A 61,574-nucleotide genomic window follows, 5' to 3' on the forward strand; every position below is an offset into this window, starting at 1 on the left:
TGGCGTCGATGGCGTCGGTCAGCTGTGGAGAGGACACATGGGTAATGCAGAGTAGAGGACACATGGGTAATGCAGAGTAGAGGACACATGGGTAATGCAGAGTAGAGTAGAGGGCACATGGGTAATGCAGAGTAGAGCAGAGTAGAGTAAAGGACACATGGGTAATGCAGAGTGGGAGAGGACACATGGGTAATGCAGAGTAGAGTAGAGGACACATGGGTAATGCAGAGTAGAGCAGAGGACACATGGGTAATGCAGAGTAGAGCAGAGGACACATGGGTAATGCAGAGTAGAGTAGAGGACATGGGTAATGCAGGGTAGAGTAGAGGACACATGGGTAATGCAGAGTAGAGTAGAGGACACATGGGTAATGCAGAGTAGAGTAGAGGACACATGGGTAATGCAGAGTAGAGTAGAGGACAGTACAGTAGGACACATGGGTAATGCAGAGTAGAGCAGAGGACAGGGTAATGCAGTAGAGTAGAGGACACATGGGTAATGCAGAGTAGAGCAGAGGACAGTACAGTAGAGAAGAGGACACATGGGTAATGCAGAGTAGAGCAGAGGACACATGGGTAATGCAGCATAGAGTAGAGGACAGTACAGTAGAGGACACATGGGTAATGCAGAGTAGAGCAGAGGACACATGGGTAATGCAGATAGTAGAGGACACATGAGGACAGAGGACACATGGGTAATGCAGATTAGAGTAGAGGACACATGGCTAATGCAGAGTAGAGCAGAGGACACATGGGTAATGCAGAATAGAGTAGAGGACACATGGGTACAGAGTAGAGAAGAGGACACATGGCTAATGCAGAGTAGAGCAGAGGACACATGGGTAATGCAGAATAGAGCAGAGGACACATGGGTAATGCAGAGTAGAGGAGAGACACATGGCTAATGCAGAGTAGAGTAGAGGACACATGGGTAATGCAGAATAGAGCAGAGGACACATGGGTAATGCAGGTTAGAGTAGAGGACACATGGCTAATGCAGAGTAGAGCAGAGGACACATGGGTAATGCAGAATAGAGTAGAGGACACATGGGTAATGCAGAGTAGAGGAGAGGACACATGGCTAATGCAGAGTAGAGCAGAGGACACATGGGTAATGCAGAGATAGAGTAGAGGACACATGGGTAATGCAGAGTAGAGGAGAGGACACATGGGTAATGCAGAGTAGAGTAGAGGACACATGGGTAATGCAGGGTAGAGTAGAGGACACATGGGTAATGCAGAGTAGAGCAGAGGACACATGGGTAATGCAGAGTAGAGCAGATGACACATGGGTAATGCAGAGTAGAGTAGAGGACACATGGGTAATGCAGAGTAGAGTAGAGGACAGTACAGTAGAGACACATGGGTAATGCAGAGTAGAGCAGAGGACACATGGGTAATGCAGCATAGAGTAGAGGACACATGGGTAATGCAGAGTAGAGGAGAGGACACATGACTAATGCAGAGTAGAGCAGAGGACACATGGGTAATGCACAATAGAGTAGAGGACACATGGGTAATGCAGAGTAGAGGAGAGGACAGTAATGCAGTAGAGTAGAGACACATGGGTAATGCAGAGGACACATGGGTAATGCAGAATAGAGTGAGGACACATGGCTAATGCAGAGTAGAGCAGAGGACACATGGGTAATGCAGAATAGAGTAGAGGACACATGGGTAATGTAGAGTAGAGGACACATGGCTAATGCAGAGTAGAGCAGAGGACACATGGGTAATGCAGAGTAGAGTAGAGGACACATGGGTAATGCAGAGTAGAGCAGAGGGACAGTACAGTAGAGAAGAGGACACATGGGTAATGCAGAGTAGAGCAGAGGACACATGGGTAATGCAGCATAGAGTAGAGGACAGTACAGTAGAGAAGAGGACACATGGGTAATGCAGGGTAGAGCAGAGGACACATGGGTAATGCAGATTAGAGTAGAGGACACATGGCTAATGCAGAGTAGAGCAGAGGACACATGGGTAATGCAGAATAGAGTAGAGGACACATGGGTAATGCAGAGTAGAGGAGAGGACACATGGCTAATGCAGAGTAGAGCAGAGGACACATGGGTAATGCAGAATAGAGTAGAGGACACATGGGTAATGCAGAGTAGAGGAGAGGACACATGGCTAATGCAGAGTAGAGTAGAGGACACATGGGTAATGCAGGGTAGAGTAGAGGACACATGGGTAATGCAGAGTAGAGAGAGGACACATGGGTAATGCAGAGTAGAGCAGATGACACATGGGTAATGCAGAGTAGAGTAGAGGACACATGGGTAATGCAGAGTAGAGTAGAGGACAGTACAGTAGAGTAGACACATGGGTAATGCAGAGTAGAGGAGAGGACACATGACTAATGCAGAGTAGAGCAGAGGACACATGGGTAATGCACAATAGAGTAGAGGACACATGGGTAATGCAGAGTAGAGGAGAGGACACATGGGTAATGCAGAGGACACATGGGTAATGCAGAATAGAGTAGAGGACACATGGCTAATGCAGAGTAGAGCAGAGGACACATGGGTAATGCAGAATAGAGTAGAGGACACATGGGTAATGTAGAGTAGAGGACACATGGCTAATGCAGAGTAGAGCAGAGGACACATGGGTAATGCAGAGTAGAGTAGAGGACACATGGGTAATGCAGAGTAGAGCAGAGGACACATGGATAATGCAGAGTAGAGTAGAGGACACATGGGTAATGCAGAGTAGAGTAGAGGACAGTACAGTAGAGTAGAGAAGAGGACACATGGGTAATGCAGAATAGAGTAGAGGACACATGGGTAATGCAGAGTAGAGGAGAGGACACATGGCTAATGCAGAGTAGAGTAGAGGACACATGGCTAATGCAGAGTAGAGTAGAGGACACATGGGTAATGCAGAGTAGAGTAGAGGACACATGGCTAATGCAGAGTAGAGTAGAGGACAGTACAGTAGAGTAGAGAAGAGCACAGTACGGGGACACATGGGTAATGCAGAGTAGAGCAGAGCACAGTAGAGAAGAGCACAGTACAGTAGAGTAGAGAAGAGCACAGTACAGTAGAGTAGAGAAGAGCACAGTACAGTAGAATAGAGAAGAGCACAGTACAGTAGAGGACAGTAGAGCACAGTACAGTAGAGTAGATTACAGTAGATTACAGTACAGTAGATTACAGTACAGTAGAGTACAGTAGAGTAGAGTACAGTAGATTACAGTAGATTACAGTACAGTAGAGTACAGTAGATTAGAGTAGAGTACAGGAGAGTAGAGTACAGTAGATTACAGTACAGTACAGTAGATTACAGTACAGTACAATAGAGTAGAGTAGAGTACAGTAGATTACAGTACAGTAGAGTACAGTAGATTACAGTAGATTACAGTACAGTGCAGTAGAGTAGAGTACAGAGAGTACAGGAGAGTAGAGTAGAGTACAGCAGAGTACAGTAGAGTACATGGTGTTGGTCAGCTGTGGTGACAGAAACAGAAAGGGGAGGGGTCAACACTGGGAAGAGCAGAGTGATTTAATATGAGAGGATGTGACATATCTAGAGAGAAGGGAGGGGGTAGTGGAGGGAAGGTAGGGAGGATGTAGTGGAGGGGGGGTAGTGGAGGGAAAGGTAGGGAGGATGTAGTGGAGGGAGGGGTAGTGGAGGGAAAGAGGGTGTAGTGGAGGGAGGGGGTAGTGGAAGGAGGGGGTAGTGGAGGGAGGGGGTATTGGAGGAGGGGAAAGGTGGGGAGGGGGTAGTGGAGGAGGGGGTAGTGGAGGAAAAGAGGGTGTAGTGGAAGGAGGGGGTAGTGGAGGGAGGGGTAGTGGAGGGAGGGGTAGTGGAGGGAGGGGGTAGTGAAGGGAGGGGGGTAGGGAAGGAGGGGTAGTGGAGGGAGGGGGTAGTGGAGGGAAAGAGGGTGTAGTGGAAGGAGGGGGTAGTGGAGGGAGGGGTAGGGAGGATGTAGTGGAAGGAGGGGGTGGAAGGAGGGGGTAGTGAAGGGAGGGGGTAGTGGAAGGAGGGGTAGTGGAAGGAGGGGGTAGTGAAGGGAGGGGGTAGTGGAAGGAGGGGGTAGTGAAGGGAAAGGTAGGGAGGATGTGTGTGTGTGTGTGTGTGTGTGTCAGACCTTCTCCTCTGCACAAGGCAGGATGAAGTGGCCTGGCTCGTCCTTGCAGCAGTCATGGAGGACATCATGCACCCTCTCTGACACCATGTGGAGCTGGTCGAAGGAGGCCTGGGGCATTATCCTGGTGTAGTGCACCATCATACTGAAGGAGGAGGTGGAGGAGGTGGTAGAGGAGGAGGTGGAGGAGGTGGTAGAGGAGGAGGAGATGGAGTAGGTGGAGGAGGTGGTGGAGGAGGAAGAGGAGATGGAGTAGGTGGAGGAGATGGAGGAGGTGGTAGAGGAGGAGGAGGATGTGGAGGTGGAGGAAGTGGTAGAGGAGGAGGAGGTGGTAGAGGAGGAGTAGGAGGTGGAGTGGGAGGAGGAGGAGTAGGAGGTGGTAGAGGAGGAGGAGGAGGTGGAGATGGTAGAGGAGGAGTAGGAGGTGGAGTGGGAGGAGGAGGAGGAGGTGGTAGAGGATGAAGTGGTAGAGGAGGAGGTGGAGGTGGTAGAGGAGGAGTAGGAGGTGGAGTGGGAGGAGTAGGAGGTGGTAGAGGAGGAGGAGTAGGAGGTGGAGATGGTAGAGGAGGAGTAGGAGGTGGAGTGGGAGGAGGAGTAGGATGTGGGTGGAGGAGGAGGTGGTAGAGGAGGAGTAGGATGTGGAAGTGGTGGAGGAGGAGGTGTTAGAGGAGGAAGTGGTAGAGGAGGAGGAGTAGGTGGAGGTGGTAGAGAAGGAGTAGGAGGTGGAGTGGGAGGAGGTGGTAGAGGAGGAGGAGGTGGTAGAGGAGGAGGAGGTGGAGGTGGTAGGGAGGAGGAGGAGGTGGAGTGGGAGGAGGAGGAGGTGGTAGAGGAGGAGGGATGTGGTGGAGGAGGAGGAAGAGGAGCATGAGTTGATTGTTAATCAGTCATTAAGTAGTAATGTATTAAAAATAAACCATTCATAAATGATTAGTAAGCCATAAAGTAACTATCAATTCACCCATAAGTTGTTAGGCCTAAATGTGATGTTTAATATCTCATACCACATGAATCTCATCTCCTCTGACCGTTAATATCTCTGTGTTAAAGCGTGACCCCTCACCTCTTCTCAAAGGCGTTATTGTTCATGCCAGTCTCAACAGCACACATCTTCTTGTAGTGGTCATTCTCATCAGTGATCTTCTTATCAATATCACTTCCTGCCAGCTGGGGACAGAACCATTCATACAGTTGGCATGATGCCACATAACAGGGCAGATGCCATTATTATGGTCTAAAAATACTAGGAATTCAGTGCTAGCCTGCTGTGTTAATGCCAACAACCATCAGCTATTAGCTCAGGGAGCTAATGCAAGTATTCAGGTCAAGGCAAGGTTACACATCACAGACTGATATATAGTGTAACTAGGCTAGGTTACACATCACAGACTGATATATAGTGTAACTAGCTAGGTTACACATCACAGACTGATATATACTGTAACTAGCTAGGTTACACATCACAGACTGATATATAGTGTAACTAGGCTAGGTTACACATCACAGACTGATATATAGTGTAACTAGCTAGGTTACACATCACAGACTGATATATAGTGTAACTAGCTAGGTTACACATCACAGACTGATATATAGTGTAACTAGCTAGGTTACACATCACAGACTGATATATACGGTAACTAGCTAGGTTACACATCACAGACTGATATATACTGTAACTAGCCAGGTCTTCTGATAAGAGAAGACAAGACATGGTCAACTTTGTTGTCCCCAAAGGGAATTGGTCTTAGGTTGGGGTTAGTATGGACATTTTTGTTGTCCCCAAAGGGAATTGGTCTTGGGTTGGGGTTAGTATGGACATCTTTGTTGTCCCCAAAGGGAATTGGTCTTGGGTTGGGGTTAGTATGGAAATCTTTGTTGTCCCCAAAGGGAATTGGTCTTGGGTTGGGGTTAGTATGGAAACCACACATGGTTAATACATACAGCGGTTTTGACACACTCTGCATGGTCCTCCTTGTCACAGCACTGGAGCAAGGCCTGCTCAGCCTCCTTGGCGAACCTCAGAATCACCTGCTGAGACGACTCAGGGTGACGCACTGAGATCTCATACACCAACCTGCCGATCAGGACAGACCATATACAGAGAGTCAGTAGTCAGACAGCCAATCAGGACAGACTGTACACAGTCGTTTAGCCAATAGCAACACCCCATACAAAGTCAGAATTGTGTGTATAGGCAGCTTTTCCAGATGTGTGTGTGTGTGTGTGTCTGTGTGTGTGTGTGTATGTGCGCGTGTGTGTGTGAATACATACTTTCCCATGGCTGCATCTGGGGTCTTGGTAAAGGTCTGGCAGACTGCTGCTATGTCAGCGTGAACGTCGTAGTGCTCCAGACAGACCGTCTGGCTTAGAGTCTGGCTTCATGGCCTCAACACAGGACCCTCTGTGTACTGCATCCTTCTTACAGCAGGCAGACAGACCGGCCGCGCGAGACAACACACTCTTATCAGCACACACCTCATCCACCAGGGTCTTCTGTTTGGGGGATACACACAGGCAGGAAGAGTCAGGGACACAAATACATGTATATGCAGACACACACACATCCAATGTGAGGCTGAGAGTGAGAGGTGAGAGGCTGAGAGTGAGAGGTGAGAGTGAGAGGTGAGAGACTGAGAGGCTAAGAGGTGAGAGACTGAGAGGCTAAGAGGTAAGAGACTGAGAGGCTAAGAGGTGAGAGGCTAAGAGGTGAGAGACTGAGAGGCTAAGAGGTAAGAGACTGAGAGGCTAAGAGGCTAAGAGGTGAGAGACTGAGAGGCTAAGAGGTGAGAGACTGAGAGGCTAAGAGGTGAGAGACTGAGAGGCTAAGAGGTGAGAGACTGAGAGGCTAAGAGGTGAGAGACTGAGAGGCTAAGAGGTGAGAGACTGAGAGGCTAAGAGGTGAGAGGCTAAGAGGTGAGAGACTGAGAGGCTAAGAGGTAAGAGAGTGAGAGGTTGAGAGTTTAGAGACAGAGAGTGAAAGATTAAAAGGTAAACAGAGGAAATGAAAGAGTTTTAAAAGAGAGGAGGAACTAAAAGAGAAATCCACCAATAAAAAGAGAGGAATAGAGAGAAGACATAGTTTACCCTCTCCTTCATGCATGTGACCATGTCTCCGCTGCAGCAGGGGGCAACAGTCGCTACGATCTTGTCTACCATGCCTCCCATCTCCTGGAAAGAGGCCTGAGGCATCTTCTGACTGTACTGGATCAGCTTCCTGTTAGAACAGACAGACACACGCGTCAACCAATGGGACTGGCTCAAGGGCGGGCTCACCTGGCTCTCAGCCAATTAGAACCATAGAATTTTAGATTGACGTGTCCTACTTGGCCTTGACAACGCGGTCTCCATATTTCTTGTGGATGATGCACAGGGCCTTGAGTTCAGTCACGCGATTCCCGACGGCACGTTGGAAAGTAGCTTTCTGGAAAAGAGAGAGAGAGAATGTTTACGTTGGCTATATAGGTGCTTTATCTGTCCATGCCAATAAATATTATTGAAATGAATTGAGAGAGAGACTGCATACAAAATGGCACCCTATTCTCTCATAGGGTTCTAGTCAAAAGTAGAGTACTGTATAGAAAATAGGGTGCGATCTGACGCCTCCTGACCTTGGTGTCGAAGCAAGTCTGGGCCTCAGCCTCTCCACAACAGCTAGTCAGAACCTCTCCATAAGCTTTGGCGATAGCCAGGATCACATGTGGTTGTAGCATCGTGTTACTCTTGGAGAACTTGAAGATGAACCTGAAACACACACACAGTAAATTCCAGAAAAACACTCCATACTGCTCAGCGGCCTAACACAGTATTTTAGCTGGTGTGGTCTCAAGTCGATGGTCTCTAGTCGATGGTGTGGTCTCTAGTCGATGGTGTGGTCTCTAGTCGATGGTATGGTCTCTAGTCGATGGTCTCGAGTCAATGGTGTGGTCTCTAGTCGATGGTGTGGTCTCTGGTCGATGGTCTCAAGTCGATGGTGTGGTCTCTAGTCAATGGTGTGGTCTCTAGTCGATGGTATGGTCTCTAGTCGATGGTGTGGTCTCTAGTCGATGGTGTGGTCTCTAGTCGATAGTGTAGTCTCTAGTCGATACGGTGGTCTCTAGTCGATGGTGTGGTCTAGTCGATAGTGTGGTCTCTAGTCGATGGTGTGGTCTCTAGTCGATGGTGTGGTCTCTAGTCGATGGTATGGTCTCTAGTCGATGGTGTGGTCTCTAGTCGATAGTGTAGTCTCTAGTCGATGGTGTGGTCACTAGTCGATGGTGTGGTCTAGTCGATAGTGTGGTCTCTAGTCGATGGTGTGGTCTCTAGTCGATGGTGTGGTCTCTAGTCGATGGTGGGGTCTCTAGTCTGGTCTCTAGTCGATGGTGTGGTCTCTAGTTGATGGTGTGGTCTCTAGTGAATAGTGTGGTCTCTAGTCGATGGTGTGGTCTCTTGTCGATAGTGTGGTCTCTAGTCGATGTTGTGGTCTCTTGTCGATGGTCTCTAATCGATGGTCTGGTCTCTAGTGGATAGTGTGGTCTCTGGTCGACGGTGTGGTCTCTAGTCGATGGTGTGGTCTCAAGTCGATAGTGTGGTCTCTAGTCGATGGTGTAGTCTCTAGTCGATGGTGTGGTCTCTAGTCGATAGTGTGGTCTCTAGTCGATAGTGTGGTCTCTAGTCGATGGTGTGGTCTCTTGTCGATAGTGTGGTCTCTAGTCGATGGTGTGGTCTCTTGTCGATAATCTCTAATCGATGGTCTGGTCTCTAGTTGATGGTGTGGTCTCTAGTCGATGGTGTGGTCTCTAGTGGATAGTGTGGTCTCTGGTCGACGGTGTGGTCTCTAGTCGATGGTGTGGTCTCAAGTCGATAGTGTGGTCTCTAGTCGATGGTGTAGTCTCTAGTCGATGGTGTGGTCTCTAGTCGATAGTGTGGTCTCTAGTCGATGGTGGGGTCTCTAGTCTGGTCTCTAGTCGATGGTGTGGTCTCTAGTCGATGGTGTGGTCTCTAGTCGATGGTGTGGTCTCTTGTCGATAGTGTGGTCTCTAGTCGATGATGTGGTCTCTTGTCGATGGTCTCTAATCGATGGTCTGGTCTCTAGTGGATAGTGTGGTCTCTGGTCGACGGTGTGGTCTCTAGTCGATGGTGTGGTCTCAAGTCGATAGTGTGGTCTCTAGTCGATGGTGTAGTCTCTAGTCGATGGTGTGGTCTCTAGTCGATAGTGTGGTCTCTAGTCGATAGTGTGGTCTCTAGTCGATGGTGTGGTCTCTTGTCGATAATCTCTAATCGATGGTCTGGTCTCTAGTTGATGGTGTGGTCTCTAGTCGATGGTGTGGTCTCTAGTGGATAGTGTGGTCTCTGGTCGACGGTGTGGTCTCTAGTCGATGGTGTGGTCTCAAGTCGATAGTGTGGTCTCTAGTCGATGGTGTAGTCTCTAGTCGATGGTGTGGTCTCTAGTCGATAGTGTAGTCTCTAGTCGATAGTGTGGTCTCTAGTCGATGGTGTAGTCTCTAGTCGATGGTGTGGTCTCTAGTCGATGGTCTCTAATCGATGGTGTTGTCTCTAGTCGATGGTGTGGTCTCTAGTCGATAGTGTGGTCTCTAGTCGATGGTGTAGTCGCTAGTCCATGGTGTGGTCTCAAGTCGATGGTGTGGTCTCTAGTCGATGGTGTAGTCTCAAGTCGATGGTCTCTAATCGATGGTGTGGTCTCTAATCGATGGTGTGGTCTCAAGTCGATGGTCTCTAATCGATGGTGTGGTCTCTAATCGATGGTGTGGTCTCTAGTCGATGGTCTCTAATCGATGGTGTGGTCTCAAGTCGATGGTCTCTAATCAATGGTGTGGTCTCTAGTCGATGGTGTGGTCTCAAGTCGATGGTCTCTAATCGATGGTGTGGTCTCTAGTCGATGGTGTGGTCTCAAGTCGATGGTCTCTAGTCGATGGTGTGGTCTCTAGTCGATGGTGTGGTCTCAAGTCGATGGTCTCTAATCGATGGTGTGGTCTCTAATCGATGGTGTGGTCTCAAGTCGATGGTCTCTAATCGATGGTGTGGTCTCTAATCGATGGTGTGGTCTCTAGTCGATGGTCTCTAATCGATGGTGTAGTCTCAAGTCGATGGTCTCTAATCGATGGTGTGGTCTCTAGTCGATGGTGTGGTCTCAAGTCGATGGTCTCTAATCGATGGTGTGGTCTCTAGTCGATGGTGTGGTCTCAAGTCGATGGTCTCTAGTCGATTGTGTGGTCTCTAGTCGATGGTGTGGTCTCAAGTCGATGGTGTGGTCTCAAGTCGATGGTCTCTAATCGATGGTGTGGTCTCTAGTCGATGGTGTGGTCTCAAGTCGAGTGTGGACACTTACCTCCCAACAAAAGCCTTGTGGTCCTTCTTGAAGTCGTCACACTGGTCTGCAGCGGGCAGCTCAGCTTTGAGGACAGGTCCCGAGGAATCTACAATCAATCAACCAGTCAATCAATCAATGTATCCAGAAAGACTTTTTGACTTCCAGTAACCCGGTCTACACCCCAAAGAGCAAGCAGAAAGAAGAAACCTAGATAGGAAACCTGGCCCAGAGGGAGGGGTGGTCCATTCTACCTTGGCCTTGTGGTCCAGGAAGCAGTGTGTCCTCTCAGCGGCAGTCTTCTCACAGCACATCTTCAGATGGTTCTTCTCCACCAGGGTCTCAGAGGAACACACCGCGCTCTGGAACAGGTCCGCCTGCGCACGCACACACACACACATACACACACACAAATAGGAGTACACCGTTTAGCCAGCAGAGAGTGCTATTATATCAGAACAGTTTCAACTGAAACAGTTGGAAACATTCGTCACTAATGCCCAATTCCATACCTACCCATACCTCTGGCCCCTACCTACCCCTGGCCAGGCTGGCCAAATGTTAAATGTAAAGTTGTGTGATAAGGATGATGAGGTGTGATAAGGATGATGAGGTGTGATAAGGATGATGAGGTGTGATAAGGATGATGAGGTGTGATAAGGATGATGAGGTGTGATAAGGATGATGAGGTGTGAAGGGATGATGAGGTGTGATAATGGATGATGAGATGTGATAAGGAAGATGAGGTGTGATCAGGATGATGAGGTGTGATAAGGATGATGAGATGTGATAAGGAAGATGAGGTGTGATCAGGATGATGGGGTATGATACGGATGATGAGGTGTGATAAAGATGATGAAATGATAGGTGTCTCTCACCACATCTCTGTCGCAGTCCTCTGGAGGAGTGTCTGAGCAGCATTTGACGCCCATGGCTAAGGCCTCCGCGATGAGAGGCACCAAGTCACCCAACGTACTATCGGGAAGATTCTGAGCCAGCCCTACAAGGATCCTACACGCACAAACAGTCAGTCAGATGATGCATTAAACCAAAACATACACAGTGCAGTTTACTGTCTGAACTCATTGTTATTTGTGGTTAGAGCATTGGGCCAGTAACCGAAAGGTTGCTGGATCGAATCCCCGAGCTGACAAATCTTTCGTTCTGCCCCTGAACAAGGCAGTTAACCCACCTTTCTGTCATTGTAAATAAGAATTTGTTCTTAACTGACTTGCCTAGTTAAATAAATAAAACAATTGTTATACTTGTTCTCCCTACCCTACCGTCCCGGACAACAATACGTCTACTGCTACTTACAGCTAAGGTTTTAATCAGCAAAAAAGCAAAGAGCTCTTAAACATAGGACGGTCCTCTCTCAGGAGCTTGCTAGAAAACCAATTTGGATTTAGAATTTTCTGGGGTACAATGGAGGCTTTAAGAGAGAGGTTAATGCCTTAATATTGAATAGTTTTAACCCTTCAAACTGATGTTCGTTATGTAAATATGCTCATTTAATTTGATCTGGTTTGCCATTCCAAATAAAGGGAAATATTATTTTCTCGCATTATTTAACAAATGATTCCCTTGGAGTCAGTAAGTCCATTAATAAATATGTAAACTGCGATATGACTAGAGAATTTATCAGGGTAATCTTCTCGTAAACGGATGGCTGTTTCCACAGTTTCAAGATTGTATATATTTTGCTGTTTTTGATCAAAGTTAATAGTTGCAAAGATCACTCAACTTTTCCCGGGGATATGTACACCAAGCACATCGACTTCACCAAACTTTAAAGTTTGCATCTTTTAGAGACCCAATCCTTAATATAGTATTATCATATTATCACTTATCATAGTTGGGTTTATTATCCAGGTCCTCAATGTGGCCTTTCAAGGTTGAAGATTGAGGACTCAAAGAGAATCATCAGCGTACATTGATCCTTTTGTCTCTAATCCCTTCATTTTAATATAGTATTATCATAGTATCACTTATCATAGTTGGGTTTATTATCCAGGTCCTCAATGTGGCCTTTCAAGGTTGAAGATTGAGGACTCAAAGAGAATCATCAGCGTACATTGATCATTTTGTCTCTAATCCCTTCATTTATTTGCCCCTTAATAATGTTATCATTTAGATCTGATTTTTAAAGCAATTCAATGGCCATAATAAATAGGTATGGTGACACAGGACAACCTTGTTTTATGCCTCTTGACAATTCAAAATTCTCAGAGAAGTAACCGTTATTTATCATTTTACTGTACATGACTTCTACCCATTTTATGAGACATTCTATAAAGTAGAAAAAATCCAGGCACTTATAAACAGATTCTAGGCATACTGTATGAAATGCTCTCTCAAAATCTGCTCTATAGATTATACTTAGTTTCCCTGCATTCTCATAGTTTTCCATTATTTCTAGTAGTTGTCTAATGTTGTCTCCAATATATCTTCCTTTTCAGAATCCCGTCTGATCGTGATTGGCCTTCTTGCTCGCACACGCTTTTTTTTTCAGTTCTACACACAAATTGTCAATATGAATGAGGTCAGGGCTTTGTGATGGTCACTCCAACACCTTGACTTTGTTGTCCTTAAGCCATTTTGACACAACTTTGGAAGCATGCTTGGGGTCATTGTCCATTTGGAAGACCCATTTGTGACCAAGCTTCAACTTCCTGACTGATTTCTTGAGATGTTGCTTCAATATAGCCACATAATTTGCCTCAAATCTACTACTGCAGTATGAGGCATATCTACTACTGCAATGTGAGGCATCCTACTGCTGAAATATAAGGCTACTACTGCAGTATGAGGCATATCTACTACTGCAGTATGAGGCATATCTACTACTGCAATATGAGGCATATCTACTACTGCAACATGAGGCATATCTACTACTGCAGTATGAGGCATATCTACTCCTGCAACATGAGGCATATCTACTCCTGCAACATGAGGCATATCTACTACTGCAACATGAGGCATATATGCTACTGCAGTATTGAGGCATATATTCTCCTGCAACATGAGGCATATCTACTACTGCAACATGAGACTGCACTACTCACAAAGATTTGAATCCATCTTCCTTGGCCTCCGTGAAGATGGTACAGATCTGGTTCTGAGCCTGAGACCGGGCTGACACACTCAGCAGCACCAACAGGCTGCAGACAGACAACCACTGCATGATGAAAGGACAGGCGCACGGACGGAGGGATGGATGGAGAGAAGGAGGGATGGATGGAGGACGGGATCTAGCGATTGAGCCGAGGAATGGAGAAATGCAGGGCTCCTTTATACTATTGTGGAATCTGTCAATCATTAGCTGACCTCTCTCTCTCTCTCTCTCTCTCTCTCTCTCCACCTCTCTCTCTCTCTCTCTCTCTCTCTCTCCACCTCTCCCTCTCTCTCTCCACCTCTCTCTCTCTCTCTCTCTCTCTCTCTCTCTCTCCACCTCTCCCTCTCTCTCTCCACCTCTCTCTCTCTCCACCTCTCTCTCTCTCTCTCTCTCTCTCTTTCATTTGGACCTGGGACTGTGTTTCACAACTGGTCTTTGCACACAGTGATCTGTCAGTAAATAAAGGTCTAAAAGACAAAGTCCACTGTCCGTTGTGCCTCCAAACTGTCCATATGCTAACCTGCACCATCTAACCAGGTAATATGTCTCATAACTGTCCCCATGGTAACCTGCACCATCTAACCAGGTAATATGTCTCCAAACTGTCCCCATGGCAACCTGCACCATCTAACCAGGTAATCTGTCTCCAAACTGTCCCCATGATAACCTGCACCATCTAACCAGGTAATATGTCTCCAAACTGTCCCCATGATAACCTGCACCATCTAACCAGGTAATATGTCTCCAAACTGTCCCCATGCTAACCAACAATCTAACCAGGTAATATGTCTCCAAACTGTCCCCATGATAACCTGCACCATCTAACCAGGTAATATGTCTCCAAACTGTCCCCATGATAACCTGCACCATCTAACCAGGTAATATGTCTCCAAACTGTCCCCATGATAACCTGCACCATCTAACCAGGTAATATGTCTCCAAACTGTCCCCATGGCAACCTGCACCATCTAACCAGGTAATATGTCTCCAAACTGTCCCCATGATAACCTGCACCATCTAACCAGGTAATATGTCTCCAAACTGTCCCCATGATAACCTGCACCATCTAACCAGGTAATATGTCTCCAAACTGTCCCCATGCTAACCAACAATCTAACCAGGTAATATGTCTCCAAACTGTCCACATGCTAACCCACAATCTGACCAGGTAATATGTCTCCAAACTGTCCCCATGGTAACCTGCACCATCTAACCAGGTAATATGTCTCCAAACTGTCCCCATGCTAACCAACCAGATAGTCACGCCCAATTTTTCAGTTTTGATTTGTTAAAAAGTTTGAAATATCCAATAAATGTCGTTCCACTTAATGATTGTGTCCCACTTGTTGTTGATTCTTCACAAAAAAATAAAGTTTTATATCTTTATGTTTGAAGCCTGAAATGTGGCAAAAGGTCGCAAAGTTCAAGGGGGCCGAATACTTTCGCAAGGCACTGTATATGATAAACAGAGAGTAGGAGCGTAAAAGAGGGGTTGGCTAGTGGCGGGACACAATGCAGATAGCCCGGTTGGCCAATGTGTGGGAGCACTGGTTGGTCGGGCTAATTGAGGTAGTATGTACATATGTACATGAATATATAGTTAAAGTGACTATGCATATATGATAAACAGAGAGTAGGAGCGTAAAAGAGGGGTAGGGGGGGCACACAATGCAAATAGTCCAGGAGTCTTATGGCTTGGGGGTAAAAACTGTTGAGAAGCCTTTTTGTCCTAGACTTGGCACTACGGTACCGCTTGCCATGCGGCAGTAGAGAGAACAGTCTATGACTGGGGTGGCTGGGATCTTTGACAACTTTTAGGGCCTTCCTCTGACACCGCCTGGTGTAGAGGTCCTGGATGGCAGCTTTGCCCCAGTGATGTACTGGGCCGTACGTACTACCATCTGAAGTGCCTTGCGGTCGGAGGCCGAGCAATTGCCGTACCAGGCAGTGATGCAACCGGTCAGGATGCTCTCGATGTTGCAGCTGTAGAACCTTTTGAGGATCTCAGGGCCCATGCCAAATCTTTTTAGTTTCCTGAGGGGGAAAAGGTTTTGTCGTGCCCTCTTCACGACTGTCTTGGTGTGTTTGGACCATTCTAGTTTGTTGTTGATGTGGACACCAAGGAACTTGAAGCTCTCAACCTGCTCCACTACAGCCCCTGTAAGCCACAATCATCTCCTTAGTCTTGGTGACGTTGAGGGATAGGTTGTTATTCTGGCACCACCCGGCCAGGTCTCTGACCTCCTCCCTATAGGCTGTCTCGTCGTTGTCGGTGATCACGCCAACCACTTTTCTGTCGTCTGCAAATTTAATGTTGGTGTTGGAGTCGTGCCTGGCCATGCAGTCGTGGGTGAACAGGGAGTACAGGAGGACTGAGCACGCACCCCTGGGGAGCTTCAGTGTTGAGGATCAGCGTAGCAGATGTGTTGCTACCTACCCTCACCACCTGGGGACGGCCCGTCAGGAAGTCCAGGATCCAGTTGCAGAAGGTGTTTAGTCCCAGGTTCCTGAGCTTCGTGATGAGCTTTGAGGATACTATGGTGTTGAACGCTGAGCTGTAGTCAATGAATAGCATTCTCACGTAGGTGTTCATTTTGTCCAGGTGGGAAAGGGCAGTGTGGAGTGCAATAGAGATCTGTGGATCTGTTTGAGCTATTACCAGCATTTCAAAGCACTTCATGGCTACGGACGTGAGTGCTACGGATCTGTAGTAATTTAGGCAGGTTGCCTTTGTGTTCTTGGGCACAGGGACAATGGTGGTCTGCTTGAAGCATGTTGGTATTACGGACTCAATCAGGGACATGTTGAAAATGTCAGTGAAGACACCTGCCAGTTGGTCAGCATATGCCCGGAGGACACGTCCTGGTAATCCGTCTGGCCCCGCAGCCTTGTGTATGTTGACCTGTTTAAAGGTCTTACTCATGTCGGTTCCGGAGAGCGTGAACACACAGTCGTCTGGAACAGCTGGTGTTCTCATGCATGCCTCAGTGTTGCTTGCCTCGAAGTGAGCATAGAAGTGATTTAGCTCGTCTGGTAGTCTTATGTCACTGGGCAGCTCTCGGCTGTGCTTCCCTTTGTAGTCTGTAATAGTTTGCAAGCCCTGCCACATCTGACGAGCGTCGGAGCCAGTGTAGTATGATTCAATCTTCCCCACGCTAACCAGCCAGCTAACCAGCTAACCAGATAATATGTCTCCAAACTGTTCCCATGCTAACCCACCATCTAAATTATAGATTGTGCCATCAAAACACTGTAACTCATCCAGAATGCCGCAGCCCACCTGGTGTTCAACCTTCCTGAGTTCTCCCATGTCACCCCATTCCTCCGCACACTCCACTGGCTTCCAGTCGAAACTTGCATCATCTTCAAGACCATGGTGCTTGTCTACAGAGCAGCAGGAGAACTGCCCTCCCTTCTTTCAGGCTGTGCTCAAACCCTACACCCCATCCCAAGCACTCCATCTCGCCAGCGCTGGTCTCTTGGCCCTCCCATCCCGCTCCCGCTCAGCCCAGTCAAAACTCTTCTCTATCCTGGCACCCCGATGGTGGAACCAGCTTCCCCTTGAAGATAGGACAGCGGTGTCCCTGCCCATCTTCAGAAAACATCTGAAACCCTTCCTCTTTGAAGACTCTCTTAAATAACTCACTATTTACTGACTGCTTATAGCTACTGCATTGAAGGAAAATGTACTTGATACGACAGTGATGTGTTGTTTTCTCACCTAGCTATCTTAATGCATTAACTGTACGTTTCTCTGGATGAGAGCGTCTGCTAAATGACTGAACTGTCAATTAGAAACAGGTGGCTTATAGTAAGTCAAGTGTTACTAGTGGGTCTAAGGCACCTGGTTCGAATCCAGGCTGCATCACATCCGGCCGTGATTGGGAGTCCCATAGGGCGGTGCACAATTGATCCGGGTTTGGCGGTGTAGACCGTCATTGTAAATAAGAATTTGTTCTTAACTGACTTGCCTAGTTAAATAAAGGTTTAAAAGAATTGTGGCTGTCTGTTGCCAATGGTTCATAAACTCACCACAGACGGACGCCCTCCCTTCTTTCAAGCTGTGCTCAAACCCTACCATACTTTGAATCCACTAATCAAATTTACAAAAAAAGGATCCAAACATTTCAAAGGTCCCTGTATGCGTGGCACTCAAGAACAGAAAGCACCTCCTTCTCCAAACAGCTGGCAGCCCACGACAGCTGAAACCGTCTTTCAAACAAGCCGTACTTAGTGGCCGAGTCAACCAGGAGCAATGGAGTATTCCAAATCAAATCAAATGTATTTCATATAGCCCTTCGTACATCAGCTGATATCTCAAAGTGCTGCACAGAAACCCAGCCTAAAACCCCAAACAGCAAACAATGCATGTAACGGTTTTCGTTGGTGGAAGAAGGTGAGGACCAAAGCGCAGCGTGGTAAGTGTTCATGATTATTTCATAGAACAGAACACTGAATGACAAAAACAACAAGAGACCGAAAATGAAACTGACACAGTCCTGTCTGGTGCAGACACAAAACAGAAAACAAACACCCACAACCCAAATGGGGAAAACAGGCTACCTAAGTATGATTCTCAATCAGAGACAACGAACGACATCTGTCTCTGATTGAGAACCATACTAGGCCAAACACATAGAAATATAACAACATAGAAAAGGACATAGACTACCCACCCCAACTCACGCCTGACCAACCTAACACAAAGACATAAAAAAGAACGTGACAATGCAGGTGTTGAAGCACATTGGCTCAGAAAAACTCCCTAGAAAGGCCAAAACCTAGGAAGAAACCTAGAGAGGAACCAGGCTATGAGGGGTGGCCAGTCCTCTTCTGGCTGTGCCGGATGGAGATTATAACAGAACATGGCCAAGATGTTCAAATGTTCATAAATGACCAGCATGGTCAAATAATAATAATCACAGTAGTTGTCAGGGTGCAACAAGTCAGCACCTCAGGAGTAAAGGTGTCTTTTCATAGCCGATCATTGAGAGTATCTCGGCCTCTCCTGCTGTCTCTAGAGAGTTGAAAACAGCAGGTCTGGGACAGGTAGCACATCCGGTGAATAGGTTAGGGTTCCATTACTGCAGGCAGAACAGTTAAAACTGGAGCAGCAGCACGGCAAAGGTGGACTGGGGACAGCAAGGAGTCATCATGTCAGGTAGTCCTGAGGCATGGTCCTAGGGCTCAGGTCCTCCGAGAGAGAGAGAGAATTAGAGAGGGGCATACTTAAATTCACACAGGACACCGGATAAGACAGGAGAAATACTCCAGATATAACAGACTGACTCTAGCCCCCCGACACATAAACTACTGCAGCATAAATACTGGAGGCTGAGACAGGAGGGGTCAGGAGACACTGTGGCCCCATCCGATGATACCCCCAGACAGGGCCAAACAGGAAGGATATAACCCCACCCACTTTGCCAAAGCACAGCCCCCACACCACTAGAGGGATATCTTCAACCACCAACTTACCATCCTGAGATAAGGCCGAGTATAGCCCACAAAGATCTCCGCCACGGCACAACCCAAGGGGGGGGCACCAACCCAGACAGGAAGATCACATCAGTGACTCAACCCGCTCAAGTGACGCACCCCTCCTAGGGATGGTATGAAAGGGCACCAGTAAGCCAGTGACTCAGTCCCTGTAATAGGGTTAGAATCCCAGTGGAAAGAGGGAACCGCCAGGCAGAGACAGCAAGGGCGGTTCATTGCTCCGGAGCCTTTCCGTTCACCTTCCCACTCCTGGGCCAGACTCCACTCAATCATATGACCCCATTGAAGAGATGAGTCTTCTGTAAAGACTTAAAGGTTGAGACCGAGTTTGCGTCTCTCACATGGGTAGGCAGACCATTCCATACAAATGGAGCTCTATAGGAGAAAGCCCTGCTTATTCCAGACCCATCCCCAGTTTACCTGGTGGGCAGGGATACCTTTCTCTGAGTATGAACACACACACACACACACACACACACACTATAGAACTTTTAGATTATTTTTCAATGAACAGTGCGTTACAAATTAAATGTACTGTTAGTATTTAATATTAAATTACAACCCTCATTCAGCCATACATTTATGACACAAACAACATTTTTGCAGACCCGTGGACTTGAAATGCCAAGATAGATAACCCCTGTCACGTTACACAAACAACCCCTCTTGGACTGTCAACAGATCTTCAGCCTACACACACAGTCCACCCACGTACGCACACAGACGTGGGCTACACAGCCGCCACATTAGAACACACACACACACCCAACCCTGTAACACACCCCTCCCTGCATCATGTTTTTCAATGAACAGCGAGTTACAAACTCAATGTTTTGTTATTATTTACTATTTAACTTCAACCCTCGTGCAGCCATACACTTATTACAACAAAAAACATTTTCAATTGACATGTTTGTAGAACCCTGCTTACTGGAGAAATGTGTCAATTTGGTAATTAGGTCCGTAGAAATGTAAACACCAAGGCAGAATATTGTGGCCCTTTGTTATAAATAGCAATATGAAAGTACATTTTGGAGACAGATTGTCCTTGCAATGCTATAATAATATTTATTATAGGCATATCCCTTAATATTAGCAACTACTGCTGCTCTGACAGTTACACACTGGTATCAGCTGAGGTTATACAGCACAAACTGTTATCTACAGAACACACACACCTCCCAACACACACCCAATGCACACACACCCAATACACACACACCCAATGCACACACACCCAATACACACACACCCCACACACCTCCCTCCCACACATACCCCCCCCAACACACCCACCCACCCACCTCCCATTCAAACCCACCCCACACACACCCAACACACACCCAATGCACACACACCCAATACACACACACCCAATGCACACACACCCAATACACACACACCCCACACACCTCCCTCCCACACATACCCCCCAACACACCCACCCACCCACCTCCCATACAAACCCACCCCACACACCCCCAACACACCTCCCACACACACACCCCACACACACCCAACACATACCCCCACACACACCCACCCACCTTCCATACAAACCCACCCCACACACACCAACACACCTACCACACACACCTCCCACATGCACCCAATACACACACCGACCCACCCACCCACCCACCCCACACACAGCCAACACATAACCCCCCCACACCCACCCACATGCACCCAATACACACGCACACCCTACTCACTTCCCATACAAACCCACCCACACGCAACACACCTACCACACATACCCCCCCCACACACACACACCTCCCACACACACACACCCACACACACACAACACACATTTCCACATACACCCCACATCTAGCTACTGTAACACACCCCACCCTGCCCCATCTAGTTACTGTAACACACCCCACCCTGCCCCCATCTAGTTACTGTAACACACCCCACCCTGCCCCCATCTAGTTACTGTAACACACCCTGCCCCCATCTAGTTACTGTAACACACCCCACCCTGCCCCCATCTAGTTACTGTAACACACCCACCCTGCACCATCTAGTTACTGTAACACAACCCACCCTGCCCCATCTAGTTAAACACACCCTGCCCCATCTAGTTATTGTAACACACCCCACCCTGCCCCATCTAGTTACTGTAACACACCCTGCCCCATCTAGTTATTGTAACACACCCCACCCTGCACCATCTAGTTACCGTAACACACCCTGCACCATCTAGTTACCGTAACACACCCCACCCTGCCCCCATCTAGTTACTGTAACACACCCTGTCCTATCTAGTTACTGTAACACACCCTGTCCTATCTAGTTACTGTAACACACCCTGTCCTATCTAGTTACCGTAACACACCCTGTCCCATCTAGTTACTGTAAACACCCCACCCTGCCCCCATCTAGTTACTGTAACACACCCCACCCTGCACCATCTAGTTACTGTAACACACCCCACCCTGCCCCCATCTAGTTACTGTAACACACCCCACCCTCTAGTTACTGTAACACACCCCACCTCCCCATCTAGTTATGTAACACACCCCACCTGCCCCCATCTAGTTACTGTAACACACCCCACCCTGCCCCCATCTAGTTACTGTAACACACCCTGCCCCATCTAGTTACTGTAACACACCCTGTCCTATCTAGTTACTGTAACAGTCAAAACTGTTCACTGCTCTGGCCCCCAATGGTGGAACAAACTCCCTCACGACGCCAGGACAGCGAGTCAATCACCACCTTCCGGAGACACCTGAAACCCCACCTCTTTAAGGAATACCTAGGATAGGATAAAGTAATCCTTCTCACCCCCTCCCCCTTAAAAGACCTAGATGCACTATTGTAAAGTGGCTGTTCCACTGGATGTCATAAGGTCCACTGGCTGCCTGCACACAACACACCCTGTCCTATCTAGTTACTCACTTCCCATACAAACACACACCCCATCTAGTTACAACACCCTGCCCCATCTAGTTACTGTAACACCCCCCTAGTTACTGTAACACACACTACTGTAACACACCTCCCCATCTAGTTACTGTAACACACCCCACCCCCCCATCTAGTTACACACACCTGTCCTATCTAGTTACTGTAACACACCCTGTCCTATCTAGTTACTGTAACACACCCACAATCTAGTTACTGTAACACACCCTGTCCCATCTACACACCCCCACCCTGCCCCATCTAGTTACTGTAACACAACCCTGCCCCATCTAGTTACTGTAACACACCCTGTCCTATCTAGTTACCCCCCTGTCCTATCTAGTTACTGTAAGTTACACACACCCCACCCTGCCCCATCTAGTTACTGTAACACAACCCCCCATCTAGTTACTGTAACACACCCCACCCTGTCCCATCTAGTTACTGTAACACACCCCACCCTGTCCCATCTAGTTACTGTAACACACCCTGTCCCATCTAGTTACAACACACCCCACCCTGCCCCCATCTAGTTACTGTAACACACCCTGTCCCCCCATCTAGTTACTGTAACACATCCTGTCCCCATCTAGTTACTGTAACACACCCTGCCCCATCTAGTTATAGTTACTGTAACACACCCCACCCTGCCCCCATCCATCTAGTTACTGTAACACACCTGCCCCCATCTACTGTACACACCCCCCCATCCACACCCCACCCTGCCCCATCTAGTTACTGTAACACACCCTGCCCCATCTAGTTATTGTAACACACCCACCCTGCACCATCTAGTTACCGTAACACACCCTGCACCATCTAGTTACTAACACACCCCCACCCTGCCCCCATCTAGTTACTGTAACACACCCTGTCCTATCTAGTTACTGTAACACACCCTGTCCTATCTAGTTACTGTAACACACCCTGTCCTATCTAGTTACCGTAACACCCCTGTCCCATCTAGTTACTGTAACACACCCCACCCTGCCCCCATCTAGTTACTGTAACACACCCCACCCTGCACCATCTAGTTACTGTAACACACCCCACCCTGCCCCCATCTAGTTACTGCCCCCCCCACCCTGCTCTAGTTACTGTAACACACCCCACCCTGCACCATCTAGTTACTGTAACACACCCCACCTTGCCCCCATCTAGTTACTGTAACACACCCCACCCTGCCCCCATCTAGTTACTGTAACACACCCCACCCTGCCCCCATCTAGTTACTGTAACACACCCTGCCCCATCTAGTTACTGTAACACACCCTGTCCTATCTAGTTACTGTAACAGTCAAAACTGTTCGCTGCTCTGGCCCCCCAATGGTGGAACAAACTCCCTCACGACGCCAGGACAGCGGAGTCAATCACCACCTTCCGGAGACACCTGAAACCCCACCTCTTTAAGGAATACCTAGGATAGGATAAAGTAATCCTTCTCACCCCCCCCCCCCCTTAAAAGACCTAGATGCACTATTGTAAAGTGGCTGTTCCACTGGATGTCATAAGGTGAAAGCACCAATTTGTAAGTCGCTCTGGATAAGAGCGTCTGCTAAATGACTTAAATGTAAATGTAAAAATGTAACACACCCTGTCCTATCTAGTTACTGTAACACACCCTGCCCCATCTAGTTACTGTAACACACCCTGCCCCATCTAGTTACTGTAACACACCCTGTCCTATCTAGTTACTGTAACACACCCTGCCCCATCTAGTTACTGTAACACACCCTGCCCCATCTAGTTACTGTAACACACCCCACCCTGCCCCCATCTAGTTACTGTAACACACCCTGTCCTATCTAGTTACTGTAACACACCCTGTCCTATCTAGTTACTGTAACACACCCTGTCCTATCTAGTTACTGTAACACACCCTGTCCCATCTAGTTACTGTAACACACCCCACCCTGCCCCATCTAGTTACTGTAACACAACCTGCCCCATCTAGTTACTGTAACACACCCTGTCCTATCTAGTTACTGTAACACACCCTGTCCTATCTAGTTACCGTAGCACACCCTGTCCCATCTAGTTACTGTAACACACCCCACCCTGCCCCATCTAGTTACTGTAACACAACCTGCCCCATCTAGTTACTGTAACACACCCCACCCTGTCCCATCTAGTTACTGTAACACACCCCACCCTGTCCCATCTAGTTACTGTAACACACCCTGTCCCATCTAGTTACTGTAACACACCCCACCCTGCCCCCATCTAGTTACTGTAACACACCCTGTCCTATCTAGTTACTGTAACACACCCCACCCTGCCCCCATCTAGTTACTGTAACACATCCTGTCCTATCTAGTTACTGTAACACACCCTGCCCCCATCTAGTTACTGTAACACACCCTGCCCCCAACTAGTTACTGTAACACACCCCACCCTGCCCCCATCTAGTTACTGTAACACACCCTGCCCCCATCTAGTTACTGTAACACACCCCACCCTGCCCCATCTAGTTACTGTAACACACCCCACCCTGCACCATCTAGTTACTGTAACCCCCACCTCTCTAGTTACTGTAACACACCCCACCCTGCCCCCATCTAGTTACTGTAACACACCCCACCTGCCCCATCTAGTTACTGTAACACACCCTGCCCCATCTAGTTACTGTAACACACCCTGTCCTATCTAGTTACTGTAACAGTCAAAACTGTTATTAACAAACTTAATCACCACCTTCCACCTGAAACCCTGATACCTAGGATAGGATAAAGTAATCCTTTCATAAAAGACCTGATGCACTATTGTAAAGTGGCTGTTCCACTGGATGTCATAAGGTGAAAGCACAATATGTAGCTCTGGACCTCTGAATTATTCTTAAATGTAAATGTAAAAATGTAACACACCCTGCTATCTAGTTACTGTAACACACCCTGTCCTATCTAGTTACTGTAACACACCCTGCCCCATCTAGTTAAAGACACCCCCTACTAGTTACCACACCCTGCCCCATCTAGTTACTGTAACACACCCTGCCCCATCTAGTTACTGTAACACACCCCACCCTGCCCCATCTAGTTACTGTAACACACCCTGTCCTATCTAGTTACTGTAACACACCCTTTTACTGTAACACACCCTGTCCTATCTAGTTACTGGAGTTACTGTAATAACCAACCTGCCCCATCTAGTTATGTAACACACCCTGTCCATCAGTGCACCCTGCACCACCATCCCATAGTTACTGTAACACACCCCACCCTGCCCCATCTAGTTACTGTAACACAACCTGCCCCATCTAGTTACCCCCAACTGTAACACACCCCACCCTGTCCCATCTATCTAGTTACTGTAACACACCCCACCCTGCCCCCATCTAGTTACTGTAACACACCCTGTCCATCTAGTTACTGTAACACACCCCACCCTGCTAGTTAAATCCTATTAGTTACTGTAACACACCCACCCTGCCCCCTGTATCTAGTTACTGTAACACACCCCACCCTGAAGTTCACCATCCCTTCTAGTTACTGTAACACACCCTGCACCCACACCCTGCCCCCTAGTCTATCTAGTTACTGTAACACACCCTGCCCCATCTAGTTATTGTAACACACCCCCCCCACCATCTAGTTACCGTAACACCCTGCACCATCTAGTTACCGTAACACACCCCACCCTGCCCCCATCTAGTTACTGTAACACACCCTGTCCTATCTAGTTACTGTAACACACCCTGTCCTATCTAGTTACTGTAATGTCTATCTAGTTACCGTAACACACCCTGTCCCATCTAGTTACTGTAACACACCCCACCCTGCCCCCATCTAGTTACTGTAACACACCCCACCCTGCACCATCTAGTTGAACAACCCCACCCTCCCCCATCTATTACTGAATGTCTTTGTTTTGATCACACCCCACCCTGATCTAGTTACTGTTCTAGTTACTGTAACACCCTTTCTAGTTACTGTAACACACCCCACCCTGCCCCCATCTAGTTTTGTAACACACCCTGCCCCAAGTCTAGTTACCCTGTAACACACCCTGTCCTATCTAGTTACTGTAACAGTCAAACTGTTTTGATTGATGGTGGAACAAACTGGACAGCGGAGTCAATCACCACCTTCCGGAGACACCTGAAACCCCACCTCTTTAAGGAATACCTAGGATAGGATAAAGTAATCCTTCTCACCCCCTCCCCCTTAAAAGACCTAGATGCACTATTGTAAAGTGGCTGTTCCACTGGATGTCATAAGGTGAAAGCACCAATTTGTAAGTCGCTCTGGATAAGAGCGTCCTTGACTTAAATGTAAATGTAAAAATGTAACACACCCTGTCCTATCTAGTTACTGTAAGACACCCTGTCCTATCTAGTTGTTTACTGTAACACACCCTGCCCCATCTAGTTACTGTAGCATCTAGTTACTTATAGAATGTCTAGTTACTGTAACACACCCTGCCCCATCTAGTTGATCCCATTTGTTACTGTAACACACCCTGTCCCATCTAGTTACTGTAACACATCCTTTATCTAGTTACTGAACACACCCTGTCCCCATCTAGTTTTGATCTAGTTATGTGTAACACACCCCACCCTGCCCCATCTAGTTACTGTAACATCCCCAGTTACTGTAATGTCTTTGTTTTGATTACACCCTGTCCTAGCATCTAGTTACTTAACACACCCCACCCTGTCTTTATCTAGTTACTGTAACACACCCCACCCTATCTAGTTACTGTAACACACCCCTGCATCTAGTTACTGTAACTTACTGTAACACCCCACCCTGCTCTAGTTACCCCCCTGTCCTATCTAGTTTGTAACACCCCACCCTGCCCCCATCTAGTTACTGTAACACACCTGTTATCTAGTTACTGTAACACACTGCACCCCCCCCAACTTATCTAGTTAATGTAACACACCCTGTCCTATCTAGTTACTGTAACGTTAGCAACACTGTCCCATCTAGTTACTGTTTTGACACCCCACCCTGCCCCATCTAGTTACTGTAACACAACCTGCCCCATCTTTACTGATCACCATCTAGTTGTGTTGACCACCCTGTTACCCATCTTTACTGTAATCACACCCTGTCCTATCTAGTTACTGTAACACACCCTGTCCTATCTAGTTACTGTAACACCCCTGTCCTATCTGTTGACACACCCTGTCCCATCTAGTTACTGTAACACACCCCACCCTGCCCCCATCTAGTTACTGTAACACACCCCACCCCTCTAGTTACTGTAACACACCCCCATTGTTACCCAACACACCCCACCCTGCACCATCTAGTTACTGTAACACACCCCACCCTTCTAGTTAACATCTAATATCTTTGCCCCCATCTAGTTATGTAACACCCCACCCTGCCCCCATCTAGTTACTGTAACACACCCCACCCTGTCTAGTTACTGTAACACACCCTGCCCCATCTAGTTAACATAATGTCCTATCTAGTTACTGTAACAGTCAAAACTGTTCCTGGCCCCCAATGGTGGAACAAACTCCCTCACGACGCCAGGACAGCGGAGTCAATCACCACCTTCCGGAGACACCTGAAACCCCACCTCTTGGAATACCTAGGATGGATAAAGTAATCCACCCCCCCTCCCCCTTAAAAGACCTAGATGCACTATTGTAAGTTGTTCCACTGGATGTCATAAGGTGAAAGCACCAATTTGTAAGTCCCTGGATAAGAGCGTCTGTAAATGACTAAATGTAAATGTAAAAATGTAACACACCCTGTCCTATCTAGTTACTGTAACACCTGTAAGAGTGTCTAGTTACTGTAACACACCCTGCCCCATCTAGTTACTGTAACACACCCTGTCCTACCCTAGTTACTGTAACACACCCTGCCCCATCTAGTTACTGTAACACACCCCACCCTGCCCCCATCTAGTTACTGTAACACACCCTGTCCTATCTAGTTACTGTAACACACCCTGCCCCCATCTAGTTACTGTAACACACCCTGTCCTATCTAGTTACTGTAACACACCTGTCCCATCTAGTTACTGTAACACTGCCCCATCTAGTTACTGGCTAACACAACCTGCCCCATCTAGTTACTGTAACACACCCCTATCTAGCCCCCCTGTCCTATCTAGTTACCGTAGCACACCCTGTCCCATCTAGTTACTGTAACACACCCCACCCTGCCCCATCTAGTTACTGTAACACAACCTGCCCCATCTAGTTACTGTAACACACCCCACCCTGTCCCATGCCCCCCCATGTCTCTAGTTACTGTAACACACCCTGTCCCATCTAGTTACTGTAACACACCCCACCCTCTAGTTACTGTAACCCCATCTAGTTACTGTAACACACCCTGCCCCCATCTAGTTACTGTATCCTAGTTACTGCCACACCCCTGCCCCCATCTAGTTACTGTAGTTTACTGTAACACCCCACCCTGCCCCATCTAGTTACTGTAACACACCCTGTCCTATCTAGTTACTGTAACACCCCCCCCATCTAGTTACTGTAACACACCTGCCCCCATCTAGTTAGGACACCCCACCCTGCCCCCATCTAGTTACTGTAACACACCCCACCCTGCCCCATCTAGTTACTGTAACACACCCTGTCCTATCTAGTTACTGAACACACCCTGCCCCATCTAGTTACTGTAACACACCCTGCCCCCATCTAGTTACTGTAACACACCCCACCCTGCCCCCATCTAGTTACTGTAACACACCCCACCCTGTCTAGTTACTGTAACACACCCCACCCTGCCCCCATCTAGTTAAACACACCCTGTCCTATCTAGTTACTGTAACACACCTGCCCCCATCTAGTTACTGTATTCTAGTTACTGTAACACACCCCACCCTGCCCCATCTAGTTACTGTAACACAACCCTGCCCCATCTAGTTACTGTAACAAACCCTGTCCTAGTTACTGTAACACAAAGCTAATATTAGGTGTAAACAATATTTAATCAATGCCAATATGATGACATTTCATATGATCACTAGTACTGACTTTTCAATATGGTAGCACCTCTGAATTATTCGTTAAAAAAAACAAAAACATAAGTTAATTTTATTTCACATCCAGAAAGAATTTACAGTGTACAAATATGCAAATATAAATAAGTGAAAAAGTTTTTAAAAAACTTAATGGAGACAATAAGCCTTTTAAATACACAGAACACAACCTAAATGGCACCCTATTCCCTATATAGTGCACTACTTTTAACCAGAGTCCAATGGCCAATGGCACCCTATTCCCTATATAATGTATTACTTTTGACCATCTCTCTTTATCTGACTTAAATAAATAAAGGTTAAATCAAATTAACAAAAAAAATGTATAAACTATACAGAATGTCTTTGTTCTGAAGTTCACCATCCCTTTTACAGAATAACTTTGTTTTGATTACCTGCTGAAGTAATCATCCTTTATAGAATGTCTTTGTTTTGATCATGTTGAAGTTTAACATCCTTTATAGAATGTCTTTTGTTTTGATTATGTTGAAGTAATCATCCTTTATAGAATGTCTTTGTTTTGATCATGTTGAAGTTTAGCAACCTTTATAGAATGTCTTTGTTTTGATTACCTGCTGAAGTAATTATCCTTTATAGAATGTCTTTGTTTTGATCATGTTGATGTTTAGCAACCTTTATAGAATGTCTTTGTTTTGATCATGTTGAAGTTTAGCATCCTTTATAGAATGTCTTTGTTTTGATTATGTTGAAGTTTAGCAACCTTTATAGAATGTCTTTGTTTTGATTACCTGCTGAAGTTTAGCATCCTTTATAGAATGTCTTTGTTTTGATCATGTTGATGTTTAGCAACCTTATTAGAATGTCTTTGTTTTGATCATGTTGAAGTTTAGCATCCTTTATAGAATGTCTTTGTTTTGATCATGTTGAAGTTTAGCATCCTTTATAGAATGTCTTTGTTTTGATTATGTTGAAGTTTAGCAACCTTATTAGAATGTCTTTGTTTTGATCATGTTGATGTTTAGCATCCTTTATAGAATGTCTTTGTTTTGATCATGTTGAAGTTTAGCAACCTTATTAGAATGTCTTTGTTTTGATCATGTTGAAGTTTAGCAACCTTATTAGAATGTCTTTGTTTTGATCATGTTGATGTTGACTATCGTTAACATAATATCTTTGTTGTGATCACCTGTTGTGGTTGACCATCCTTAACATAATATCTTTGTTGTGATCACCTGTTGTGGTTGACCATCCTTAACATAATATCTTTGTTGTGATCACCTGTTGTGGTTGACCATCCTTAACATAATATCTTTGTTGTGATCACCTGTTGTGGTTGACCATCCTTAACATAATATCTTTGTTGTTATCACCTGTTGTGGTTGACCATCCTTAAATGAATGTCAGGCTTCCAGGTTTTATCCATGGAATGGATGTGCTCCTTAGCCTTCAACCTCAGTGCTGCGATGCTGGAACCATGTTCCAGGTCCTTAGCAGAGGGTACTTATCATTGAAGCTGCAGGGGCACTGGTAGAGTGGCGGGGCCACAGACTGCACCCCCTGCATGCCCTGTACCATCCCTTGGTGCACCATGCCATGTCCTGGGGGACTGTCGAGGAAGCTGTGGCTGTGGCTGTGGCTGTGGCTATGGCTGTGAGAGTGGGAGTGGCTGGGGTAGGCAGGCTGAAAGTGAGGGCCCTGCCCTGGGCCTGCATATCCGGGGATAGTGTGCATCGGGTTGCCGCTGGACATGGGCGATGCCAGCCAGGGGTCCAGGGGTAATGGGTTGGACATGAGCCCCACATTGGAGGGCATGGGCGAGCGGTTGAAAGACAACATGGGGGAGTGGCGGAGCTTTGTTGAGTTGGAGTCCATCTTCTCCTGACGTCTCCACTTAGCCCGACGGTTCTGGAACCACACCTGGCCACGGACAGAGAGGATACCGTAGTATTAGTCTACAGTAGTCACTCGGCAGTGCACACTACATCGATGTAGTGCACACTACATCACAATAATGGTAGTAATAATGGTAGTAATAATGGTAGTAATAATGGTAGTAATAATGGTAGTAATAATAGTATTTGTAGATTTTGTTGTTGTTGATGTTTTGCTTCAAAAATGTTAAAAATGGCCTGGACTAAATTATTCAGAATTCAAATGAATTTGGTTAGAGGCTGTGTAATTTGGTTAGAGGCTGTGTAATTTGGTTAGAGGCTGTGTAATTTGGTTAGAGGCTGTGTAATTTGGTTAGAGGCTGTGTAAGAGGCTGTGTAATTTAGTTAGAGGCTGTGTAAGAGGCTGTGTAATTTAGTTAGAGGCTGTGTAATTTAGTTAGAGGCTGTGTAATTTGGTTAGAGGCTGTGTAAGAGGCTGTGTAATTCTGTGTAATTTGGTTAGAGGCTGTGTAAGAGGCTGTGTAATTTGGTTAGAGGATGTGTAATTTAGTTAGAGGCTGTGTAATTTGGTTAGAGGCTGTGTAAGAGGCTGTGTAATTTAGTTAGAGGCTGTGTAAGAGGCTGTGTAATTTAGTTAGAGGCTGTGTAAGAGGCTGTGTAATTTAGTTAGAGGCTGTGTAAGAAGCTGTGTAATTCTGTGTAATTTATTTAACCTGTGGTAAGCTACTGGTGCCTACAGGTTAAACATAGTAATTGATCCAGTTTTTAAAAAGAGAAAACAGAACGTTTTGCTCCACTCCAGTTTAAAGTGCCAGTGTACCAATATATTTGACGGCAATTGTATGAGAAAATGTATGAGAAGTCTCCACCTCCTAAATAGAATCTCTCAGCCAAAGCATGAAAGCATTTCCAACATTTGAAAGAGGAGAACACTTGTGTGCTGGTGGTGGTGATTATAGTAGTAGTGGTGGTAATGGTAATAGTAGTGGTGGTGGTGGTAATAGTTGTGGTGGTGGTAATAGTAGTAGTGGTGGTGGTAATAGTAGTAGTGGTGGTGGTGGTAATAGTAGTGGTGGTAGTGGTAATATTAGTGGTGGTGGTTTTGGTGGTGTTGGTTGTGGTAATAGTAGTGGTGGTGGTTTTGGTGTTAATAGTACTAGTGGTGGTGGTGGTGGTAATATTAGTAGTTGTGGTGGTGGTGGTAATAGTGGTGGTGGTGGTGAGAGTAGTAGAAGTGGTAGTGGTGGTAATAGTAGTGGTAGTAATAGTAGTGGTATAAGAGCGTAAATGACTTAAATGTAATGTAAATGTAGTAGTAGTAGTAGTAGTAGTAGGGTGGTAATAGTAGTAGTGGTGGTGGTAATAGTAGTGGTAGTGGTGGTGGTAATAGTAGTGGTGGTGGTAATAGTAGTGGTGGTGGTAATAGTAGTGGTGGTGGTGGTAATAGTGGTGGTGGTAATAGTAGTGGTGGTGGTGGTAATAGTAGTGGTGGTGGTAATAGTAGTGGTGGTGGTAATAGTAGTGGTGGTAATAGTAGTGGTGGTAATAGTAGTGGTGGTGGTAATAGTGGTGGTGGTAATAGTAGTGGTGGTGGTAATAGTAGTGGTGGTAATAGTAGTGGTGGTGGTGGTAATAGTAGTGGTGGTGGTAATAGTAGTGGTGGTAATAGTAGTGGTGGTGGTGGTAATAGTAGTGGTGCTGGTAATAGTAGTGGTGGTAATAGTAGTAGTGGTAATAGTAGTGGTGGTGGTAATAGTAGTGGTGGTAATAGTAGTGGTGGTGGTAATAGTGGTGGTGGTAATAGTAGTGGTGGTAATAGTAGTGGTGGTGGTAATAGTAGTAGTGGTGGTAATAGTGGTGGTGGTAATAGTAGTGGTGGTAATAGTAGTGGTGGTGGTAATAGTAGTGGTGGTGGTAGTAGTGGTGGTGGTAATGGTAGTGGTAATAGTAGTGGTGGTAAGAGTAGTAGTGGTGGTAATAGTGGTGGTGGTAATAGTAGTAGTGGTGGTAATATTAGTAGTAGTGGTATTGGTTTTGGTGTTAATAGTAGTAGTGGTGGTGGTGGTAATATTAGTGGTAGTGGTAGTGGTTTTGGTGTTAATAGTAGTAGTGGTGGTAATAGTAGTAGTAGTGGTAATAATACTAGTGGTGGTAATATTAGTAGTAGTGGTAGTGGTTTAGGTGTTAATAGTAGTGTTGGTGGTGAGAGTAAAAGTAGTGGTGGTGGTAATAGTAGTGGTGGTGGTAATAGTAGTGGTGGTGGTAATAATACTGGTGGTGGTGGTAATAGTAGTAGTAGTGGTAATAGTAGAGGTGGTGGTAATAGTAGTGGTGGTGGTAATAGTAGTGGTGGTAATAGTAGTGGTGGTAATAGTAGTAGTGGTAATAGTAGTGGTGGTGGTAATAGTAGTGGTGGTGGTAATAGTAGTGGTGGTGGTAATAGTAGTAGTGGTGGTGGTGGTAATAGTAGTAGTGGTGGTAATAGTAGTGGTGGTGGTAATAGTAGTGGTGGTGGTAATAATACTGGTGGTGGTGGTAATAGTAGTGGTGCTGGTAATAGTAGTGGTGGTAATAGTAGTAGTGGTAATAGTAGTGGTGGTGGTAATAGTAGTGGTGGTAATAGTAGTGGTGGTAATAGTAGTGGTGGTGGTAATAGTAGTGGTGGTGGTAATAATAGTGGTGGTGGTGGTAATATTAGTAGTCGTGGTAGTGGTTTTGGTGTTAATAGTAGTAGTGGTGGTGGTGGTAATAGTAGTGGTGGTGGTAATACTACTGGTGGTGGTGGTAATAGTAGTGGTGGTGGTAATAGTAGTGGTGGTGGTGGTGGTAATAGTAGTGGTGGTGGTAATAGTAGTGGTGGTGGTGGTAATAGTAGTCGTGGTTTTGGTGGTAATAGTAATAGTGGTGGTGGTAATAGTAGTGGTGGTGGTAATGGTAATAGTAGTGGTGGTGGTGGTAATAATAATAGTGGTGGTAATAGTAGTGGTGGTGGTGGTAGTGGTGGTTGTAATAGTAGTAATAGTAGTGGTGGTTGTGGTAATAGTAGTGGTGGTGGTAATAGTAGTGGTGGTGGTAATAGTAGTAGTAGTGGTAATAGTAGTGGTGGTGGTAATAGTAGTGGTGGTAATAGTAGTGGTGGTAATAGTAGTGGTGGTGGTAATAATACTGGTGGTGGTGGTAATAGTAGTGGTGCTGGTAATAGTAGTGGTGGTAATAGTAGTAGTGGTAATAGTAGTGGTGGTGGTAATAGTAGTAGTGGTAATAGTAGTGGTGGTGGTGGTAATAGTGGTGGTGGTAATAGTAGTGGTGGTGGTGGTAATAGTAGTGGTGGTGGTAATAGTAGTGGTGGTGGTGGTAATAGTGGTGGTGGTAATAGTAGTGGTGGTAATAGTAGTGGTGGTGGTAATAGTAGTGGTGGTGGTAATAGTGGTGGTGGTAATATTAGTGGTGGTAATAGTAGTAGTGGTGGTAATAGTAGTGTTGGTGGTAATAGTGGTGGTGGTAGTAGTGGTGGTGGTAATAGTAGTGGTGGTAATAGTAGTGGTGGTGGTGGTAATAGTAGTGGTGGTAATAGTAGTGGTGGTGGTGGTAATAGTAGTGGTGCTAGTAATAGTAGTGGTGGTAATAGTAGTGGTGGTGGTAATAGTAGTGGTGGTAATAGTAGTGGTGGTGGTAATAGTGTTGGTGGTAATAGTAGTGGTGGTAATAGTAGTGGTGGTGGTAATAGTAGTGGTGGTGGTAGTAGTGGTGGTGGTAATGGTAGTGGTAATAGTAGTGGTGGTAATAGTAGTAGTGGTGGTAATAGTGGTGGTGGTAATAGTAGTAGTGGTGGTAATATTAGTAGTAGTGGTATTGGTTTTGGTGTTAATAGTAGTAGTGGTGGTGGTGGTAATATTAGTGGTAGTGGTTTTGGTGTTAATAGTAGTAGTGGTGGTAATAGTAGTAGTAGTGGTAATAATACCGGTGGTGGTAATATTAGTAGTAGTGGTAGTGGTTTTGGTGTTAATAGTAGTAGTAGAGTAATAGTAGTGTTGGTGGTGAGAGTAAAAGTAGTGGTGGTGGTAATAGTAGTGGTGGTGGTAATAATACTGGTGGTGGTGGTAATAGTAGTAGTAGTGGTAATAGTAGAGGTGGTGGTAATAGTAGTGGTGGTGGTAATAGTAGTGGTGGTAATAGTAGTGGTGGTGGTAATAGTAGTGGTGGTAATAGTAGTAGTGGTAATAGTAGTGGTGGTGGTAATAGTAGTGGTGGTGGTAATAGTAGTAGTGGTGGTGGTGGTAATAGTAGTAGTGGTGGTAATAGTAGTGGTGGTGGTAATAGTAGTGGTGGTAATAGTAGTGTTGGTGGTAATAATACTGGTGGTGGTGGTAATAGTAGTGGTGCTGGTAATAGTAGTGGTGGTAATAGTAGTAGTGGTAATAGTAGTGGTGGTAATAGGTAGTGGTATAGTAGTGGTGGTAATAGTAGTGGTGGTGGTAATAATACTGGTGGTGGTGGTAATAATAGTGGTGGTGGTGGTAATATTAGTAGTCGTGGTAGTGGTTTTGGTGTTAATAGTAGTAGTGGTGGTGGTGGTAATAGTAGTGGTGGTGGTAATACTACTGGTGGTGGTGGTAATAGTAGTGGTGGTGGTGGTAATAGTAGTGGTGGTGGTAATAATACTGGTGGTGGTGGTAATAGTAGTGGTGCTGGTAATAGTAGTGGTGGTAATAGTAGTAGTGGTAATAGTAGTGGTGGTAATAGTAGTGGTGGTAATAGTAGTGGTGGTGGTAATAGTAGTGGTGGTGGTAATAATACTGGTGGTGGTGGTAATAATAGTGGTGGTGGTGGTAATATTAGTAGTCGTGGTAGTGGTTTTGGTGTTAATAGTAGTAGTGGTGGTGGTGGTAATAGTAGTGGTGGTGGTAATACTACTGGTGGTGGTGGTAATAGTAGTGGTGGTGGTGGTAATAGTAGTAGTGGTTTTGGTGGTAATAGTAATAGTGGTGGTGGTAATAGTAGTGGTGGTGGTAATGGTAATAGTAGTGGTGGTGGTAATAGTAGTGGTGGTGGTGGTAGTGGTGGTTGTAATAGTAGTAATAGTAGTAGTGGTTGTGGTAATAGTAGTAGTGGTGGTTGTGGAAACAGTAGTGGTGGTGGTAATAGTAGTAGTAGTGGTAATAGTAGTGGTGGTGGTAATAGTAGTGGTGGTAATAGTAGTGGTGGTAATAGTAGTGGTGGTAATAGTAGTGGTGGTGGTAATAGTAGTGGTGCTGGTAATAGTAGTGGTGGTAATAGTAGTAGTGGTAATAGTAGTGGTGGTGGTAATAGTAGTGGTGGTAATAGTAGTAGTGGTAATAGTAGTGGTGGTAATAGTAGTGGTGGTAATAGTAGTGGTGGTGGTAATAGTAGTGGTGTTAATAGTAGTAGTGGTTTTGGTGGTAATAGTAGTGGTGGTAATAGTAGTGGTGGTGGTAATAGTAGTGGTAATAATACTGGTGGTGGTGGTAATAGTAGTGGTGGTGGTGGTAATATTAGTAGTCGTGGTAGTGGTTTTGGTGTTAATAGTAGTAGTGGTGGTGGTGGTAATAGTAGTGGTGGTGGTAATACTACTGGTGGTGGTGGTAATAGTAGTGGTGGTGATGGTAATAGTAATAGTGGTTTTGGTGGTAATAGTAGTGGTGGTAATAGTAGTGGTGGTGGTAATAGTAGTGGTGGTGGTAATGGTAATAGTAGTGGTGGTAATAATAATAATAGTGGTGGTAATAGTAGTGGTGGTGGTGGTAGTGGTGGTTGTAATAGTAGTAATAGTAGTAGTGGTTGTGGTAATAGTAGTAGTGGTGGTTGTGGTAATAGTATCAAATCAAATCAAATCAAATTTATTTATATAGCCCTTCGTACATCAGCTGATATCTCAAAGTGCTGTACAGAAAACCAGCCTAAAACCCCAAACAGCAAGCAATGCAGGTGTAGAAGCACGGTGGCTAGGAAAAACTCCCTAGAAATGCCAAAACCTAGGAAGAAACCTAGAGAGGAACCAGGCTATGTGGGGTCCTCTTCTGGCTGTGCCGGGTGGAGATTATAACAGAACATGGCCAAGATGTTCAAATGTTCATAAATGACCAGCATGGTCGAATAATAATAAGGCAGAACAGTTGAAACTGGAGCAGCAGCACGGTCAGGTGGACTGGGGACAGCAAGGAGTCATCATGTCAGGTAGTCCTGGGGCACGGTCCTAGGGCTCAGGTCCTCCGAGAGAGAGAAAGAAAGAGAGAATTAGAGAGAGCATATGTGGGGTGGCCAGTCCTCTTCTGGCTGTGCCGGGTGGAGATTATAACAGAACATGGCCAAGATGTTCAAATGTTCATAAATGACCGGCATGGTCGAATAATAATAAGGCAGAACAGTTGAAACTGGAGCAGCAGCACGGCCAGGTGGACTGGGGACAGCAAGGAGTCATCATGTCAGGTAGTCCCGGGGCATGGTTCTAGGGCTCAGGTCCTCTGAGAGAGAGAAAGAAAGAGAGAAGGGGAGAATTAGAGAACGCACACTTAGATTCACACAGGACACCGAATAGGACAGGAGAAGTACTCCAGATATAACAAACTGACCCTAGCCCCCCGACACAAACTACTGCAGCATAAATACTGGAGGCTGAGACAGGGGGTTAGGAGACACTGTGGCCCCATCCGAGGACACCCCGGACAGGGCCAAACAGGCAAGGATATAACCCCACCCACTTTGCCAAAGCACAGCCCCCACACCACTAGAGGGATATCTTCAACCACCAACTTACCATCCTGAGACAAGGCTGAGTATAGCCCACAAAGATCTCCGCCACGGCACAACCCAAGGGGGGGGCGCCAACCCAGACAGGATGACCACATCAGTGAATCAACCCACTCAGGTGACGCACCCTTCCAGGGACAGCATGAGAGAGCCCGAGTAAGCCAGTGACTCAGCCCCTGTAATAGGGTTAGAGGCAGAGAATCCCAGTAGAAAGAGGGGAACCGGCCAGGCAGAGACAGCAAGGGCGGTTCGTTGCTCCAGAGCCTTTCCGTTCACCTTCCCGCTCCTGGGCCAGACTACACTCAATCATATGACCCACTGAAGAGATGAGTCTTCAGTAAAGACTTAAAGGTTGAGACCGAGTTTGCGTCTCTGACATGGGTAGGCAGACCGTTCCATAAAAATTGAGCTCTATAGGAGAAAGCCCTGCCTCCAGCTGTTTGCTTAGAAATTCTAGGGACAATTAGGAGGCCTGCGTCTTGTGACCGTAGTGTACGTGTAGGTATGTACGGCAGGACCAAATCAGAGAGATAGGTAGGAGCAAGCCCATGTAATGCTTTGTAGGTTAGCAGTAAAACCTTGAAATCAGCCCATGCTTTGACAGGAAGCCAGTGTAGAGAGGCTAGCACTGGAGTAATATGATATTTTTTTTTGATTCTAGTCAGGATTCTAGCAGCCGTATTTAGCACTAACTGAAGTTTATTTAGTGCTTTATCCGGGTAGCCGGAAAGTAGAGCATTGCAATAGTCTAACCTAGAAGTGACAAAAGCATGGATTAATTTTTCTGCATCATTTTTGGACAGAAAGTTTCTGATTTTTGCAATGTTACGTAGATGGAAAAAAGCTGTCCTTGAAATGGTCTTGATATGTTCTTCAAAAGAGAGATCAGGGTCCAGAGTAACGCCGAGGTCCTTCACAGTTTTATTTGAGACGACTGTACAACCATTAACCTGTTGCTTCTACTCGGGACGCTTGCGTCCCAACTAGAGCTCTGGAAATGCAAATGCGCTACGCTAAATGCTAATAGTATTAGTTAAAACTCAAAAGTTCATTAAAATACACATGCAGGGTATCGAATTAAAGCTACACTCGTTGTGAATCCAGGCAACAAGTCAGATTTTTAAAATGCTTTTCGGCGAAAGCATGAGAAGCTATTATCTGATAGCATGTAACACCCAAAAAGACCCACAGGGGACGTAAACAAAATAATTAGCATTTCGGCGTTACACAAACCGCACAATAAAATAGAAAACATTCATTACCTTTCACCATCTTCTTTGTTGGCACTCCTAGATGTCCCATAAACACTATTTGGGTCTTTATTTCGATTAAATCGGTCCATATAAAGCCTAGATATCGTTATATGTAGACTGTGTGATAAACGAAAAAAACATAGTTTCAAAACGTAACGTCATTTTTTAAAATTCAAAAAGTCGACGATAAACTTTCACAAAACACTTCGAAATACGTTTGTAATGCAACTTTAGGTATTAGTAAACGTTAATAAGCGATAAAATTCATCAGGAGGCGATGTAAAGATCATTAGCTGTCCGTCTGGAAAAATGTCCGGCTAGAAACTCAACGAAAATATCCGGTCCTAGACCATAGGAGATACGGTGCCCTGCATGTGTTTGACCAAGAAAAAACTCGAAGGGAAATGACAAGACTCTAGACACCGTGTGGAAGCTGTAGGTACTGCAACCTCAGTCAATTAATTGTGGTTCACCTTTATCAATGGGTTCAAGTAGCGCATGGATATATTTTCCCATTTTCAGTGATCAGTTTTTCCTGTGCTTTTCGATGTAAATGCCGTTCTGGTAAAGCCACAGCAGTGATTTAACCAGTTTTATAAATGTCTGAGTGTTTTCTATTCACACAGACTAAGCAAATGCATATACTATATTCCTGGCATGAGTAGCAGGGCGCTGAAATGTTGCGCGATTTTTAACAGAATGTTCAAAAAAGTAGAGGGTCGACTTAAGAGGTTAAGATTAATTGTCAGATTCAACAGAAGATCTCTTTGTTTCTTGGGACCTAGAACAAGCATCTCTGTTTTGTCCGAGTTTAAAAGTAGAAAGTTTGCAGCCATCCACTTCTTTGTCTGAAACACATGCTTCTAGCAAGGGCAATTTTGGGGCTTCACCATGTTTCATTGAAATGTACAGCTGTGAAAGTTAACATAATGTTTTCGAATAACATCCCCAAGAGGTAAAATATATAGTGAAAACAATAGTGGTCCTAAAACGGAACCTTGAGGAACACCGAAATTTACAGTTGATTTGTCAGAGGACAAACCATTCACAGAGACAAACTGATATCTTTCCGACAGATAAGATCTAAACCAGGCCAGAACTTGTCCGTGTAGACCAATTTAGGTTTCAATCTCTCCAAAAGAATGTGGTGGTTAGTAGTAGTGGTGGTTGTGGTAATAGTAGTGGTGGTGGTAATAGTAGTGGTTGTGGTGGTGGTAATAGTAGTGGTGGTCATATCAAATCAAATCAAATCCAAATCAAATGTATTTGTCACATACACATGGTTAGCAGATGTTAATGCGAGTGTAGCGAAATGCTTGTGCTTCTAGTTCCGACAATGCAGTAATAACCAATGAGTAAACCAACTAACAATTCCAAAACTACTGCCTTATACACACAAGTGTAAAGGGATAAAGAATATGTACATAAAGATATATGAATGAGTGATGGTACAGAGCGGCATAGGCAAGATGCAGTAGATGGTATCGAGTACAGTATATACTTATGAGATGAGTAATGTAGGGTATGTAAACAAAGTGGCATAGTTTAAAGTGGCTAGTGATACATGTATTACATAAAGATGCAGTAGATGATATAGAGTACAGTATATATGTATACATATGAGATGAATAATGTAGGGTATGTAAACATTATATTAACTAAAGCTACATAACGCGAGGTGTTGCCCTAGGGGAACGCCACCTCCCCCGTTCAGCTGGAACGGTGGCGCATGGAATGCAAAAATATTCTTAGAAATATTTAACCTCCACACATTAACACATTAAGTCCAATAGCTCAAATGAAAGATAAACACCTTGTTCATCTAGCCAGCAAGTCAGATTTCTAAAATGTTTTACGGCGAAAACATAGCACATATTTATGTCAAACCACCACCAAAGACACAGCTAATTTGAATAGCCATGTTGAACAAAAGATGCAATCAACAAACGCAGGATTAAAAGAAAAATAATTCACTAACCTTTGAAAATTTTGAAAATCTTCATCAGATGACAGTAATAGGACATGTTACACAGTACATTTATGTTTTTTACATTTAATAATATGCCATTTATATCCATAAATCTCTGTTTACAATGACGCCATGTTCAAAAATGCTACTCAAATGTCCGGAGAAATGATGATAGCTCCGTCAGATAACGTCAGATAACAAGCAATACACATCATAAACTTTGACTAAATATACATGTTCTACACATAGTTAGAAAGATACACTTCTTCTTAATGCAACCGCTGTGTTACATTTATTTTTAACGTTACAGAATTCGTTCACTAGGCAATAATATGAGACGGCGCTCAGACATTAGCAATATGTCTCCTCTATGTTGGAGTCCACAGAAACACAAAATTACCACATAAATATTCCCTTACCTTTGATGTTCTTCGATCAGAAGTCGTGGAAGGAGTCATACTTACCAAAAACTGCGTTTGGCTTTCAAGTCTGTGTCTTTGGGTTATCAAACGCGACAAATTCCTGCTGAAATGCAGCCAAAATTCTAGGGGTTGCGCATCAAAACTTCACAATTACATATTATATGTCGACTGAACTGGTCAAACTAAGTGCAGAATCAAGCTTTAGGATGTTCTAAACGTGCAAAACAATTCTCAGCTCGAACAGACAAACTGACATTGTTTGGTGAATCCTGGAACAAAGAGAGCTCCAGACGCGACGCGCGCATGAGAGTACATGTATTTTCTCGTGACCCGAAGGTTTTAGCCCGCCAAAGGGTGAGGGAGCGCGCGATTTTCACAATGAAACGCCCCATTGAAAGGAGACATCGCGCTGAAGAGATAGAAACTGTTCCCAGATCCGTAGCTGGTTGGGAAGGGTGGGGGCGATGACGTCAAAGTTGGCCCAACTTTCCTGATGACAAGAGAGCGTTTGGGAGAATGGCTGCCCTGAGAGTTCTGCTTTACATAGACATAATTTGAACGGTTTAAGAAGCTTTATAGTGTTTTCTATTCAATAATAATTATTATATGCATATATTAGCAATTTTGGACAGATTTTTTTTCTGTTTACTATGGGCACGCAATTCCTCCAAAGGGGGCAGTATTCAGCCTAGCCCTAACAGGTTTTAAGTAGCATTGTTTAAAGTGGCTAGTGATATATTTTACATCAATTCCCATGATTAAAGTGGCTGGAGTTGAGTCAGTGTGTTGGCAGCAGCCACTCAATGTTAGTGGTGGCTGTTTAACAGTCTGATGGCCTTGAGATAGAAGCTGTTTTTCAGTCTCTCGGTCCCAGCTTTGATGCACCTGTACTGACCTCGCCTTCTGGATGATAGCGGGGTGAACAGGCAGTGGCTCGGGTGGTTGTTGTCCTTGATGATCTTTATGGCCTTCCTGTGACATCGGGTGGTGTAGGTGTCCTGGAGGGCAGGTAGTTTGCCCCCGGTGATGCTTTGTGCAGACCTCACTACCCTCTGGAGAGCCTTATGGTTGTGGGCGGAGCAGTTGCCGTACCAGGCGGTGATACAGTCCGACAGGATGCTCTCGATTGTGCATCTGTAGAAGTTTGTGAGTGCTTTTGGTGACAAGCCGAATTTCTTCAGCCTCCTGAGGTTGTAGAGGTGCTGCTGCGCCTTCTTCACGATGCGGTCTGTGTGGGTGGCCCAATTCAGTTTGTCTGTGATGTGTATGCCGAGGAACTTAAAACTTACTACCCTCTCCACTACTGTCCAATCGATGTGGATAAGGGGGTGTTCCCTCTGCTGTTTCCTGAAGTCCACAATCATCTCCTTAGTTTTGTTGACGTTGAGTGTGAGGTTATTTTCCTGACACCACACTCCGAGGGCCCTCACCTCCTCCCCCTGTAGGCCGTCTCGTCGTTGTTGGTAATCAAGCCTACCACAGTTGTGTCGTCCGCAAACTTGATGATTGAGTTGGAGCGTGCGTGGCCACGCAGTTGTGGGTGAACAGGGAGTACAGGAGAGGGCCAGAACGCACCCTTGTGGGGCCCCAGTGTTGAGGATCAGCGGGGTGGAGATGTTGTTACCTACCCTCACCACCTGGGGGCGGCCCGTCAGGGAGTCCAGTACCTAGTTGCACAGGGCGGTCGAGACCCAGGGTCTCGAGCTTGATGACGAGTTTGGAGGGTACTATGGTGTTAAATGCCGAGCTGTAGTCGATGAACAGCATTCTCACATAGGTATTCCTCTTGTCCAGATGGCCTGCAGCCTTGCGAGGGTTAACACGTTTAAATGTTTTACTCACCTCGGCTGCAGTGAAGGAGAGTCCGCATGTTTTGGTTGTGGGCCGTGTCAGTGGCACTGTATTGTCCTCAAAGCGGGCAAAAGTTATTTAGTCTGCCTGGGAGCAAGACATCCTGGTCCGTGACTGGACTGGTTTTCTTTTTGTAATCCGTGATTGACTGTAGACCCTGCCACATTCCTCTTGTGTCTGAGCCGTTGAATTGAGATTCCACTTTGTCTCTATACTGACGCATGGCTTGTTTGATTGCCTTGCGGAGGAATAGCTACACTGTTTGTATTCGGTCATGTTTCCGGTCACCTTGCCCTGATTAAAAGCAGTGGTTCGTGCTTTCAGTTTGACGCGAATGCTGCCATCAATCCACGGTTTCTGGTTTGGGAATGTTTTAATCGTTGCTATGGGAACGACATCTTCAACGCACGTTCCAATGAACTCGCTCACCGAATCAGCGTATTCGTCAATGTTGTTGTGTAACGCAATACGAAACAGATCCCAGTCCACGTGATGGAAGCAGTCTTGGAGCGTGGAATCAGATTGGTCGGACCAGCGTTGAACAGACCTCAGCGCGGGAGCTTCTTGTTTTAGCTTCTGTCTGTAGGCAGGGAGCAACAAAATGGAGTCATGGTCAGCTTTTCCGAAAGGAGGCGGGGGAGGGCCTTATATGCTTCGGGAAGTTAGAATAGCAATGATCCAAGGTTTTACCAGCCCTGGTTGCGCAATCGATATGCTGATACAATTTAGGGAGTCTTGTTTTCAGATTAGCCTTGTTAAAATCCCCAGCTACAATGAATGCAGCCTCAGGATATGTGGATTCCAGTTTGCAAAGTCAAATAACGTTCGTTCAGAGCCATCGATGTGTCTGCTTGGGGGAATATATATGGCTGTGATTATAATCGAAGAGAATTCCCTTGGTAGATAATGCGATGCGACATTTGATTGTGAAGAATTCTAAATCAGGTGAACAGAAGGACTTGAGTTCCTGTATGTTGTTGTGACCAAACCACGTCTCGTTAACCATAAAGCATACGCCCCGCCCTCTTCTTACCAGAAAGATGTTTGATTCTGTCGGCGCGATGCGTGGAGAAACCAGCTGGCTGCACCGACTCCACCACCACTACTAATAGTAGTGGTGGTGGTGGTGGTAGTAGTGGTGGTTGTAATAGTAGTAGTGGTAATAGTAGTAGTGGTTGTGGTAATAGTAGTAGTGGTGGTGGTAATAGTAGTAGTGGTGGTTGTGGTAATAGTAGTAGTGGTAGTGGTGGTAATAGATGTGGTAGTGGTTTTGGTGTTAATAGTAGTAGTAGTGGTGGTGGTAATATTAGTAGTAGTGGTGGTGGTAAAAGTAGTGGTGGTGATGGTAGTAGTAGTAGTGGAAATAATAGTGGTAGTGGTTTTGGTGTTAATAGTAGAAGTAGTGGTGGTTTTGGTGTTAATAGTAGTGGTGGTGGTAATAGTAGGTGGTTTTGGTGTTAATAGTAGTAGTGCTGTGGCGTTCTGGATGAGTTGTAGGGGTTTAATGGCACAGGCAGGGAGCCCAGCCAACAGCGAGTTGCAGTAATCCAGACGGGAGATGACAAGTGCCTGGATTAGGACCTGCGCCGCTTCCTGTGTGAGGCAGGGTCGTACTCTGCGGATGTTGTAGAGAATGAACCTACAGGAACGGGCCACCGCCTTGATGTTAGTTGAGAACGACAGGGTGTTGTCCAGGATCACGCCAAGGTTCTTAGCGCTCTGGGAGGAGGACACGATGGAGTTGTCAACCGTGATGGCGAGATCATGGAACGGGCAGTCCTTCCCGGGAGGAAGAGCAGCTCCGTCTTGCCGAGGTTCAGCTTGAGGTGGTGATCCGTCATCCACACTGATATGTCTGCCAGACATGCAGAGATGCGATTCGCCACCTGGTCATCAGAGGGGGGAAAGGAGAAGATTAATTGTGTGTCGTCTGCATAGCAATGATAGGAGAGACCATGTGAGGTTATGACAGAGCCAAGTGACTTGGTGTATAGCGAGAATAGGAGAGGGCCTAGAACAGAGCCCTGGGGGACACCAGTGGTGAGAGCGCGTGGTGAGGAGACAGATTCTCGCCACGCCACCTGGTAGGAGCGACCTGTCAGGTAGGACGCAATCCAAGCATGGGCCGCGCCGAGATGCCCAACTCGGAGAGGGTGGAGAGGAGGATCTGATGGTTCACAGTGTCAAAGGCAGCCGATAGGTCTAGAAGGATGAGAGCAGAGGAGAGAGAGTTAGCTTTAGCAGTGCGGAGTGCCTCCGTGATACAGAGAAGAGCAGTCTCAGTTGAATGACTAGTCTTGAAACCTGACTGATTTGGATCAAGAAGGTCATTCTGAGAGAGATAGCGGAGAGCTGGCCAAGGACGGCACGTTCAAGAGTTTTGGAGAGAAAAGAAAAAAGGGATACTGGTCTGTAGTTGTTGACATCGGAGGGATCGAGTGTAGGTTTTTTCAGAAGGGGTGCAACTCTCGCTCTCTTAAAGACGGGAGGGACGTAGCCAGCGGTCAGGGATGAGTTGATGAGCGAGGTGAGGTAAGGAGAAGGTCACCGGAAATGGTCTGGAGAAGAGAGGAGGGGATAGGGTCAAGCGGGCAGGTTGTTGGGCGGCCGGCCGTCACAAGACGCGGATGTCATCTGGAGAGAGAGGGGAGAAAGAGGTCAGAGCACAGGGTAGGGCAGTGTGAGCAGAACCAGCGGTGTCGTTTGACTTAGCAAACGAGGATCGGATGTCGTCGACCTTCTTTTTCAAAATGGTTGATCTGCAGAGTCATCTGCAAAGAGAGGGAGGAGGTGGTAGAAAGTCAGGAGGGAGAGAGAAGGTGGCAAAGAGCTTCCTAGGGTTAGAGGCAGATGCTTGGTGGTATTTAGTAGTGGTAGTGGTTTGGTGTTAGAAAGTGGCTTTAGCAGCAGAGACAGAGGAGGAAAATGTAGAGAGGAGGGAATAGTAATAGTGAATAGGGTATGCCAGGTCCATAGGTAATAGTAGGGTAGTAGTTTTCCTCCATTTGGTGGGTGGTAATAGTAGCAGTGGTGGTGTTGGTTGTGGTAATAGATGTAGTAGTGGTAGCCCTGTTCTAATAGTAGTAGTGGTGGTGGTTTTGGTGGTGGTGGTAATAGATGTAGTAGTGGTAGTGGTTTTGTAGTGTGGTAATAGTAGTGGTGGTGGTAATAATAGTAGTGGTAATGTAGTAGTGGTGGTAATAATAGTAGTAGTGGTGGTGGTAATAATAGTAGTAGTAGTAATAGTAGTAGTAGTAGTAGTGGTAATAGTAGTGGTGGTGGTGGTAATAGTAGTGGCGGTGGTGCTAATAGTAATAGTGGTGGTGGTAATAGTGGTAGTAGTGTTGGTAACAGTAGTGGTTGGTAATAGTAGTGGTAGTAGTGAGGGTTATGATAATAATTGTAGTAGTGGTTGTGGTGGTGTGGTAATAGTAGCAGTGGTGGTGGTGTTGGTTGTGGTAATAGATGTAGTAGTGGTAGTGGTTTTGGTGTTAACAGTAGTAGTTGTTGTGGTGTCGGTAATAGTAGTAGTGGTGGTGGTAATAGTAGTGGTGGTGGTAATAGTGGTGGTGGTGGTGGTAATAGTGGTGGTGGTAATAGTAGTGTGGTGGTAATAGTAGTGGTGGTGGTAATAATAGTAGTAGTAATAGTAGTGGTGGTGTTAATAGTAGTGGTGGTGGTAATAATAGTAGTAGTGGTGGTGGTAATAATAGTGGTAATAGTAGTGGTTTAGGTGGTGGTAATAGTAGTGGTGGTAATAGTTGTGGTGGTAATAATAGTAGTAGTGGTAATAGTAGTGGTGGTGGTAATAATAGTAGTGGTGGTAATAGTAGTAGTGGTGGTAATAATAGTAGTAGGTGGTGGTAATAATAGTAGTGGTGGTAATAGTAGTGGTGGTGGTAATAGTAGTGGTGGTGGTGGTAATAGTAGTGGCGGTGGTGCTAATAGTAATAGTGGTGGTAATAGTGGTAGTAGTGTTGGTAACAGTGTGGCTGGTAATAGTAGTGGTTATGATAATAATTGTAGTAGTGGTAATAGTAGCAGTGGTGGTGGTAATAGATGTAGTAGTGGTAGTGGTGGTAATAATAGTAGTAGTGGTGGTGGTAAAGTAGTAATAGTAGTGTAGTGGTGGTGGTAATAGTGGTGGTAATAATAGTAGTGGTGGTAATAGTAGTAGTAGTAATGTGGTGATGGTGTGTGGTAAAATAGTAGTTGTAGTGGTAATATTAGTAGTAGTAGTGGTATGGTGGTGGTAATAGTAGTGGGTGGTGGTAGTACTAGTCGTATGGTACTGGTGTAGTAATAGGGGTGGTGGTGGTAATAGTAGTAGAAGGGTAATGTAGTCTAGTAATGTAGTAATAGTTGACAGCCAAGGGCTCATACCTGGACATTATTATTAGTGTATAGTAGTAGTATCAGATAGGTAGAGACTCAATACAGTATTATTAGTGTATAGTGATTTTAATAGTAGTATCAGATAGGTAGAGACTCAATAAGGTATTATTACTGTATAGTAGTAGTAGTATCAGATAGGTAGAGACTATACAGTATGATTAGTGTATAGTAGTAGTATTATTAGATAGGTAGAGACTCAATACAGTATTATTAGTATATAGTGATAGTAATAGTAGTATCAGATAGGTAGAGACTCAATAAGGTATTATTAGTGTATAGTAGTAGTAGTATTAGATAGGTAGAGACTATACAGTATAGTCAGTGTATACAGTGTATACTGTGTATAGTAGTAGTAGTAGTATTAGATAGGTAGAGACTATACAGTATTATTAGTGTATAGTAGTAGTATTATTAGATAGGTAGAGACTCAATACAGTATTATTAGTGTATAGTAGTAGTAGTATCAGATAGGTAGAGACTCAAGAAAGTATTATTAGTATATAGTGATAGTAATAGTAGTACTTGTAGTAATGGGGGTGGGGGTGGTTGTAGTGGTAGAAGGGCCAGTAGTAATGCTAGTCTAGTAATAGTTGACAGCCAAGGGCTCCATACCTGGACAGTATTATTTGTGTATAGTAGTAGTATTAGATAGGTAGAGACTCAATACAGTATTATTAGTGTATAGTAGTAGTATTAGATAGGTAGAGACTCAATACAGTATTATTAGTGTATAGTAGTAGTAGTATTAGATAGGTAGAGAATATACAGCATTATTAGTGTATAGTAATAGTATTATTAGATAGGTAGAGACTCAATACAGTATTATTAGTGTATAGTAGTAGTATTAGATAGGTAGAGACTATACAGTATTATTAGTGTATAGTAGTAGTATTATTAGATAGGTGGAGGTGGCATACCTGGACACGGACCTCAAGGAGGTTGACCTTCATGGCCAGGAGCTCCCGGCTGTAGACGTCAGGGTAGTGGGACTTCTCAAAGGCCTTCTCCAACTCATGGAGCTGGAAGGTGGTGAATGTGGTGCGGTTACGCCGGTGCTTCTTCCTAGGGCGGTCCTCCTCTGGAGGCTCGGGGGACTTTTCCCCGCTGCCCACCCCCTTCTGGAGATCTCCCAGGTCCCCGTCACACTCATCCCTGGAGAAAAGGCCCGACTCTGAAGAGGAGACAGTCGAACAGGAGGGACGTGTGTGTTTAGGTATCTGTCTTCTTGCGCTCGGTTCCTTCGGCAGTGCCGCCAGCTCTACTTACCAAAAGGTGACCTAATATGCAGCTCTTTCTACGGGTGATCTCATAGTCCCATGGGGACAGATGCCACCTGTTAAACCTGAGTGTTCTCATGTGGGAATAGACAGCTCTAATCTACACCAAGACTGTACTTGTCCTCTGCACCGCCCCAACAGGGTGAGGTTGAAGCCCCACTACACATGGCTGATGGATGGTAGAAAACAGGGTGAGGTTGAAGCCCCACTACACATGGCTGACGGATGGTAGAAAACAGGGTGAGGTTGAAGCCCCACTACACATGGCTGATGGATGGTAGAAAACAGTGAGGTTGAAGCCCCACTACACATGGCTGATGGATGGTAGAAAACAGGGTGAGGTTGAAGCCCCTCTACACATGGCTGATGGATTGTAGAAAACACGGTGAGGTTGAAGCCCCACTACACATGGCTGACGGATGGTAGATCTAATCCGAGTTTGTTAATTTATTAATCCAAATCAATTGAGGCTCAAGATTATCATCAGATCGTTGACTTGGTAACAAACATGTGAGGCAGGAAAAGTGGTCTCCTTAAGCCACTATGCTGTAATGTTACAGTAATAGAAGGATATAATGTTATGTTCTAATAAACAAAATACTTGGTACACCAGTCCCTTATTCATCCCAGCCAGGCCTACTTAGTCAGTCAGTTGATATCCAACCTGTTATTTCTTATCCAAGCCTGGTCCTAGATCTGGTTGTGTAAAAGTGGAAACGTTAAGTTGTAGCTATACTGTAGTGATAAACTGTAGCCTCTGAATCTTGAGAAAATGACAATCTAAGCACAGTGTGCTTTCAACTGTCCCTGCCTTTCCTCCTGGATGAGGTCAGCACCGTATGCTTTCAACTGTCCCTGCCTTTCCTCCTGGATGAGGTCAGCACCGTATGCTTTCAACTGTCCCTGCCTTTCCACCTGGATGAGGTTAGCACCGTATGCTTTCAACTGTCCCTGCCTTTCCTCCTGGATGAGGTCAGCACCGTGTGCTTTCAACTGTCCCTGCCTTTCCTCCTGGATGAGGTTAGCACCGTATGCTTTCAACTGTCCCTGCCTTTCCTCCTGGATGAGGTTAGTGCCGTGTGCTTTCAACTGTCCCTGCCTTTCCTCCTGGATGAGGTCAGCACCGTGTGCTTTCAACTGTCCCTGCCTTTCCTCCTGGATGAGGTCAGCACCGTATGCTTTCAACTGTCCCTGCCTTTCCTCCTGGATGAGGTCAGCACCGTATGCTTTCAACTGTCCCTGCCTTTCCTCCTGGATGAGGTCAGCGCCGTATGCTTTCAACTGTCCCTGCCTTTCCTCCTGGATGAGGTTAGCGCCGTGTGCTTTCAACTGTCCCTGCCTGTCCCTCCTCCTGGATGAGGTTAGCGCCCCGTATGCTTTCAACTGTCCCTGCCTTTCCTCCTGGATGAGGTCAGCTCAACTGTCCCTGCCTTTCCTCCTGGATGAGGTCAGCACCGTATGCTTTCAACTGTCCCTGCCTTTCCTCCTGGATGAGGTTAGCACCGTATGCTTTCAACTGTCCCTGCCTTTCCTCCTGGATGAGGTCAGCACCGTATGGATGGATGGTTAGCACTGTATGCTTTCAACTGTCCCTGCCTGCTTCCTCCTGGATGAGGTCAGCACCGTGTGCTTTCAACTGTCCCTGCCTTTCCTCCTGGATGAGGTTAGCACCGTATGCTTTCAACTGTCCCTGCCTTTCCTCCTGGATCAGCACCGTGTGGTCCCTGCCTTTCCTCCTGGATGAGGTCAGCACCGTGTGCTTTCAACTGTCCCTGCCTTTCCTCCTGGATGAGGTCAGCACCGTGTGCTTTCAACTGTCCCTGCCTTTCCTCCTGGATGAGGTCAGCACCGTATGCTTTCAACTGTCCCTGCCTTTCCTCCTGGATGAGGTCAGCACCGTATGCTTTCAACTGTCCCTGCCTTTCCTCCTGGATGAGGTCAGCACCGTATGCTTTCAACTGTCCCTGCCTTTCCTCCTGGATGAGGTTAGCACCGTATGAGGTTAGCGCCGTATTCAACTGTCCCTGCCTTTCCAACTCCTGGGATGAGGTCAGCACCGTATGCTTTCAACTGTCCCTGCCTTTCCTCCTGGATGAGGTTAGTGCCGTGTGCTTTCAACTGTCCCTGCCTTTCCTCCTGGATGAGGTCAGCGCCGTATGCTTTCAACTGTCCCTGCCTTTCCTCCTGGATGAGGTTAGCACCGTATGCTTTCAACTGTCCCTGCCTTTCCTCCTGGATGAGGTCAGCACCGTATGCTTTCAACTGTCCCTGCCTTTCCTCCTGGATGAGGTCAGCACCGTGTGCTTTCAACTGTCCCTGCCTTTCCTCCTGGATGAGGTCAGCACCGTGTGCTTTCAACTGTCCCTGCCTTTCCTCCTGGATGAGGTCAGCACCGTATGCTTTCTACTGTCCCTGCCTTTCCTCCTGGATGAGGTCAGCGCCGTATGCTTTTAACTGTCCCTGCCTTTCCTCCTGGATGAGGTCAGCACCGTATGCTTTCAACTGTCCCTGCCTTTCCTCCTGGATGAGGTTAGCACCGTATGCTTTCAACTGTCCCTGCCTTTCCTCCTGGATGAGGTTAGCACCGTATGCTTTCAACTGTCCCTGCCTTTCCTCCTGGATGAGTTTAGCACTGTATGCTTTCAACTGTCCCTGCCTTTCCTCCTGGATGAGGTTAGCACCGTATGCTTTCAACTGTCCCTGCCTTTCCTCCTGGATGAGGTTAGCACCGTATGCTTTCAACTGTCCCTGCCTTTCCTCCTGGATGAGGTTAGCACCGTATGCTTTCAACTGTCCCTGCCTTTCCTCCTGGATGAGGTCAGCGCCGTATGCTTTCAACTGTCCCTGCCTTTCCTCCTGGATGAGGTCAGCACTGTATGCTTTCAACTGTCCCTGCCTTTCCTCCTGGATGAGGTCAGCACCGTATGCTTTCAACTGTCCCTGCCTTTCCTCCTGGATGAGGTTAGCGCCGTATGCTTTCAACTGTCCCTGCCTTTCCTCCTGGATGAGGTTAGCGCCGTATGCTTTCAACTGTCCCTGCCTTTCCTCCTGGATGAGGTTAGCACCGTATGCTTTCAACTGTCCCTGCCTTTCCTCCTGGATGAGGTTAGCACCGTATGCTTTCAACTGTCCCTGCCTGTCCTCCTGGATGAGGTCAGCACCGTATGCTTTCAACTGTCCCTGCCTTTTCTCCTGGATGAGGTCAGCACCGTATGCTTTCAACTGTCCCTGCCTTTTCTCCTGGATGAGGTCAGCACCGTATGCTTTCAACTGTCCCTGCCTTTCCTCCTGGATGAGGTTAGCACCGTATGCTTTCAACTGTCCCTGCCTTTCCTCCTGGATGAGGTCAGCACCGTATGCTTTCAACTGTCCCTGCCTTTCCTCCTGGATGAGGTTAGCACCGTATGCTTTCAACTGTCCCTGCCTTTCCTCCTGGATGAGGTCAGCACCGTGTGCTTTCAACTGTCCCTGCCTTTCCTCCTGGATGAGGATAGCACCGTGTGCTTTCAACTGTCCCTGCCTTTCCTCCTGGATGAGGTCAGCACCGTATGCTTTCAACTGTCCCTGCCTTTCCTCCTGGATGAGGTTCGCACCGTATGCTTTCAACTGTCCCTGCCTTTCCTCCTGGATGAGGTTAGCGCCGTATGCTTTCAACTGTCCCTGCCTTTCCTCCTGGATGAGGTCAGCGCCGTATGCTTTCAACTGTCCCTGCCTTTCCTCCTGGATGAGGTTAGCACCGTATGCTTTCAACTGTCCCTGCCTTTCCTCCTGGATGAGGTCAGCACCGTATGCTTTCAACTGTCCCTGCCTTTCCTCCTGGATGAGGTTAGCGCCGTATGCTTTCAACTGTCCCTGCCTTTCCTCCCGGATGAGGTTAGCGCCGTATGCTTTCAACTGTCCCTGCCTTTCCTCCTGGATGAGGTTAGCACCGTATGCTTTCAACTGTCCCTGCCTTTCCTCCTGGATGAGGTTAGCACCGTATGCTTTCAACTGTCCCTGCCTTTTCTCCTGGATGAGGTCAGCACCGTATGCTTTCAACTGTCCCTGCCTTTTCTCCTGGATGAGGTCAGCACCGTATGCTTTCAACTGTCCCTGCCTTTCCTCATCCTCCTGGATGAGGTAAACTAAGTAAACATTGACTACTCATTTTACTGTGGAGAAGTGAAAGTCTTGGATATAATTCTTATATGAACTGCTATTTCACTGATGTTGTTGCTGAATATGTTATAGATGTTTATGAGCAGTTATTAGTGCCTATGTTGTCCATTATAATGCATTATGCATGTCTCATAAGAGGGTATTCATAGGAAGTGTTACCTTCATTTAACTAGGCAAGTCAATTAAGAACAAATTCTTACTGCCTTGTTCGGGGGCAGAACGACAGATTTTTACCTTGTCAACTCGGGGATTCGATCTAGCAACCTTTCGGTTGGCTCAACTCTCTAACCACTAGGCTACCTACTGGTTACTGGCCCAACTCTCTAACCACTAGGCTACCTGCTGGTTACTGGCCCAACTCTCTAACCACTAGGCTACCTGCTGGTTACTGGCCCAACTCTCTAACCACCAGGCTACCTGCTGGTTACTGGCCCAACTCTCTAACCACTAGGCTACCTGCTGGTTACTGGCCCAACTCTCTAACCACTAGGCTACCTGCTGGTTACTGGCCCAACTCTCTAACCACTAGGCTACCTGCTGGTTACTGGCCCAACTCTCTAACCACTAGGCTACCTGCTGGTTACTGGCCCAACTCTCTAACCACTAGGCTACCTGCTGGTTACTGGCCCAACTCTCTAACCACTAGGCTACCTGCTGGTTACTGGCCCAACTCTAACCACTAGGCTACCTGCTGGTTACTGGCCCAACTCTAACCACTAGGCTACCTGCTGGTTACTGGCCCAACTCTGTAACCACTAGGCTACCTGCTGGTTACTGGCCCAACTCTCTAACCACTAGGCTACCTGCTGGTTACTGGCCCAACTCTCTAACCACTAGGCTACCTGCTGGTTACTGGCCCAACTCTCTAACCACTAGGCTACCTGCCGCCCTTAACTTGTCTTCATGTAATAAACAACATCACCTAATCAATCAATGAATGAACCTATAAATCAATAACAACCTATGTACTGACCGTGAAAGGCAGAGCGCTGGGTGCTGTCCTCCAGGCTGGCCAGGTATCTGTAGGGGTCTGACTGGCCCTGCTTCCCCTGGTGGTCCTCCAGGCTGGCCAGGTATCTGTAGGGGTCTGACTGGCCCTGCTTCCCCTGGTGGTCCTCCAGGCTGGCCAGGTATCTGTAGGGGTCTGACTGGCCCTGCTTCCCCTGGTGGTCCTCCAGGCTGGCCAGGTATCTGTAGGGGTCTGACTGGCCCTGCTTCACCTGGTGGTCCTCCAGGCTGGCCAGGTATCTGTAGGGGTCTGACTGGCCCTGCTTCCCCTGGTGGTCCTCAGTGACCACCTCATGGGTCCGTTCGGACCCTACGGGAGTGAGCAGGAGGTACTGGTCCTTACTGAAGCCCAGGATCAGGTCAGTGCTGCGGAGCCGGCCTCCCCCGCTTGACCCTCCTCCCGTCACCATGTCATTGTCTGGTGGCAGGCAGCCATCGTTCATTATTCCCAAGGTATCCATTGACAAATATGTCCAAGAAAAGCAGTATGTTGTCAAAGAGCACTTTGATGGGGGATGCAGATCTGTCTGTCCTTGGACTTCCTGTCAGTCTGCAAAACAGGGAAAGTTAGACACGGTGATCTCATGAACACAGGGTTTTGCAGAACGGTTCTGTTGTGAAAGTGCACATGTGCCACTTGCACATGCCTCTTGCTGATATTGTGTCGTAGCCCTTTCCTGCAGTCGAATGACCAGAAATGCCGTCTAGTGGCCTCAAGGGTGGAATGTTATTCATATTTTTCATAATTAGTTAACATATTATTATTTTTTACGCACCGAAAATCCAGTGTTTTTATGTCAAACGGTTTTGTTATATTTCAGTCTTCTGTGATGTATATAAAATGTAATATTGGGATGCAAACTCAAAATGTAATACATTTAAACTCTATATATGACATGGTGCAGGTGTCTTCCTTTTTTTAAACCCATAACCATGTGTGTGAGGTTTTATACTTTTGTTTCAAAGTATATTTGTTTAAGACTACCAATAATCACTGTGTGACACTGATTTAGCCCACTGCAGTAAAAGGTTATGCAATGACATATTGGTTGTAATGCATATTACTACGGTAACAATCAAGTTCCCTTCAGTTGGAAAACATTTGGGTATATTTGACGCTGATATGAACAATTCACATCTGATACTACTTGACATTTATTCATTATGTTCAATGCATGAAGGTACCTGGACTTATTTCTGTATCTTGCTTTGTCACATGTGCACTGGTTCGCATTAACATTTCATAAAAACAACGTCAATTTGCCAGTTAGTTAAAAAATCTGATCTGAAATTATCAACATGTGTTTATCAAATTATATGTTATGTACAGCTAGCTACATTTATCAACAAGACCAAATCATATGTTATATACAGCTAGCTACATTTATCAACAAGACCAAATCATATGTTATGTACAGCTAGCTACATTTATCAACAAGACCAAATCATATGTTATGTACAGCTAGCTACATTTATCAACAAGACCAAATCATATGTTATGTACAGCTAGCTACATTTATCAACAAGACCAAATCATATGTTATGTACAGCTAGCTACATTTATCAACAAGACCAAATCATATGTTATATACAGCTAGCTACATTTATCAACAAGACCAAATCATATGTTATGTACAGCTAGCTACATTTATCAACAAGACCAAATCATATGTTATGTACAGCTAGCTACATTTATCAACAAGACCAAATCATATGTTATGTACAGCTAGCTACATTTATAAACAAGACCAAATCATATGTTATGTACAGCTAGCTACATTTATCAACAAGACCAAATCATATGTTATGTACAGCTAGCTACATTTATCAACAAGACCAAATCATATGTTATGTACAGCTAGCTACATTTATCAACAAGACCAAATCATATGTTATGTACAGCTAGCTACATTTATCAACAAGACCAAATCATATGTTATGTACAGCTAGCTACATTTATCAACAAGACCAATAAAGTATGGAATGGACCAGTTGAAAGATGAAACCGTAAATCTTTGACCCTTGAAACATAGGTCTATTAATAAATACTGTAGTTACTTTCCCCCCCAAAAACATCTAAATCTGTCTTTTATTTTATTTTTAATTTTTAAGAAGAGACAATAGATGTATTCAAATGAAGTAGCCTATACCTTTTGCCATTGGAAAAACAGACTGCAATGAAATGAACATTTATTTGAACAATAATGATATCTTCAACAACAAATAGTAGTTGTAACTAAGTGGTAGTAGTACTATCAACTCCAAATAAACAGCAATAATATCAGTAGCAGCATGTGTAAATATACTTACCTCTATCCAGGTAACTTACAGTACACACATCCTCTTCCAATGCTGAGCCGTGCATTGTGGTTCCTCTATCTGACAAGTTGTAAATGACAGCAGATGGGAGTTCTGGTAGCAATGCACCTAGTCCTCCCAACCAGCTAAGTCCTCGAAAGTCTGTAAGCATATACGTGAGCAATGTAATAAGTACTGAAATGCTCTGTAACAAGGCAGGGAGTTCCTCCTCTTGGCTGCCTGCCCTAATCTTGTGGCCCAGTTGGAGGAGGTAAGGTCAACGTTGTAGCTTCTAAGATCTTCAGGTGTGTCATCTTTTTACCAGTTTCTCACAGCAGGAAATTAATCCTACATCAACAGGAAATGGGAATTATAATGAATGGACATTTTTGGAAGGGTTGATAAAAAAAAATTGTTAGGGTAAATCAAGTCTGATATTTTAAAGTAGAAATTACAAACTTTGGTAGCCTCTTTAAAATGTTGAATAAAGTACAAGTTTGCATTTCCTGCTGTGCAGTGACCAAATTAAGATAGCACATACAGATAGGTATTAGCACCCTTGATAAAGATGAGCCAAAAAGACAGTATAAAATAATAATAAAAATACTGAGATAAACTATATATACAAAAGTATGTGGACGCCCTTCAAATGATTGGAGTCGGCTATTTCAGCCAAACATGTTGCTGACAGGTGTATAAAAATCAAGCACACGGCCATGCAATCTCCATAGACAAACATTGGCAGTAGAATGGCCTCACTGAAGAGTTCAGTGACGTTCAACGTTGCACCGTCATAGGATGCCACCTTTCCAACAAGTCAGTTTGTCAAACTTCTGCTAGAGCTCCCTCGGTCAACTGTGTTGTTCTTGTGAAGTGGAAACGTCTAGGACCAATAACGGTTCAGCGAGTAGCGTAAAAATCATCCGTCCTCGGTTGCAACACTCACTACAGAGTTGCAAACTGTCTCTGGAAGCAACATCAGCACAATAACTGTTTGTCGGGAGCTTACGTAATGTCTCTGGAGCGGGAATCCTCACCGCCGACCCCGGACTAGAGGACGCCACTGGACTGATGGTCGAGTCTGGAGTGAGTGGCGCCTCCGGACTGGGGGGAGACTCTGGCGGATCCGGACTGGAGGGAGACTCTGGCGGATCCGGACTGGAGGGAGACTCTGGCGGATCCGGACTGGAGGGAAACTCTGGCGGATCCGACATGGAGGGAGACTCTCTCCTCCCAAGTGTAGCACTGCGACCCGTCGTAGGAGGTTCCGGTCTGCGGTCCGTTGTAGGAGGTTCCGGTCTGTAGACTGTCGCCGGACGCTCTGGACTGGGTACTGTCGCCGGACGCTCTGGACTGGGTACTGTCGCCGGACGCTCTGGACTGGGTACTGTCGCCGGACGCTCTGGACTGGGTACTGTCGCCGGACGCTCTGGACTGGGTACTGTCGCCGGACGCTCTGGACTGGGTACTGTCGCCGGACGCTCTGGACTGGGTACTGTCGCCGGACGCTCTGGACTGGCGAGGCGCATTGTAGGCCTGGTGCGTGGTGCCGGCACTGGTGGTACCAAGCTGGGGACACGCACCTTAGAGTGAGTGCGGAAGCAGGAACAGGACACACCGGGTTGTGAAGGTGTACTGGAGACCTGGTGTGTATAGCCGGCATCAATTCTTCCGGAACTTTAACACAAGTTTCAGGCTGAGTACGAGGAACTGACACAGGTGGCATCGGACAGCTAACACGCTCCTCAGGGCGAATGCCGTGCATACTACGCCAAACCAACAGCTCTCTCTCTTCACTCTCCTCCAATTTCGTTAACAACTCCTCGAATGTCTCATAATCTCCCCTCCGTTCATTCTCCTCCAATCTGTCCAATAACTCCTCGACAATCTCAGACTCACCCCTCAACTTCGCCGACTGCTCCATGTGCCCCCCCCCCAATTTTTTTTATTGGGGTTTCTGTGGCCTACCTCCCCAACGTCATTGCTGTCCTCTCTTGCTCCTAGGCAACTCCTCAGCCTGCGTCCAGGATCCTGCTCCGTCCAAAATTTCCTCCCAGGTCCATTCCTCCTTAACAAGCTACTTGGTCCTTTTACGGTGGGTTATTCTGTCACGTTCATGGTATGGAGGAGACCAAGGCGCAGCGTAACATGAATACATACTTTTTAATGAAGACAAAGAACACTTAACAAACTATACAAAACAACAAACCTGTTACGGTTTTCTTCTGGTGAAAGAGAGGAGGACCAAAATGTAGCGTGGTTATCTTTATACATCTTTAATGAAAGATGAAAAATACGAACAATTTACAAAACAAGAAACGTGAAAAACCGAAACAGCCCTATCCGGTGCAACAAACACAGAGACAAGGAACAATCACCCACGAAATACTCAAAGAATATGGCTGCCTAAATATGGTTCCCAATCAGAGACAACGATAAACACCTGCCTCTGATTGAGAACCACTCTAGGCAACCATAGACTTACCTAGAATACTATACTAAACACAATCCCATAAACTGCAAACCCCTAGACAAAACAAACCACATAAATCACCCATGTCACACCCTGGCCTGACCAAAATAATAAAGAAAACACAAAATACTAAGGCCAGGGCGTGACAGTACCCCCAAAGGTGTGGACTCCCGGCCGCACACCTAAACCCATAGGGGAGGGTCTGGGTGGGCGTCTATCCACGGTGGCGGCTCTGGCGCGGGACGTGGACCCCACTCCAACTTAGTCTTTGTCCACCTCCTTAGCATCCTTAGCGACCCTCGCCGCCGACCTTGGCCTAGTAACCCTAACAAAGAGCCCCACTGGACTGAGGGACAGCTCGGGACTGAGGTGTAGCTCGGGACTGAGGTAGCTCGGGACTGAGGGTAGCTCGGGACTGAGGGTAGCTCAAGACTGAGGGGTAGCTCAAGACTGAGGGGGACTGAGAGGAAGCTCAAAACTGGAGGACTCAAAACTGAGAGGAAGCTCAGGCTTGACTGGTGGCAGATTGGCTGACTGGTGGTTCTGGCGGATCCTGGCTGACTGGCGTCTCTGGCGGATCCTGGCAGACTGGCGGCTCTGGAGGATCCTGGCAGACTGGCGGCTCTGGAGGATCCTGGCAGACTGGCGGCTCTGGAGGATCCTGGCAGACTGGCGGCTCTGGAGGATCCTGGCAGACTGGCGGCTCTGGAGGATCCTGGCAGACTGGCGGCTCTGGAGGATCCTGGCAGACTGGCGGCTCTGGAGGATCCTGGCAGACTGGCGGCTCTGGCGGATCCTGGCAGGACTCGGCTCTGGCGGATCCTGGCAGACTGGCGGCTCTGGCGGATCCTGGCAGACTGATCTGGCGGATCATGACAGCAGACTCTGGCGGCTCTGGAGGGATCCTGGCTCAGACAGGCGGGAGACTCTGGCGGCTCATGACAGGCGGGGACTCTGGCGGCTCATGACAGGCGGGAGACTCTGGCGGCTCATGACAGGCGGGGAGACTCTGGCGGCTCATGACAGGCGGGAAGACTCTGGCGGCTCATGGGCGGGAGACTCCGGCTCATGACAGGCGGGATCCGGCGGCTCATGACAGGCGGGAGACTCCGGCGGCTCATGACAGGCGGGAGACTCCGGCGGCTCATGACAGGCGGGAGACTCCGGCGGCTCATGACAGGCGGCTCATGACAGGCGGGAGACTCCGGCGGCTCATGACAGGCGGGAGACTCCGGCGGCTCATGACAGGCGGGAGACTCCGGCGGCTCATGACAGGCGGGAGACTCCGGCGGCTCATGACAGGCGGGAGACTCCGGCGGCTCATGACAGGCGGGAGACTCCGGCTCATGACAGGCGGGAGACTCCGGCGGCTCATGACAGGCGGGAGACTCCGGCTCATGACAGGCGGGAGACTCCGGCGGCTCATGACAGGCGGGAGACTCCGGCTCATGACAGGCGGGAGATCGGCCGGCTCATGACAGGCGGGAGACTCCGCGGCTCATGACAGGCGGGAGACTCCGGCGGCTCATGACAGGCGGGAGACTCGCGGCTCATGACAGGCGGGAGACTCCGGCTCACTGACAGGCGGGAGACTCCGGCGGCTCATGACAGGCGGGAGACTCCGGCGGCTCATGACAGGCGAGACTCCGGCGGCTCATGACAGGCGGGAGACTCCGCGGCTCATGACAGGCGGGAGACTCCGGCGGCTCATGACAGGCGGGAGACTCCGGCATGACAGGCGGGAGACTCCGGATGACAGGCGGGAGACTCCGGCAGACAGGCGGGAGACTCCGGCATGACAGGCGGGGGACTCATGACAGGCGGGAGACTCCGGCAGTGCTCATGGTGAGGGGGAAGGCGGGAGACTCCGGCAGCGCTCCGGTGAGGGGGACTCGGGGCTGGTGAGCTCCGGCAGCGCTGGTGAGGGGGAAGGCTCCGGCAGCGCTGGACAGGCGGGAGACTCCAGCAGCGCTGGAGAGGAGGAAGGCTCTGGCAGCGCTGGACAGGCGAGACTCCAGCGCTGGAGAGGAGGAAGGCTCTGGCAGTGCTGGACGGGCGAGGCGCACTGTAGGCCTGATGCGTGGTGCTGGCACTGGTGGTACTGGTGGTACTGGGCCGAGGACACGCACAGGAAGCCACGACTCCATTTTGCTGATCCCTGCCTACAGGCAGAAACTTAAACAAGAGGACCCCACGCTGAGGTCTGTCCAACGCTGGTCAGACCAAGCTGACTCCACACTCCAAGACTGCTTCCATCACGTGGACTGGGACATGTTTCGTATTGCGTCAGATGGAAATATTGACGAATACGCTGATTCGGTGTGCGAGTTCATTAGAACGTGCGTCGAAGATGTCGTTCCCATAGCAACGATAAAAACATTCCCAAACCAGAAACCGTGGATTGATGGCAGCATTCGCGTGAAACTGAAAGCGCGAACCACTGCTTTTAATCAGGGCAAGGTGTCTGGTAACATGTCCGAATATAAACAATGCAGCTATTCCCTCCATAAGGCTATTAAACAAGCTAAGGTCAGTACAGAGACAAAGTGGAATCTCAATTCAATGGCTCAGACACAAGAGGCATGTGGCAGGGTCTACAGTCAATCACGGACTACAAGAAGAAACCCAGCCCAGTCACGGACCAGGATGTCTTGCTCCCAGGCAGACTAAATAACTTTTGCCCGCTTTGAGGACAATAGTGCCACTGACACGGCCTGCAACGAAAACATGCGGTCTCTCACTTCACTGCAGCCGAGGTGAGTAAGACATTTAAACGTGTTAACCCTCGCAAGGCTGCAGGCCCAAGACGGCATCCCCAGCCGCGCCCTCAGAGCATGCGCAGACCAGCTGGCGGTGTGTTTACGGACATATTCAATCAATCCCTATACCAGTCTGCTGTTCCCACATGCTTCCAAGAGGGCCACCATTGTTCCTGTTCCCAAGAAAGCTATGTAACT

At 46.7% G+C, this 61,574-nt stretch overlaps 1 protein-coding gene and 1 pseudogene across 1 annotated transcript; both read right to left on the minus strand.

The window, feature by feature from the left end:
* Positions 1–13,668, minus strand: part of LOC115123442 (albumin 2-like) — a 15,274-nt pseudogene extending 1,606 nt beyond the window's left edge.
* Positions 13,669–30,217: 16,549 nt separating this feature from the next.
* Positions 30,218–56,295, minus strand: LOC135568925 (retinal homeobox protein Rx2-like). The gene is made up of 4 exons (XM_065015708.1): positions 56,157–56,295; positions 53,812–54,396; positions 48,321–48,574; positions 30,218–30,770 (listed from the first exon to the last, which is right to left on the minus strand). Exons 2-4 carry the CDS (start codon positions 54,305–54,307, stop codon positions 30,306–30,308), a joined length of 1,215 nt encoding a protein of 404 aa, XP_064871780.1. The 5' UTR covers positions 54,308–54,396; positions 56,157–56,295; the 3' UTR covers positions 30,218–30,305.
* Between the last annotated feature and the right edge of the window lie 5,279 nt (positions 56,296–61,574).

Source organism: Oncorhynchus nerka, unplaced genomic scaffold, assembly GCF_034236695.1.
Source record: "Oncorhynchus nerka isolate Pitt River unplaced genomic scaffold, Oner_Uvic_2.0 unplaced_scaffold_1327, whole genome shotgun sequence".
NCBI classification, from domain to species: Eukaryota; Metazoa; Chordata; class Actinopteri; order Salmoniformes; family Salmonidae; genus Oncorhynchus; species Oncorhynchus nerka.

Coding starts and splice junctions, on each gene's coding strand:
- LOC135568925 (XM_065015708.1), bottom strand. CDS start 54,307: ATGGATACCTTGGGAATAATGAACGATGGCTGCCTGCCACCAGACAAT. Junction 48,575..53,811: donor CCAGCGCTCTGCCTTTCACG/GTCAGTACATAG, acceptor TCTCCTCTTCAG/AGTCGGGCCTTTTCTCCAGG. Junction 30,771..48,320: donor TCCTTGAGGTCCGTGTCCAG/GTATGCCACCTC, acceptor GTCCGTGGCCAG/GTGTGGTTCCAGAACCGTCG.